This window comes from Nelumbo lutea, chromosome 2, assembly GCF_056320005.1.
Source record: "Nelumbo lutea isolate HS-2025 chromosome 2, American lotus-T2T, whole genome shotgun sequence".
Taxonomy (NCBI): domain Eukaryota; kingdom Viridiplantae; phylum Streptophyta; class Magnoliopsida; order Proteales; family Nelumbonaceae; genus Nelumbo; species Nelumbo lutea.
In genome coordinates, this window is record NC_142685.1 from 86,163,314 (window position 1) to 86,235,402 (window position 72,089).

The window sequence follows — 72,089 nt, forward strand, 5'->3', positions numbered from 1 at the left end:
AGACCTCAAGCGGGGTGGCTCGGTATCCCTTGCTTTGCCCAGTTTGGGTCATTCAGTCCAACCATTATTCACACAAGCTAATCCAAGTCGACCCAAAGCCGAAGCAAGTCGGACTGGGTGATGTCCAAACACTAAACCACCCCTTGCTTTGCCCGGTTCGGATCATTGGTTCAGCTCGTATCCATACAATTCGACCCGAATCTGGCCTGGGTCAACAATGCTAGCTGACCTATATCCTTTGGAGCCTCTAGCCTGGGACCGACCCGAATCCGACTCGACCCGGTCTGACCTAAGTGATCCAGTCCAACCGAGGTCTGCCCGACCGTGTTGAACTAGCCCAGTCAGGTGTGGCCCCGACTGAACTAAATCCAATCTGTTCAGGTCTGGTCCGAATCAGTTCGATCGAGACCTGGTCTAGTCGGACGGGTCCAGATCCAAACAGTTCAACCACTCTTGATGTGATTAGCTCAAAGACAATACAATTAGATAGTTCAAGTTGGTCTAATCGGTTTGAACCTAAGTGGTTTGTCAAAATCAAAGTCCAAACATAGTTAAATGGCTTTGCTGCTTATGTAAAAATAATGCATGTAATGTGATTTGAACCTTCACCACTTGTGTAAATAACAACTACTATTACCGCTAAGCTACAACCAACTTATTTATTAGAATGGAGTTAGTTTTTTGTTTTAAGTACATAAATATAAGATTAATGGGTTTGGGCGGGTTGGATTGGGTTAAAGCGGGTTTGGGTTGAACCCAACCCATTTAATTTTAAATAATTAGGTCATTAATGGGTTGGCGGGTTAAATGGGTTGCGTTAAACTCAACCCAAACCAAACCCAACCCAACCCAACCCGCCCAATTGCCACCACTATTTGGGACTCATCTATTAAAGATAATGGACAGGAAAATAGATGTACTAACAGTACACTTATACAGTTGTTTTGGTGTCAAGTCTTTTACATTTCCCCACATTCAGCTATAACACAGGCAAGCTTAGGCCGGTTGTTAGGTCCAGTTGCCACGTTCTCTATCTTCCTCACAACCAGGAGACCTTCCCCAAGCACTCTCTGCAAGTGCAAGCAACCACGATATTAGTAGTTAGGATGGTGAAAAATAAAAACCATTCAGACATGCTATAGAGCCTGTATTACATACCACCAAGTGCTATGAATACTGCTTTTTCTGGCAAATATAGTAATCAGATAGATAGAAGCCAAAAGAAGTAAAGAAGTTGAGAAACATACCCCAAAGACAACATGCTTATTATCAAGCCAATCACATTTCGAGCATGTTATAAAGAACTACAAACAGGAAAAGATATAAAATTCTGATTAGAATGCAGGAACAAATATAAAAAGTGCAGCCCAGTGCACAAGGCTCCCCTGCTAATGCAGTGCCTGGGGAGGGACAGTGAGGGAACAATATCAAAGAACAATTTTTTCTTGAATGGTACACCAAATAATAAAATTAGAGAAGGGCATTACCCTTCTTTTTAATTTCTTTTAAGTTGTTGATGAGCTGGCCGCCCTCTTAAGGACAGATTTGTAATTAATCCTAATTAAGTTAGATTAATAAAAGATTAGTGAGAGAGGAGAGAACATCATCAAACTCACTTCTCCTTTCTCTTCTTCACAATCTTCTTTTCTGTTGTATTCCTCTTTTCCTTCATTTCTATTGCTGTAATCAGAAATTAATTTCAGATTTAGAGGACAGAATCACATCTTAGTATCAGAGCAGCCCGCCCTCCATTTTTGTTGTCCTTATTTTCCCATACACCCTTCGATTAGAAGAGTGTATGAAGAGAGAAGTTTATGATTGATCAGAGGATATTTTGCCTAGTTGGTAGAGGGTTTGGAGAGTCAAAATCTGGCTGTAGATCACCAAGAAGCAAAGCTGTTGTTTTTCACCCAAAACCCTAGCTGGCTGGAGAGATTTTCAGTTATAGGTTAAAGAGAAGGATTGGGTGTGGTACTCAGGGCTTGGGGGTTCCTTTTGATCTCCAAAAAGGGGTGGTTGAGGCCAGAAGAAGTTTGGAGAGCTCTGGTAGGAATGACTTCTCCCCTTCTCTCAGGTAATCGGGTGTAGTGAAACCCTAGATTTTGAACCTTCAGGTTCTGGACTGACCTCAATTAGGTTCATAAAGACTAAAAAACTAATTTTTTGGATTTTGCTTGGTCAATGGAGCAATCTGGAAGTGAGATGAATCAAATTTCAGTATTTGGGGTTGGTCCAACAGATTCTTTTTTGACTGGTGTGACTACAATTAAACTCCAGATGGAACAAATTACTTAGCCTGGGCATAGTCTATACGAATTTATGTTTGTAGTAGAGGTAAACTGGGTGAAGGAGAAGCCTACAGAGACTTATTCTACATATGAAAACTGGATGCAAGAGAACTACATAGTGATGGGATGGTTACTCAATTCTATGCATCCTCACATAAGTCAGCGTTAGAGTTGGTCGGTTGAAGGTAGATTAGTCTTTTCATTATGATTAAGTTATATGATGATGTGGCAATTCTGGTTTTACTTTTGCAGTTCACTTGTCCCATACTTGAGTAGGGGCAGTTTTGACCTTGTACTCTAATTACAATATAATACAGATTATGGTTGACTAGTAGGGTTTACACTCTCTAGTTCGACAGCTTCCTCTCCTACTCTCTCTTTTTCTCTTAGAACAGGACTGGTTCGAATCACTAAAACATGGTATCAAAGCACTAAACAAAGGAAAAGGCTGCGGCTTCAAGTATTATGACCTGCGATCTCTCCTCTTTTGTACTTCTCTGGGCTGTGCAATCTAAGGTACACAACTAAGTGGATGCGGCAATAGTTTCTTTTCCCTAGGACTGCCCCAGTCCTTATTACAGGTGTTAGGAAGGTGCAACAGACCTATAATATCAGTTTTAATACTACTGTCACCATGAGTGACAACCCTAGTAGTCGTGTGGTGGTGTTTGTGTTGACCCTCTATTGAACAGTTTCAAGAGGGTTCTTGGTGGTTGTTTGAGTTACAATCATGGTGATTAGTTATCAGTTATCAGTAGTGGTGTGAAAAGAAAAAAAAATGGGCTGAAAGAGTGGCCAAATGTGTCTGAATGGTAGTTTACATCAAGTTTTTTTATTTGAATGGTAGTTTACATCAAGTTTGTTGATTGTGACTAGTTGAGAGACCGTTATAAGTGATTCGGAGACTGCTGTAGTGTTGAGTTGACAGCAGTATTTGTTTGGTGGCTGATAATTCAGAATTAGAAATAGTATTGGGGGACACAATGGCAGCAACTAGAAATGGTGGTAGTGATCAGAAATCTGGTGTGATGATCCTTTAGACAATATAGGTGTGCAAATGACTTCAATTAAACTTAATGGGGAAAATTATGTGTCATGGGCCAAGTCAGTGGAAGTTTTTCTCAAGGCATAGAGGAAGGTGAAACATGTGAAAGAAGATAATGTTAGACAGTTATGCCTTTAGCTCCAATCAAATTGATGTACTTACTGACATTTATTGTAAATAAATAAAGTACATAATTAATTCATTTTATTATGGTGTATTTCTATGTAATACTCTTAAACTGAACAATTATAAGATTTGTGTATTTATCTCGCCAAGACTAACACTGATGTGTTGCCAAGAAGGTCGGAATGGCTTGTCTCAGCTGCCAGGGTGAGATCTGAAGCACATGTAGTGTGGGTTTGATTGAAATTCTGAATCAGACCATTTTCCAGTTATGCCCTGGACCTTGGAGACAGATGGACAAAACTGGAAAATTACACCTAACCCCTAGACTCGATTATGGTACTGCACTAGGTGTTGGATTAGGCTGTCTTTGATATGCCAATCAGTGAGATCCTTAGCGAAGGGTCAAAACTTGGGTATGTTGGGGCAGTTTGAGAATTCACCTAAGTGGGTGATCATAGTGACAGAATTAGCCCATTTGTTAGACAAAGTGAATGATCGGGAAATGCACTCTCTCTGATGGAAACCTAAACTACCTGCAGTTGATTTCAAACTTGTTGAGATTTGTTTTGCAAAACATATTTATATAGAGAAATACATATATATTATGGTTTCACAAAATATTTTAATTCCTGAGATCCGTATAAGTAGGGAGTGCAACATTGTACCTTGCAGCCGAGGGAGAGGTCCTCTCTTGTCGGGCAGTGTTTGACCGTGTAAGACAATTTAGGGTTTTTACCCGATGGACTAATATCACATTAGTTCATAAGGTGGCTGGACCCATGGTTTCAAATGTCGCAAAATGTCGCTAATGTCGCCCAACATATGTCAATGTCGAGGCTCACCGACATGAAAATGGATGGTAATATAAAAATTACATTATTTCGGTTTACATTTCCTATATTTCAGAAATGTCGACCAAATCGGTCCAAATAACAAAAAAAAAGCTAACTTTTCCTATTATGTCGATAGGATGTCGATAATGTCAACAGGATGTCGACTAATGTACATTAATAATATATATTAGTATATTATATTGGTATAATACAATATATTAATATAAATTATTCCATTAATAATTTCTATTTAATATTTCAAATAAAATATTTATAAAAAAGAATTAACAAAATATCAAAACAAAAGAATAAATTAATTACTTTTTAATATAAAACATAAAATATTTTTCAAGTAATAAAATATTAACTAATTAGTATTTTTTAAAATATTTATTAAAATAAAAAAATGTTTATTAAATTTTACAATAAATCATATTCTACATTTAATATAAAAAATCAGAATAAATTTATTAAATTTTATACTAAATCATAATTTATTATAAGTTTAGTATTAAAAATCATAATAAATTCATCAAGTTTTATAAGAAATCAGAATTTATCATAATCTTAATACTACAAAAATGAGAAACAGTTTATTAAATTTATAATAAAGCATAATGTATTATAACTTTAATATTTAAAAATTAGAATAAATGTATTTCTATTTATTAATGTGAAACAAATATATTAGAATTTATAATAAATTAGAATTAAAAATAAGAAAAGAAAATATCAAATAACCTTGTAAAAACATCAAAATGCATAATAAATCAGTAAATCGTCATTTACTAATTTGTTATTGATCTTACTTTCTTAGCTTTATATAATGGTTGAGAATAAGATAATAGTCTAGAAATGTGTATTAATACTTCTTTTATCATTTTACAAAATATCATTGCATATTTCCACATTTCATAATATTTCCACAATGTCTCTAATTTTTACAATATTTCCCCTCAACATTTCCGACATTTCCGACATATGTCCTATATTTTGGTAAGAGACATTTCCATCAACATCGACATTTTAAACCTTGGCTGGACCTAGGGACCATTTAGTGTAAATGTTGGGCCTACTAAGAGCCCATACTGATGGGCTCAGGGGTTCACTGTCTTCAACAGTGAATTTTGCCAGGCCTTGTAACAGAGGCTAGGCTGAACCCATATGACTTTTGTAGAGATCAATACTAAGGTTCCACACCATACAAAGAGAGTCAAACTAGCCAACATTTAAAAGGGAAAGTGAGCCATATGACTTAATGGGCCTAAAGCCCATTTCAAATTGGGTTTAATTAGATTAATTAAAAAGGGGTGAATCTGGTTTATAATCTGATTAGGATCAGCACTACGATAAGATAAATCTTATCAACTTAAGAGTCCAGAGTCCAAATACAGATTTGGATTAACAAACTCCTTCCTAATTGGATTAGGAAGCTGATCCTAAAAGGGTTATAAATAAGGGGGCAAATTCCTCAACAGGTGAATTCTTCTTCTGTAGTTTTCTCCCTCAGCTCTTGCCGCCCCTACCCAATCTGAAGTCGTGCTCACACCTTGCGTGATTCTTGCTGAAGAGTTAGGGCTCTTGCTGAATAACCTCCTTACTAATCCTTTCTCACCATAAGTTGTGTCATCTTCAGTGGAGGTGGGTTTTGGTGACCTCTTTGGGCGTGAATACCTACGTTGGGAGCTACTTGCATGGATTTCATATCAGGTATATCCCTCTCCCTCTTTTGGTTTCAGATCTGGTCCGTTTTGTTTCAAGAACGAACCTTGAAAATGTAGTTTTTCTAAAACAGGGAATACGCTTCCTGGATGGGAGAAGGAAATTTTGAAATTTCGCCCAACCATCCTACATGGTTCGGCCATTCATATGATGGATCTCCCATCCCTTCAGTAGTATCAGAGCCATGGTTTAAATCTTGAACCAAATCAAACCTGATTTGAACCTACACAAATGGGCATAATCGATTCTACCTTATTTGCGCAAATTGATGTTTTTCTGAGAATTTGGTTCTCAATAATGGGGCGTATAATCTGAAATTTAATTTTTTATTATTCTGATTTAATTAGGGAATGGTTCTGTGATTATTTCGTGGATGTGTGGGTTGTATGTGTGATGGAGATCGAAATCTTTAATGGCGCCAAGATTTGCACACCCTGCATTTTTCTATTCTATTATTTTGGTCTATAAATATTTTTTCTTTTATTTTCTAAACAAAATGTATAGGATTTGATCTGATGTAATTAATAGAAAATTAGGGTTTTCTATTTTTTTTTTACATTGGAAGAAGTGTTGGTTCGCATGGAGGAGAAGACATTTCGCAAATACAAGATCTGCAACCTGCGATTTGAAGATATTGAATGTTAAGAACCTGCCTAACTCAGGGCTCTTCGAGGGGCCAACCTCCTGAATTCTTGGAAGGAGAGAGAGAGAGAGAGAGAGAGAGAGAGAGAGAGAGAGAGAGAGAGAGTTTAATGCTTAAACAATCACTGTCCTATTCCCTTTCCTGCTCTACTACTTATAGTTTACAATCTTGATTATTACAGTTGTTACAAGGAAGTTGTTACAAGTGGATGGTTAGTTGTGTTGACGTGGCCTCCTCTTGTAAAACTGCTTAACTGCCTTCTGTTGGTATGCTCTAGCGGTCTTGACAAACCCCCCTTCCTTTAGAGCGACCTTGCCCTCAAGGTCTAATGTAGGAAAATTAGATTGAGATCTAAGTAGGATTCCCAGGTTGCATCCTCTTCCGGAAGGTTAGACCAAACAACTAATGACTCTTGTATGACTCTGCCTCCCCAGCGCACCCATCTGAAATCAATGATGCGGGTTGGCTCAGTCTGCACTTGTCCTTCTTCTGAAAATATGGGAAAGGTCACACTTGTAATGACTCCTGATTTCGGCCCCTTCTTCAGTAAGGAGATATGGAATACAGGGTGCAGTTTGGATGTTGCCGGGAGGTCCAGTTTGTAGGCCACTGATCCTATTCTCTCCAGGATTTTAAATGGGTCAAAATAGAGCGGGCTGAGTTTGTTCCACTGTCGGCTTGCAACCAAAATCTGCCTAAAGGGTTGTAATTTGAGAAACACCCACATACTTCATATTGGACATTCTTGTGGTGTTTATCACAGGTGTGCTTCATCCATTGCTGTGCCTATAAGAGATGATGTCTCAGTTCCCTTAGCACCTCATCCCGTTGCGTTAGCTGTTCTTCAACGACCACTACTATGGTGGTTCCTTTTTCATAAGGAAGTAGAGGGGGAGGGTCCCGACCATATAAAGCTCTGAAGGGTGTCATCCCCGCAGCGCTATGGAAAGTGGTGTTGTACCACCGTTCGGCCCAGTGGATCCACTTCACCCATTGTCTTGGTCGATCTCCCACGAAGCATCTCAGATATGTTTCAAGACTCTTGTTAACCGCCTTTGTCTGTCCATCAGATTGGGGGTGGTAGCTAGTTGACTTGAATAGTTTAACCCCGTGTAGGCGGAAAAGCTCAGCCTGGAAACGACTCATAAAGATAGGGTCCCTGTCTGATACAATTGAGTTGGGGAGCCCATGTAGGCGCACAATTTCCCGGAGGAATAATTCAGCAACTGTGGCTGCTGTAAATGGGTGTGATAGAGGTAGGAAATGACTGTATCTTGTCAGTCTATCTACTACCACAAGGATAACTATTTTGCCAGTAGAAATGGGCAATCCCATGATGAAATCCATTGATATATCATCCCATACTTGGGTTGGTATTGGGAGTGGTTGCAAGAGGCTTGCTGGTGTTGTAGTGGCTGACTTGTTTTGTTGGCATACTGCACACTCGGCTATGAAGTTCTGGATAGATGTACACATGCCTTTCCAATGAAATTGTGTGGCAATGAGCTTTTGTGTTTGTAGGATGCCAGAGTGGCCACCCGTGGGTGAGGCATGGAATAATTTCAGGAGCTTTCTGAGATAAGCAAAGGTTGCCGGGATTTCCAGGCATCCTTTGAAGAAGAGTAGATCATTCTTAATTATGTACCCGGGGTGCAGTGAGGGATTTGCCAATACTTGGGCCTTCAACTACTATAACTCCTTATGGGGTTGGGCTTCTTTTCGCAGTAGATCCAGGAGTGGAGAAGTTGGGGAAGATACTAGTAATTGAAATGACTATGGGTGCCGTGAGAGGGCGTCCACCACTCGGTTAGCAGTCCCTGCTTTGTATTCGATTCTGTAGTCGTACCCCAGTAGCTTGGATATCCAGCGTTGTTGTTCTGTAGTCATACCCCACTTTTGTGATGTTAAGGCCTTGCTGAAAAAGGCTAGTGGTCGCCCCTCTTGCATGAGAACAGCCCCAACACCTTGACCCGAGGCATCACACTCAATGATGAAATCCTTTGTGAAATCGGGCAGTGCTAATGTTGGAGGGCTCACAACTGCTTGTTTCAATTGCTCAAAAGCTTGTTGGGCCTGGTTTGACCAGTTAAAAGTGTCTTGTTTCAGCAATTGGGTCAATGGGGTAGCTATTAGGCCGTAGTTTTTTATGAAGCGGCGGTAGTACCCGGACAGTCCCAAGAAGGCCCTCAATTCTTTCACACATTTGGGTTGTGGCCAGCCCAGTATACTGGAGATTTTATCTGGGTCAGCCGCTACAGTCCCCTTTTCTACAACATGTCCCAAGTAGTGAACTTGGTTTTGTCCAAAGGAGCACTTGGACTCTTTAGCGAATAGCTGGTGGGCGTCAAGTGTTGCAAGGGTGACCTGTAGATGGTTCAGATGTTCCTCCCAATTGGGGCTGTAGACCAATATGTCGTCAAAGAAAACAAGGATGAACTTATATAAATATGGCCGGAATATGCCATTCATCAAGGCTTGAAATGTGGCTGGAACATTGGTCAGCCCAAAAGGCATGACCCGAAACTCAGCGGCCATCATGTGTCCTGAAAGTTGTTTTGTGAACATCCTCCCTATGTACCCTTATTTGATGATACCCAGCTCATAAATCCAGTTTTGAGAATTAGGTGGCTTGACTGAGTTCATCAAGCAGCTCATCAATGATTGGTATCGGGAATCGGTCTTTAATGGTGATGTTGTTAAGGGCTCTGTAATCAATACAAAACTGCCACATCCCATCCTTTTTCTTGAGTAATAGTAACGGTGACGAGAAAGGGTTGTGACTAGGCTGTATTATCCCTTGCTTAAGCATATCTTGAACTTGCTTCTCGATTTCAGATTTCTGAAAGTAAGGGTATCGGTAGGGTCTTGCATTGGTCGGGGCTGATCCCGGCATGAGGGGGATGCGGTGGTCATGCTCCCGGCGCGGTGGCAGTCCTTGGGGTTCTTTGAACACGTTGCCATAGTGCTGAAGGAGTTGATGGTGGCTTTGGAAGTCTCTAGGCCCATCTGGGCTGCTGTTAGCTAAGGATGGCCTGGTCCAATTTGAGTCCATGTGCATGAATATGGGTTGATCTGGATCTCCTCTTTGCTTTGTTAGTGTTGCAAGACTGATGGGCCTTGGGCCCTTGCATGTTTGCCCTTGTAGATGGATTGTAGAGTTTTCTGATGTGAAGTCCATGGTGAGACGAGCCCAGTCGCAAACCATGGGTCCTAGCTATCTTAATCATTGAATGCCTAGCACCACGTCCGCTCCACTAAGATGGAGAGGATATAGGTCCATCGCAATCTGATGACCTTGAATCTTTAGTGGTAGGCCCATGCAAATGCTATTGCAAGATAGGCTGTTACCATTGGCCACATGAATTGTAAAGGCCGTTGTGGGTTGAACCGGAAGTTCCATTTTATCCACCAAGACTTGAGTTATGAAGTTAAGAGAGCTGCCACTATCTATGAGGATTGACACTTGGCGCCCTAGAATCAGCCCTACAACTCTCATTGTCTGAGGAGACGCAAGTCCCGTAAGGGTTTGTAAGGATATTTCAGGCGTGCGATTGGGTTGTATTTCCCACCCTGGATTAGACTCTCTGCAACCGATGATGTCGTCTTCCTCTTCGGCATCTGTTTGGAGGAGAAACGCTTGTTGTTTCTTGCAGCGATGTCCCGGCCCAAATTTCTCTTCGCAGTTGTAGCAGAGACCTTTGTCTCTACGAGCTTAAATCTCTACCTAGGTCAGCTGTTTGAAAGGAACCAGTGGGCCTGGGCCCAGTACTCCTTCCTCCTTGTCTGGTGCTGTCATCCTTTCTTGCTCCCTTCTTGCTCCAGGACCCCATGGTCGCTGCACCTCTCTTGCTCGACTGAACTTGTCCTCATACTATCTGGCTAGTGCTGCTGTACTGATGACCGAAGTGGGCTGCATCGCTTTCACTTCCAGTCGCAATTCCTCTTTTAGGCCGCCGCCGCCGAAGCTTCCCACCAATGCCTTCTCCATCCACCCTTGGACTCTCACAGCTAGCCTTTCGAACTCCATCTGGTATTCTTTTACTGATCCCACCTACCGCAACTTTGCCAAATTTTCATCAAGATCTTCGAACCCAAATGATCCAAAACAGACAGTCATGGTGTCCGTGAAGTCTGCCCAGGTTTGACGAGGGTGCCCCCTTCTGTACCATTGAAACCAGAGGATAGCTTCCCCTTCAAGATGCGTAGAAGCCAGAGCTACCCTATCTTGCCCCAGTGTTTCATGGTAATCGAAATACCTTTCGGCTCTGAGAATCCAGGGAGTTGGGTCACCGCCTGAGAAGATGGGGAAGTCAATTTTGGCTATTCTTGTTGCCGCCCCTGTTCTACGGTTGTTTTCATTGCCGCACTCTTCTTGGCTTCCTCTGTTCCTCTGTCAGTGTTCGTTGCCCCCTGCTCCAGTCAAAGGAGGAGAGCAGTGAAGCTTTCCTTCATTTCTTTGAGACCTGAAGACATTCGATGGATCTCTACCTCCATCTGATCCATTCGGTGTCTACTGACATGTTTCTTGAGTTGGTCAGGCTGGCTCTAATACCAAATTGTTAGGAACCTGCCTAACTCAGGGCTCTTCGAGGGCCCAACCTCCTGAATTCTTGGAAGAAGAGAGAGGAAAAGAGAGAGAGAGAGAGAGATTAATGCTGAAACAATCAATGTCTTATTCCCTTTCCTGCTCTACTACTTATAGTTTTACAATCTTGTTTGTTATAGTTGTTACAAGGAAGTTGTTACAAGTGGACGGTTAGTTGTGCTGACGTGGCCTCCTCTTGTAAAACTGCTTAACTGCCTTCTGTTGGTCTGTTTCAGCAGTCTTGACATTGAATGTGCTACCTGCGATTAACCTTTGTTTTGCAGGTTTGCAGATTGTCCAAGAACATCACACTACAACCCTTTGATTTATTTTCTTGCTGATTTTGATTGTCTTCTTCGGCTGTAATTAGTTTTCAGATCATGTTCTTGAAATTGCATATTGTTTTGGACACCAAACCTAGGCCGAATTTGACCTAGGGGGCAGAGCCCCTATTTTAGTCCAACAAAATTATTCAAAAAACTTGGGGAAAAGATAGAAAATGAAATAGATAAAAGGGGAGTAACCACTATTCTAAAGCAGGAAACAAAGAACAAAATGAAGAGAATAAGGAAACTGATTAATTCACCTTACCTTAGAGAATTGTGTGGGAACGATGGAGAGTTGTTCTCTCCTCTTCCTCGGTTTGATTCTTTTGTCAAAGTGAACCCCTCAAAGATTATTTTGTTTTTACTTTGCTCACAACAAAAACATGATAACATCCAACAGGTTTTATTATAATGTAGAGAATATTAATGTGGTCCTCACTATGTTTGTTATGTGGTCCCCACTACTGTTTGTTTATTTATGTTAGTGGTAGTTGGTAGTTATTTTCAGTTGGTAGTCATTTCTTATTTCTTTGCTTATGTAAGCAGTAGGGGTAATTCAGGTTTTTCCCCTATTTTAATTATTAATATAAATAGCTGAGTGGGGCGACAATTCAAGTCATAACCCACACTCTTTTTGACTTCTTCTCTTCGTCTTCTTCTTTTCTTCCCTCATTCTCCCATTCTCGAAATTGCAGTCCTACTAGACAACTTGGTATCAAAGCCAACCTAGGGCTTCTCATGTTGGTCTAATCAGGCCGACTACATGAGATCTTCCTAGGGTTGGAAGTTCCAGTAGACATAAGACCATCGGCTGATTCTTGGAGGTTGCTAGAATTGTGCAGCTGATGCCCAAGGGATCGTAGAGCCTTGGAGAGTGTCCAATGATTAGGAAGAATTAGAAGAAGGGAAGAAACCTCAAGGTTAGGGTTTAGACCTTGGTTTGAAGGTGGCAGCCAGACTTTTCTGAGTAAGTTGGTGTTTGTTCTTGAGATCGATCTTAAAAGAAATCCTTTTTGAGTATTCTAGGAGGTGTGGCTTGGAGTTCTCTTTTTTTCTCCTGAGTTTTAGGGTTTCTTTCTTGACCTATGATCAGTTCTAGGACTAAAACCCTAAGTTTGTGACTGTTGCCAATTCTGGGACAATAGTTAGACCTGTTAAAGCATTCCAGACTAAGAGATATTGTTTTCTGGGAAACTAACAGACCTGTTTCAATAATTCTGGGTGGTTGCTGAACCTATTTCACCCTTCTAGGTCAGCTGTTAGCAAGTTCTGGGTGCAATTAAACCTATTTCAGTACTAAAAAGGGTGTTTTTTGACCAATATCTTAAAAGGGGCTGACAGGAATGGAGTTTAAGAATCAAAGAGAAGGTGTTTTGAGGGATAGTGGTTCTGGTAACATGTCTGAGAACACATTTCAGATTACCACTGTCAAGTTTGACGGATCAAATTACTTGGAATGGACCCAATTAGCCATGATGGCTATTGGGGGGTAGAGGAAAACTGAACTATTTGTTGGGGGATGTGAAGGAACCAACTAAGGAGGACTCAACCTATGCCAAAAGGGTTCAGGAGAACTATTTGGTTATGACATGGTTGTGCAACTCCATGCAGCCTCACATCAACCACAACTACTTGTGGGTAAAAATAGCTAAGGAAATTTGGGACATCATGAAAGAAACCTACTCCCAATCTCTTCATGTTGCTAGGGCCTATGAGCTGAAATGTGAAGTAAACAACCTTAAGAAATGAGAGAAACCAGTCTCAGTTTACTTCACCTTGAAATCTTTGTGGCATGAAATTGACCACCTAGAGACAATTGAATGGGAAAGTCAGAATGATGCATGAAGTTACAGAAAACAAGTTGAAACTAATAGGGTGTTTGAATTCCTAGCTGGTCTAAATTTTGAATATGATATTGTGAGAACTTCTCACGAGAGAAAGTGTGACTTATAACAAGCCTACTCCTTAGTGCATAGTGAAGAAAGTAGGACAAAGGTTATGTTGTAACATCAACCTTTTGAATCAGCCTTGGCCACAATCAAACCAATGTTTGGAGGTGATAAAGAGAGGGAGCTAGTATGTGAACATTGCAACAAACCAAAACATACTAAAGACACCTGTTGGAAGTTACATTCACACCTAGTTCCAATAAAGCTCAAAAACAAAAAGGGAAATGCCAATGTTGCTGTTACTACTGATGGTGCATCCTCATCAAGCACAAGAGCCACATCCCTAGACACCTTAGTTATTGTCCGGGCTGCTCAGACTCGGTTGGAGAGTAAAGTTGGAAATTCAGCACCATTATCTCAACCATCAATCACAACATCTGCTACTCCCACTTCAGCATTTGCTCATTCAGGTACACGGGCCTTAGCTTATCATGCCTCAAGCCCAGGTAACGTTGAACCTTGTTGGGTGATAAATTCAGGTGCATCTGATCACATGATTAGCTTGTCCTCACTGTTTTCTACCTATCACTTATCCTCTGGCAAAGACAAAGTGTCTATTGCTGATGGCTCTCTTGTTCTCATTTCTGGCAAGGGAGACATCAAATTGTCTAATGACATTTCTTTGTCTTCAGTTTTACATGTTCCTAAACATAGTACTAATTTGTTTTTAATCAATAGCATCACTAAAACCCAAAATTGTTCAGTGACATTTTTTCTTGATTGATGTGCTTTTTGGGCTTTGGAGACAAGGAAGGTGATTGGGATTGGCCAAGAGACGAATGGAATCTAACTATTTGGAGGGAACTCACATGGGGAAGATAGTGAAGTTGGAGGGAACTCACATGGTCCAGTCACTTCTCGTGCACTAAAAGTTGCCCACATCCTTTTGGGGTTACGCATTAGAGACTGCGATATACGTGCTGAATCGGGTTCCAACCAAATCGGTTCCGAATACTCCATATGAACTTTGGACCGGAAAGAAGCCAAGTGTCAGACACTTGAAGATTTGGGGTTGTCCAGCACACGTTAAAAGAATGAATGCGGACAAACTGGAATCCAAGACCAGTCATTGCCTATTCATAAGCTACCCAAATGGATGTCAAAACTTGATAGTGGATGTCAAAACCTTTTTGCCGATGGCCATGCTTAAATCCATTAGGATCCTGCTAGCTGTAGCAGCATACCATGACTATGAGCTTTGGCAAATGGATGTCAAAACTGCGTTCCTGAATGGAGATCTTACTGAAGATATCTATATGCAACAACCGCAAGGTTTCATAGCTGCGGGTCAGGAACACATGGTATGTAAATTAAATAGATCCATATATGGACCTAAGCAAACTTTAGGAGTTGGAACATCCAGTTTGACTCTACTAACAAAAAGTTTGACTTTGAACAGAATCCGGATGAGCCCTATGTTACAAGAAGTTCAGTGGGGACAATTTTACGTTCTTGGTTCTGTATGTAGACGACATTCTACTCATTGGGAATGATGTAGGAATGTTGACTACGGTGAAAGTATAGCTTTCACAGCAATTCTCCATGAAAGATCTTGGAGAAGCCTCCTATATACTAGGTCTTCGACTTTATAGAGATAGATCGAAGAGGATAGTAGGATTATTCCAATCTGCTTAAATTAACATAATTGTCAAGAGATACAACATGGAGAACTCCAAGAAGGGAAATGTTCCTTTCAGGCACGGAGTCACTCTCTCCAAGAAGATGTCTCCCAAGACTTCTGAGGAGATTGAGGGCATGAAGGACGTTCCCTATGCCTCAGCCGTAGGGAGCATCATGTATGCCATGCTGTGCACTCGTCCTAACATTGCTCAGGCAGTGAGTGTGGTAAGCAGATTCCAGGCCAACCCAGAGCAGGAGCACTGGACTACTGTGAAAAATATACTTAAATACCTCCGAAGGACAAAAGAGTTTTGTTTGGTATTCGATGGTAGCTCACTACAGATCCAGGGGTATACTGATGCCGATTTCTAGTCGGATCCAGATGATAGAAAGTCTACATCTGGGTATGTTTTCACGATATGATCGTGTTTTGTTTCCTGAAAGTCAATAAACAGGGGTCCTAAGTAGCAAAAATAACAGTCCACAACCCAAGCCGATCACATTGCCGTAAGTGAGGCTGCCTTATGAATGAAGGTGTTCATTATGGAATTTGGAATTCCGCACATCACCCATTCCACTATTGTGCGACAAAACTAGACCTACGGGAGACTGATGTTACGAGGTAGCATCAGCGGAGAATATGGCAAACCCATTAACTAAGCCACTGACATAGAAAATGTTTATGAAACACGTGGAAAATCTGGGACTCCGGCTTATACCAGATTGGACCTAAGTGCAAGTGGGAGTTGTTAGACAGTGTATGCCCTTAGCTCCAATAAGATTGATGTACATTATGACATTTATTGTAAATGAATAAAGTACATATTTGATTCATGTTATTGAAGTGTATTTCTGTGTAATACCTTTAAACTGGACACTTATGAGACTCGTGTTAGTTTAGAATCTTCACAGTTGTTGGGTAATTCTGGGGATATTTATCCTGCCAAGACTGACACTGATGTGCCGCCAAATTGGTTGGAGTGGCTTGTCTCAGCTGCCAGGGTGAGACCTGAGGTACATGCAGTGCGGGTTTTCTTGAAACCCTGAACCGGACCAAAATTCCAGTATTGCCCTGGAACTTGGTGATTAGTGGGCAAAACTGGAATGTCACACCTGACCCCTAGACTCGATTATGATATTGCACTAGGTGTCGGATTGGGCTGTCTTTGATATGCCAATCAGTGAGATCCTTAGAGGTGGTCAAAACTTGGGTATGTTGGGACAGTCTGAGAATTCATTTGAGTGGGTGATCATAGTGACAAGATCAGCCCCTTTGTCGGACAAAGGTAATGATCAGAAATGCACTCTCTATGATGGAAACCAAAACTGCCGGCAGTTGATTTCAATCGTTGAAATTTGTTTTTACAAAATATATTTATATAAAGATACACACACACACACACACACACATATATATATATATATATTACGGTTTCTAAACGTTTGCTAAAAGGTTTTAATTCCTGGGATCCATGTGAGTAGAGAGTGCAACACTGTTCCTTGCAGCCGAGGGAGAGGTCCTCTCTTGTCAGGCAGTGTTTGATCATTATGGGCTGAGAGGTTAAGTGTAAGGCCATTGAGGGTTATACCTGATGGGCTAATCTTGCATCTGCCCACAGTCCCTGGGTTTTTATAAGGTAGCTTGGCCCAGGGACCAGTTAGTGTAAGTGTTGGGCTCATTAGGAGCCCATATGATGGGCTTCAGAGGGTTCACTGTCTTTTTAGTGAATTCGGCCAAGCCTTGTAACAGAGACTGGGTTGAACCCGTGCGGTTGATGTGTAGATCAATATTTGGGTTCCACGCCATACAAAGAAGTCCAATTGGGCAGAAGTTTGGAAAGCATTCTGAGCACTTAGACTTATTAGGCCTAAAGCCCATTTCTAACTGGCTTAATTTGATTAGTTAAATAAGGAGGCAGATCTGGGATTAAATCAGTAGATAGGATAGGGTCTTATCCCTATCCACTCAGAGAGTCTAGATTCAAATAAGGATTTGCATCTGGAAACCTCTTGATAAGATTAGGAGAGAGCTGATCTAATCTGCAGATAAGATAAGGACTTATCCTTATCTCTTAAAGAGAACTCCTTATCCAAATACAGATTTGGATTAGGAAACTCCTAATGAGATTAGGAGCTCTCTTTAAGGCTATAAAAGGAGGAGTGGGGTGAACCATTCTTATCATCCCAGACCCATCCAAGAATTCAGAGATCAGATCTCAGATCACCAAGAGAGAAGACAGCTACGCCATCTTCTGCTCTTGCGTTCTCCTCCAGTTTCCGCCATACCGCCAGTTCGATCTCCATTGTAGGAGAGATCAAGAAGAGTTTTGATATCAGTCTTTGGAGAAAGGTTGATCAGAAATCGTGCTCACCGCCTCCTCCGAATTCTTGCTGAAGAATTCGGTTCGTTGGACGAACCCTACTGATTCTGCTCCACCATTCGTTGTGTCATCTTTAGCAGGAACAGTCTTTGGAGTTTTTTCTTTGGGCATGAACACCTTCATTGGGAGATACTACATCTTCGTATCAGGTATATCCCTCTCCTACTGATTTTGTTCAGATTTGGTCCGGTTCTTGGTTCAAGATTGATCCTTGAAAAGCAGTTTTCTAAAACAAGGAATGTGATTCCCAGATGGGAGAGAAAATATTTGAAATTTCGCCCTACCTTCCTGTAGGGTTTGGCCATCCATATGGTGGATCTCTCATCCCTTCAATATTATCTCTTGCAGCCAATTCCTCATGGCCTTTGTTTCCGATGGATGTTAAAAATACCTTCCCCAATAGTGACTTGCAAGAAAAAGTGTACATACAGTTGCCTCCTGGAATAAGGCCTTATATGGACTGAAACAGTCTCCCAAAGCCTAGTTTGATATATTTAGACAAGCTCTTGAGAAATTTGGCTATATGCAAGCCCAGTCAGATCAGATTCTTTTTATTAAGAAAGTGGTTTCCTCTTTAACACTGTTTGCTGTATATGTGGATGATATCGTAGTGACAGGGAGTGATACCCGTGAGACTAGCTCTCTTAAGCAACTCCTTCACAGAATTTGAGGTCAAAGACTTGGGAGAGCTACGATATTTCTTGGGTATTGAGGTAGCACGATCTAAGCATGGGATTTTTGTTTTCCAAATAAAGTATGTTATTGATTTGTTGGAAGAAACAGGGAAACTAGGTGTTAAATTGTTGACACACCTATTGAAAACAAAATCACAAGATTAGTGTAGAACATGGAGAGACCCAGAGCCCCTTGAAGATGAAGTTATGTTCCAATAGTTAGTTGGAAAACTTCTCCGTATCATACGACCAGACATCAGTTATGCAATCAATGTTATTGGCCAATATATGCATTCTCCTAGAACTACTCACCTACTTGCAGTTGAGAGGATACTGGCATATTTGAAGAGATGTCCATGCAGAAGTGTACTATTCAAAAATAATGCTAACATGAAGATAGAAGTTTACACAGATGTTGATTGGGCTGGATGTGTTGATCATAGGAGGTCTACCTCTGGATGTTATGCCTTTATAGGGAGGAATCTTGTTTCTTGGAGGATTAAGAAACAAAATGTTGTTACTCGCTCCAATGCTGAAGTTGAATATAGGTCCATGGCGAATGAAATTCATATCTGAGGAGTTGGGTATTACTTGTGAGAAGCCCCTAATGCTCTTGTACATAATCAGGTTGCTATTAATATAGCCCATAATCCGGTACAACATGACAGGACTAAGCACATTGAAGTGGACCGACACTTTATCAGAGAGAGTTGCTTCACAAGAAATGTGTCTTCCATATATCACCTCCAACATGCAACTTGCAGATCTCATCACTAAGGCAGTTTCTAAGACAAAGTTAGAGGCAGAACTATGCAAGTTGGGAATGGCAAACATCTATTCCCAACTTGAAGAGTGTAGAGAATATTAATGTGGTCCCCACTATGTTTGTATGTGGTCCCCACTACTATTTGTTTATTTATGTTAGTGGTAGTTGGTAGTTATTTCTTATTTCTTTGTTTGTGTAAGTAGTAGGGGTAATTCAGGTTTTTCCCCTATTTTAATTATTAATATAGTTGGTTGAGTGGGGCGACAATTCAAGTCATAACCCACTCTTTTTGACTTCTTCTCTTTGTCTTCTCCTTCTTTTCTTCTCTCATTCTCGAACTTCTTTTTGTTTATTATACATTATAACCAGGACTGATTGCAGTCCTACTAGGCAACTTATAAAAATTAAAACCAACCAATAAAATATTATATATTTTATATCTATTTTTATTTAATCAATATTATGTATTATATATGTGTTTCAGTCCCCTAAGCATGCGTCTAACATATATTTCTTGGTGTTTAGGCGAAGCGCTCTTTGAAAAGTGCCTAGTTGCCTAGGCGCCTGCCAGGGTGTCGCCTTGACAACTATGCTATTGTGCAAAAGTTTCATAAACTTATTCTTACCTAGTTTAACACTCGGACCAAAATATTCGATAACACCAAAGAATATTTTGAGAACCTTTCATCCTATTTTGATGCCTTTGGGGTTGTTCATTAGAATTATTGTTCTTACACACAGACTCCTATAGCTTAAACTCAAACAATCTCCTAGAGCTTGGTTTGAGAGATTTCAAGTTGCCCTTGTTTATTTGTTAAGAGGAGTAATTCCTTGGTGACTATTTTGATTGTTTATGTTAATGACATTGTGGTTACCAGTAATGACATTGGGAGTTGTCAACTATTTCTTGGGAATTGAAGTTGTTAGATCTAAGGATCGTATCTTCATTTCTCAATGCATGTGTCATTGATCTACTTGCAGAGACTGGAAAACATAGTGTTAAACCAGCCTCCACCCTTATAGACTTAAACCACAAGCTTTCTGCTATTTGATGAACTGTTGTTTGATAGGGGAGTGTTCCAAAAACTGCTTGGAAGGTTATATCTTTGCACAACTCAGCCAGATATTTCGTATGCAATGAGTGTCATTAGTCAGTTCATGTATTCACCTAGAGATACACATTTAGCAGCTACAAAGAAGATTTTGTGTTAATTGAAAGGCACTCTAAGGAAAAAGGTATTTTGTTTGCCAAGTAGGGACATATGAAGTTGGAAACATACACTGATACTGACTGGGCCGGATGTATTGATGATAGGGGATCCACCTTAAGATATTATGCTTTGGTGGTAGGGAACATTGTCTCATGGAGGACTAAGTAGTCTGTAGTAGCTAGATCTTAAACTAAAGTAAAGTTTAGGGCAATGGCACATGGAGTTTTAGAATTATTGTGGCTTAGATCACTTTTGGGAGAGTTGGGTATTGACTGTGAGAAGCCAATGATGCTATATTGTGACAACCAGACAACTGTCAACATTACACATAATCCCATCCAGCATGATAGAACTAAGCACATAGAGGTTGATCGACATTTTATACAAGAGAGTTTCTTCAAGGGAAGTTTGCTTGTTGTTCTATTGGGTGATGTCTTAATCAAAGGTGCTCCAAAAGGGAAATTGATATACTATATAAGCAAGTTGGGCATGATTGATATCTATGATCAGTTTGAGAGGGAGTGTAGAGAGACTAGGCCGAATGGGCCTAGTACTTGTATTTTGTTAAGTAGTGTTCTTTTTATTCTTATTTTGTTAATAGGCCTTTTCTTTATGGGCATGTTAACTTCTTTTTAACTTCTTTTAAGTTATTGATGAATTGGCCGCCCACTTAAGGTTTACTTGTAATTAATCCTAATTAAGTTGGATTAATAAAAGATTAGTGAGAGAGGAGAGAACATCATTGAACTCTCTTCTCCTTTCTCTTTGTTGTATTCTTCTTTTCTTTCTTCCTTTTTCTTGTTGTAATCAGAAATTAATATCAGATTTAAAAAATAGAATCACATCTAAGAGAGTTATTCCCTCTATAGAATCTATGATCTTGTTGCTAACTAAAATATAATGCAGTATATCACCTTTATATATATATATATATATGAGCCAACAAATTTATCAACAATAATGTAGCCGTCATTAGCATGGCATAGGGACCCTTATTCGTGTATTCTGATAAATTTTGTTTGAAACCTATTTTTCATGTGATAAATTTAGATTATTTATTTGATAATTCTTATATAAAAATTTTCTATTCAATTTAAGAGATTAAATTAAGTTTTATTTCTAAAGAATAACCCACTTTATGGATCCTACATTATTTGAAATGAGTTTTTACTTTTCTCTTTTTCTTTTTAGTGGAGCTAACTACCCAAGGAAGGAAGCTTTTGTTTGAAAGTGGGAGTAACCACTTCTGAGATGCTCTTTCTTGAGAAAAGATGCACTTGTCTGATATATACAAGGTTTCAAATTTCAACACGATACGCCCGATTCAGGGTGTATCATATTGTATCTTTCAAATTCTGATACAAGATACGGTGGAAAATCGATTGTATCATCTTTTTGCCACCGTATCAGGGGATATATCAGGCGTATCAGTACGCTAAAAAAAAGATATGGGCAAAAAGCAAAAATAAAAAATAAAAGTGGAAAGAATGCATCTTTCCCTTGAAACAAGCCTTCTTTCACCCCCTAAATGACTCTAAAACTCCCAAGTCTCATTCATAAAGTGCTAGATATGCAAAAAAAAAACGCAAAAAAGCACGTGTGAATCATTAATGTTATTGAATTTTTTTTTCAAGTTTTGAAAAATATTACAGAAGTAGGTAACTTTTTTCAAATTTTCATAATATCTTATGATTTTTCCCTTGAATGCTTGAAAATATTTAAATCTATGTTAATCTACACTAAATATGTCCAAAATCACTTTTTTATGTGTTATGAGTAAATTTATGGAAACTTTATGAAGAGGTTTGGAAAAATATATAAAAAAACAAAAGAATTGAAAACGTACATTTTTATCTACCTAGAAAGACTGATTATGTTTTAGATATATGGAAACTTCATATCCATAGAGCAATTGCAATTTCTTGTTCAATAATTTTTTTATATTTTTATATTTTTAGAAATAAAAATAATTAATAATTAATTATATTTTATGATCTAATCCAAGTATTGATTAGATTATAGATCTAGGGATGAGCTATCATATTTTATTTTTGAGTTTTATATTTTTTGAAAATAAAAAATAATTATTAATTATATTTGCACTTAGAAATTGTGCAAATGCATGTTTTATGGTTGGATAGGATAGTTAGGTTTTCCCATCCCCTAGAACTTAAGAACTACAATTTATAAATAATAGTTAAGCATAGGGTTTTTCAATAAAATTATAATTGACAATGATGTATTTCTTCAAAAACCATTAAAATATATTAACTTAATGTATGTACACCTCTCATTGAGGCCTTATATTTAGTGTCATTGATGTATTTTTATGATTTATCGAAGTATTTATAGTGTTTCCACGCATATCTATGTGTATCTTAATTTTTCTCCAATACACGTGTATCCAAGGCATATCCCAATACGTCTCTTAAAATTGCCTTTCCGATACACTTGGCATTTTCGATAATACTTTGAATCTTGGTCATTAATGGGTTAATAGGTTTGATGGATGAGTTGAAGGCTTGAAGCTCAACCAAACCCAAGCAACCCAATTGCCACCACTATTGTGGAAGTACAGGCACAGAATCAAATTAAATACATTTAATCATGATGCCATTTAAAGTATTACCTGACAACCATTAGTATTTGGTCCGCTATTTGCCTGCAATAAGACGAGGGAAACAATATCAATTCATCTATCAGTCCTGGAAATAGGTGCTGCAACACTAATGATTCCAATTTTCCGGAAATAAATTATAACATACAAAGGTACAATAAGAAAAGTACGAGCTGTTTTCTTTTTGTTTTCTTATATTATTTCTCTTTTTCCTAGTAGAACATAATGATGTTCTTCCCTGCCTCTAGTATTAAACATCTTATTCACCAGGAAATTACATTAAGCTCCATTTGTTTCAATGCAAAAGGAGCAGATATTTCAGACTAAATTATGTCAGCCTTGTTAGAACTATACTACTACATGGGAAACATAGTAAATGCATTAAGAATTCAACTATCCTCCTAATTTATCAATTTCAGGAAACCTGTAAAAAGGTCCCAAAACATCAAAGGTAAACATGCTTAAATTGATAGACATATTGAGTTTTCACATGACTCCACATTAGATTCATCTAGCTACCATTAAAATATAAAAAGCATGGGAATATTCCATGAATGTAAATGTAAACAATTTATGTGAATTTGATTAAAAAAGAAGAAAAAAAAAACTGGAAAGCAACTGCTTAAACAAATGAAGAAAATGAAAATAGACCAACATTTTAACACATCCAGACTTAATTGAGAGCCCCCTCTCCAACCCGCCCCTTTTCTTTGTAATGAGTTTAGAGAGGCAAAACATGTACCATTGACAACAGGCCAGGACCAGTGTGTTTTGCAATGAAGTTTTCATCTTCAAACTTACTTCCATAAATTGATACACACCCACTACCATCTCCCTGCAAAACAATAAAAACTGTTAAATGGCAGGGAAAAGATAACCTCCATGCAGTATGACACTTTTTTTTTATAAAGGAAAATAAAATAAAGAAAATACGATTATAGGCAATAAGTTCAGTAACACGAAGGTAAGTAATTGAAGCACGATGTATTGGTGGATTATTGCCCTTTTAACCTAAAGACCTAGCTTAAAATCATCTGATTTGTAGTTTACATCAATGTTTTAACCATATGGTTGAAGTAGATGGTCAACAAACTGATATTGACATGCCAAATCACATTTTTGAAAAAAAAAAGATATTGGCTTGGTCAACAACCAGATGACCTTATTGGTTGACCTGCTGTTTCTTTTCTTTTTGGTATTTTAGGCATTTCCGTCACTAATTACAATAATCCTCATTTTTTGCAAATATTTTCGTTCAATATGATGAATATATAATATTAAAGAAATGCTAAACAAATAATATATAATCTATATTTTTGTTTAATATATGATAATCATTATAACAATAACACTTGTATAATTTATGACACCAGAAGTTGACTTGTCTAACTGAGAGGGAAATGTGGTTCCATTCTAATCATCATCATTATAACAATGCTTTTTTATCTTGTAGTCAAATAAACTAGTCAGATTGGTCCTATAACTCGATCGGCATTTTGGGTCCATTTACCACCAAGTTGTCTGCCTGTAAAAACCATTGGCTTGGTCAATAACATGATGGTCTAGCTAATTGAACCATTAAACCAATAGTGGAGTCATGGGTTAGAAATTAATTCTTTTTTCTTAATATTTGTATTCTATTTCCATCAATAAGAAAAATAATTTTTATTTATCACATTTATTTTTTTAGTAAGATGGATATATAATATTACAGATGTGCTTAAATTTTCCTATAAAATTTATGTTCTTTTTATATTTCATAATTTTACCTTTCTTAAATATTTATTATTCAATTATGACATCATGGGTTGACCATTTGACCTAGAAGATTACTACTAACCTGCTACCTATATAGGAAAATGATTTCATTTTTAGACTGACTTTAAATTCTGTATTTCACTTACATCATTAATAAAAGTAATTCTTATTTATCACACTTTTTTTGTTTAATAGAATTAATATATAATATTAGAGTTGTTTCTAAGTTTTTCTATCTTTTAAAATTTTCAATAATTCTTTGTATGTGTTAGCCAATAGGGATAAGGATAGTTTGAGCGTCTCGAAAGCAGATTGAGAAATGCCTCTAAAACATATAGATAGAGGGTAAGACGGTAGATGATTTGGGAAAGTGGCCAAGTCTGGGTGAGAGTTTGGAACACATAAGGGATTGTAGGCAGTTGGTTAAGGATTCATTCTCCCCAATGCCTTGCTTGCTCTCCTATTTAAAAAGCAAGGGAACAAGCTATGTGCACGGAGGTATAAAAGCTGGAATATTCTCAGTCTCAATCAATGCTGAGAAAACAGATCCCATCATTCCCTCCTCCAAGGAAGGACACATGTCCATGAGAACCACAAGGTTGTTAAAGCATGACCACAAGGCTCTCTGAGAGATTGATGTGTGTCAACACGGTTACCGGATATAGTCAAACGTGGTTTTCTTGGGGCAAGGATCACATGTCTGACAATCTCACAACAGCACCCAAGTGTAAGGCTCTAACTTGGCCTTGCAAGATCAAATGCAACCACGAGGTAGAATATGGCCACAAGGCCATTGAGTTGTCAGCCTATAAATATTGAGAACTTCATCCAGCCCCACAAGGATAAGCAACTTCACAAGGTTGACGAGTTGGTGAGCTAGAATTCCATTCACACTAGATTCATGTGGTTCTGCCTCATGAGGATTTTCCCACAACTAGACGAGGCTTGGTCCCACTTAGCCTCATGAGGTCTTGTTACATGTCACAGAACGCTACGACAGGTAAATGCCAAACAGGAACATAAGGAAGGATATTGTAGCCAATGTGCTCAAGGACACATGGAAAGAAAAGGGAGAGCCTGATTACCAAAACCCCAAAAAGCCAAGTAGCAAGTCCCTAACTAGCCTAAAAGGGGAAATAGATCAACATGATCATGAACTTCTAGAGATCAATATGCCAACCATGTTGCGTAAGAGGGAACTTCCCAGTGATGGAAGATCTCATGATCTCCAAGGAACAAGAGCGTATATATAGAGAGCCGCTTTAAGAAGAGGGGACACCTCGACGTTCAAAGAGAAACCCTAGCAACCCCTTGGGAGCCTTATCCCAAACTGTGACAATAGTTCTGTTGAACCAGTTTCAGATATAGAGAAGAGAGAAAGAGAGAAAGAGAGAAGGAGAAGAAAAGAGAAGGAAGAACCATCGGCTAAGGAAGGGTATTTCAGTCTTTTCATCATAAGTTAAGATGTGTTGCTTGTTTGGTACTGTGTTAAGTCACATGTCCCATACTTATGTGGGGGCATATTTGACATTGTACCTTGTTTTAATATATATGCCCCCACTTAAGTATGGGACATGTGACTTAACACAGTACGAAACAAACAAAACATATTAACTTATGATGAAAAGACTGAAATACCCTTCCTTAGCTGACTCTAACACTCCCCCTCAAGCCTGAGAATATATGTCATATAGTCCCAACTTATTACATATATAGTTCACTCTTCCCGAACTCAACCCTTTTGTGAACAAGTTTGCCCACTGATCACCTGTTCTCACATGCTCTGTACTTATGACACCATCAAGGACTTTTTCCCTTACAAAACGAAAATCCACCTCTATGTGTTTAGTCCTCTCATGAAAAACTGAATTGGATGAGATGTGAATTGCAGCTTGATTGTCATAGTATAGTTTCATGGGTTTGCTTATTGAGAACCCGACTTCCTGCAAAAGATTTTTTAACCACACTAGTTCACATGTAGTGTGTGACATGGCCCTGTATTCTGCTTCTGCACTACTCCTTGCTACAACAGTTTGCTTCTTGCTCTTCCATGTCACTAGATTTCCTCCAAGAAAGGTGCAATAACCTGTAGTGTATCTCCTATCAGAAACTGAGCCTGCCCAATCTGCATCTGTATAGCCAACTATTTTGAGACGACCTCCTAGCCTGTACAACCCACGGCCTGGAGCCCCCTTCGAATACCGCACAATTCTAAGGACTACATCCCAATGGGGAACTCGAGAACTTTGCATGAATTGGCTTACAACACTGACAACAAATGAGATATCTGGTCTAGTGATAGTTAAGTAATTCAGTTTTCCCACTAGTCTTCTATACCTTCCGAGGCCATCAAATAATTCACATGTATCACTGCCCAACTTCACATTTGGTTCCATGGGAGTTTCAGCTGGCTTAGCACCTAATAGCCCTATTTCTTTCAAAAGGTCACAAACATATTTCCTCTAACATAGGTTTATACCTTGCTTCGATCTAGCAACTTCTATACCCAAGAAATACTTCAACTTCCCAAGATCTTTTGTCTGGAAGTGATCTTGTAGAAAGACCTTCAGTCTATCAATCCCAAGTCTATCACTGCCAGTGATGACTATTTCGTCCACATAAACCACTAGCAAGATCTTCCCAGCTTCAGAATCATAGCTAAACATTGAGTGGTCAACTTGACATTGTCTCATTCCGAACTCTTTCAATACTTCACTAAGTTTGCCAAACCAAGCACAGGGAGATTGTTTGAGCCCATAGATTGTCTTCTTGAGCTTACACACCTTATCATCCTCCCCCTGAGCAACAAACCCTAGTGGTTGCTCCATGTACACTTCCTCTAGAAGATTACCATGGAGGAAGGATTTTTTAATGTCGAGCTACAACAGAGGCCAATCATGCATGACTGCTAAGGAAATCAACACATGTATTGAGCCAATCTTAGCAATAAGAGAAAAGGTTTCGACATAATCTAAACCATATAGTTGAGAATATCCTTTGGCAACTAAACAGGATTTTAGTTGTTCCACTCTCCCATCTGGTAGATATTTAACAGTATACACCCATTTACAACCAACAACATGCTTACCTAGGGGAAGATTGGCGAGTTCCCACATATGATTATGATTAAGGGCAGAGCGTTCCTCTTCCATAGCTTTACACCACCCTGGTGAGGTAAGAGGCTCTTGGACATCCTCAGACCAACTAATCAAATTAATAAATTTGGTGTGCACAGATCTTGCCACCAAGATTTCAATTTCCATCACTTTCAGCCCAAGATTTCAAGAATCCATAATAGAACAATTCTATAATATATTAGAATGTCTATAAAGATTTCAGATCATTGGCCCACTGTGAGAACCGAATTCTCAGAGTTTTCTTCTAACTGCTCAAATCAACTAGACTAGTTCTTCCCGATTTGAGATTTGGTTCATGTTGAGTTGGGCCGATTTCTAGTTATTGGGCCCAGTTATTTATCTTTTATTTTTGAGTTGTTAAGTTCGGAAGTTATTGGGCTTTAGGCCCATTAGTTTATATGTTTTTTAAGTTGTGACTGTTCAGCTACTTAAGTAGCTGCCCTACTAAGGGCATTCTTGTAATTTCTTATTCTTTTAATTTGAGTATATAATGCAAAGAGGGGTTGGCGGCCAGAACTAATTCAATTCTGGTTGACATTCCACTCATTTTTTTCTCCTCTCTTCTCTCTAATGTTGAAACTCTTCATCTTCTTCTTTTTCTTCACAAGGAATTCATCAAAAATTGCAATTTATGATTTCTACTTGGTATCAGAGCAGGTCAAAGGTTCCTTGAGCTGTTCTATCATGCAGCCCTAGATTGGCGATTGCATGGTGATTCGAGAGGCTGATCGAAGACCTCAGGTAAGCTTAGTTTTTGGATTTTTTGGTGGATCTGTTTTGCCTTGTAGCTGGTCTAGGGTTTCCCATCAAATTCAGGAAAAATTGGAGAAAGGGGGAGAGTCCTGTTTCTGTTGGACTCTTCAATTTTGACCTAGGAAGTGATGCCCTAATTTTTTAGGGTTCCTTGGAGTTTTCTGAAGGGGGCGGTTCAAGTCTTGCCTGTTTTGGAGGTCTTTGGAGAGAGCGGCTGCCTCTTCTCTCTTTTCTCCCATCCCGCAAAATAGGAATCTTTTGTGGGAAGATCATCTAGGGCACCAAAAGGGTGTCGGTTGTACCAGAAATGATTTATTTGATATTTTTTCGTTTTACAGTAACCATCTAACCTCTCTTTGAGAATTATGGAGGGTAACGGAGTTGAAAACAAACCTAGGAGTGAAATGAGACCTGTGGGAGGTGTCGGAGACCTTTTCGGGGCTGAGACCATTACTACAGTTAAGTTGGATGGTTCAAATTACTTAGAATGGTCACAATCTGCAAATATGGCCATTTATGCTCGCGGGAAGTTAGGGTATATCACTGGTGAGGAAGTGAAACCCGAAACTAACATCTCCTAGTGGGTACAGGAAAATTATATGGTGATGGCTTGGCTGTGTAATTCGATGCTGCCCCATATAAGTAAGATTTTTTTGTGGGCAAATACAACTAAGGAAATATGGGATGGGGTTGCAGAAACCTATTCACAGAGTGAGAATGTTGCTAGGACCTATCAGTTGAGGAATCATATTATTGCTACAAGGCAGGGAGATAGACCTATTGCTGTTTACTTTTCAGCCCTTCAAACCCTATGGCAGGAGATTGACCATCTGGAGACAGTTGTTTGGTAAATCACTAAGGATGCAGCTGCCTACCAGAAGCTCCTAGAGAAGTATAGGGTTTTTGAATTTCTTGCTAGCCTTAATCCCGAGTATTGTATTGCAGGACAAATTCTTTCCAGGGACAATGTTACTCTATCCCAGCCATATGCCTTTGTATCAGGGGAAGAGAGCAGGAGAAATGTGATGATGAAAAATTCTGGTTTTGATCAATCAGCCATGGTTAGCACTGTGAAACCTAAACAAGTTGGAGACCAAGGTGGCAGTGAAATCAGGAAGGAAGACAAAAAGGATTTGATTTGTGACTACTGTAAGAAGCCTAAACACATAAGAGATACTTGTTGGAAACTTCATTCACATCTTGTGCCAAATAGACTCGAAAACAAGAAGGGAAATGCTCACATGGCAGTCACTGGTGACATACTGACCCCTCCTACAACTCATCTGGAGTCTGTTGCAGCTGCTGTAGTGAGGGCCGAACTTGAGACTTATGGGCAGTTCTTGAATCAGTAGGGTACAGTCAGTCCTAATTCAGTAACAGGTGGACGGGTAGGTACCAGTAGTTCTGGTGGAGCACACTCTACTTCCTTTGCTCACACAGGTAGTTCACATGTCACTGCAAATTATGTTTCTACTACAGGTAAGGAGGGACCTCCTTGGATTATAGATTTTAGAGCCTCAGATCACATGGCCCATAGTTCCACTATTTTTTCTTCTTACCAGCTCTGTTCTGGTAGAGACAAAGTCTCTACAGCTGATGGATCTCATGTTCCCATTGCTAGGAAGGGGTCTGTCAAGATTAATGATTCCATTTCCCTTCCCTCTGTCCTTCATGTTCCCAGATTAAGTACTAACCTGTTATCTGTTAGTAGTTTGACTAAGAACCTGAATTGCTCAGTAATTTTTTCTCCCAATCATTGTGTCTTGCAGGATCTGGATTCAAAGAGGACAATTGGGAGTGGTCGTAAAGTGAATGGAATCTACCTCCTGGATGTGCTTCCTCATCATCAGGATCATCATGTCAGTAGGGATAGTGAGTCAGATTATGCTTTGACATAATCGTTTGGGTCATTTGTCTTTTTCTTCTTTGAGTTTCTTATTTCCAAAGCTTTTTGAGTTTGTTAATTTGTCCAGTCTGGAGTGTGAAGGTTGTCAACTTGGAAAACATTGTAGACATTCCTTTAAAGCTAGTAATAAAAGATGTTCATCTCCTTTTGATGTTATTCATTCTAATGTGTGGGGACCATATTATGTTCCTTCTATGGGTGGCTATCGATATTTTCTCTTATTTGTGGATGATTTTTCTCGATATTCTTGGATTTATTTGATGAGATATTGAGATGAGGTACCATCCTTGGTTCGACAATTTCATTAGATGACGCTAACACAATTTGGGATACGAATTAAGGTGTTCAGATCAGACAATGCCAGGGAATATTTTGAAAAGCACCTTGCTTCGTATATGTTAGAATATGGTGTTGTCCATCAGAGCAGTTGCTCCTACAGTCCACAGCAGTATGGTGTTGCAGAGAGGAAGAATAGACACATTGTTGAGATTGCAAGAAGCATGATGATCATAGCTATTGTTCCAGTTCGGTTTTGGGGTGATGCAGTTCTCACAACAGTCTTTTTGATTAATAGGGTGCCCTCCCGTATACTTGGATTCAGCACATCATTTAGTCTCTTTTTTCCTGAGGGGGAGATGTTCCATATTCCTCTCAGGGTGTTTGGGTGTGTTTTCTTTGTGCATATTCTTAGTCCTCACCGCTCGAAGCTTGATCCGAAGTCAAAGAAGTGTGCCTTGCTTGGATATGCAGAAAATCAGAAAGGGTACTACTGCTATGATCCAGTTTCTAGGAGTCGGTATGTTACTATGGATGTCACCTTTTTTGAGTCCACATCCTTCTTTTCGAAAAATCCTTCTCAGGGGGAGTGTATTGGGGAAGTGAGTGAACAGTCTAATCCTCTTCCAGTTCCAGTTCCTGTGTCCACTCCTGTGTCTGATCTTCTTATGTCACCTACCTTATCACCTTCTTTTCGTCCTGCTTCTCAGTGTTACTCATGACAAAGACTTCACAGGGAGGTTGATTCCACTGCAGAAGAACTTACATCACTTCCTGTCGGTTCCTTGGAGATTCCAAATTCTGCTGACACGGATTCAGGTATTCCTCTTGATCTCTCTACTGTTTTGGTTCCCATTGATTCTACTAATCCCATTACAAATAACTTTGACCTTCCTATTGCTCTCAGAAAAGGGAAAAGAAAGTGTATTGCTCATTGTATTTCACAGTATCTATCCTACAATGGACTTTCTCCTTCCTACCGTGCTTTCCTTTCCTCTCTCGACTCAGTGTCTATACCCAAGGGTGTCAGTGAGGCTCTCTCAAAACCTGAGTAGAAGACAACTATGCAGGAAGAGATGGAAGCCTTAATTAAGAATCAGACATGGGAGATTGTGAATCTACCAGAGGGCAAGGAGACTGTTGGATGCAGATGGGTTTACACAGTCAAATAAAAGGCGGATGGAAGTATAGAAAGGTATAAGGCCAGACTTATTGCAAAAGGGTACATACAGACCTATGACATTGATTATTTGGAGACCTTTGCACCAGGTGAAAAGATGACTTCTGTTCGGATGCTTCTTTCTCTTGCTGCCACATACTCTTGGCCCCTATTTCAATTTGATGTGAAAGATGCTTTTCTAAATGGAGATTTGCAAGAGGAAGTGTATATGGATCTTCCTGTTGGTTTCTATAGTGATGCTGAAAAGGGGAAGGTATGCAGACTTAAGAAGTCACTTTATGGTTTAAAGTAGTCTCCCAGAGCATGGTTTGACAGGTTCAGGAAGGCCTTGGTTGCTTTTGGCTACACTCAGACTCAATCTGACCATACCTTGTTTGTGAAGCGGAGCAGATCCTTGGTGTCAATCCTAATTGTTTATGTTGATGATATTGTTGTCACAGGAAATGACCTAAATGAGATTGACGGTTTGAAGAAGAATCTACACAGGGAATTTTCCGATCTTTTAACCCAACATGTCTTAACTTCCATCTCTCACACCAACCACTTGAATTTCCTCTTCTCATTATTGTACTTCCATAAACCATTGTGCTCTTTAATCAGCCACCTTATCACCACCTCTGAATCCCCTTCAATTAAGAGTTTCTTGATTTTAATTCCTTTGCTCTCTGGACTCCTTCCATAACTGCAAAGATCTCAGCTCTAAGGGAGTCACCCACTCCAATTGGGCCCAAGAACATGGCAGAAATGACCCCATTTTCATCCCTAAAAACACTCCCAATCCCCGATTGTCCCAGATTTCCCCTACTACACTTATCAAAGTTTAATTTCAAGAATCCACTAGGTGGAGGGGTCCATGCAACATTCATTATTGACTTGGTCTGTGTGCAATTAGCAATTTCACCCCACTTCCTCAACGTGTCATCCACAGTGTAATCTGTGAATAGTTCCAAAGATTTCAGCCACTGTACCGCCCTAATATGTATGATAGCCTTCAGATCTGTTGCTCCTCTCTGAGCTTCTGAGAATATCCTGGAGTTTCTTTCTTCCCAAAGTGTCCAACATACTGCAGTCCTTAGTCCCCTCCACATTGTCCTTCCCCCTTTTATCCACCACCTGAAAAAAGGTGAAAAAAGGCCCTGCAAGTCAGATGGGGGATTCCAGCTACATCCAAATAGGGAGAAAGCCCAATCCCACATTGACCTCGCAAAATGGCAAGACACCTGTAGGTGAAAACCAGTCTCCCCATCCACTTTACACAGAACACACCATTGAGGTGACAAGCAAGTATTGGGCTTCTTCTTTTGGAGTAGATCGCCGGTGTTGATTCTTTCCAAATAGGCTTCCCAACAAAAACTACCAACCTTAGGAGGTATTGCCAATTCGGCCCATACTTGAAAAACCGTTTTATGTTAGATTAAAGCAAGACTACCCCATTTCAGCATGGACTGCTATATGAGCCGAACTGTTTTTTGTAGTTTAGTCCATATGGCAAAATAAAATTATTGGATAATTTGGTTCATTGATGGGTTGATCATGTATTAATATGAATGTATATGGGTTTTACAAGTTTTGAATTGATATGAATCAATTATATACGTGTATGATGTGCTGAATAGATGTGATTCGTTTATGGGCCATAAGTTTTTGGCCCATGTATTCAATTGTGTGGCTCTCCATGAACATCATGGTTGAATGCACATCATTGCCATGATGGACATGGATAATTGCATGATCTCCTTTTCTAATGGGCCCCCCTCCCCAAGAGGAATCACGCGGAAACCCTATCCCATTAACGGCCCATTTGAATATGACTTTATGAAAATCAATGGGAGCCACTACGTATGACCTAAATCTGAGCTAGGGATTGATATACACGTTCCCCCATGATTAATATAAGTGCAATGACATAGAGAATATCATAAGATGATATCTCTAAAGGCCTTCCGTCATTAGCATGAAAACAGGCTGAATTGGTGGGTGGAGATGCACCATAAAATTGGGCTATCCATTTCACTGAGACAGTCAGTGGGATTAATTCATGAGATGATAAAAGCATCATAGACTAGTGGGAGGGGCCCATCCTAAAATGGAAAACTCTTCCACGGTACCTTGGGGCTTCCGATATGATAGGTCTGCACTTACCAATTAGAAAGGTTTAACCTAAAATGGCAATGAACCTTGTCTAATTGATACTTTGGGACCCTATGCAATAAGAAAATAGTCCACAACTGAGGGCAAGCACATTGCCGTAAGTGAGGTTGCCTAATTAAATATGGATGAAAAAAAAAATCATCTTGGAATTTGAAATCCCACCATATCACCCATTCTAAGGCTGACAAGGTTGACACTGATGTGTTACCAAAGAATTTGTAGTTTGTCTCGGCTACTAGGGTTAGACCCAAAGCACATGTAGGGCGTGCTTGGATGAAACACTAAACTCGAACCATTTTCCAATTATGCCCTAAACCTTGGAGATTGATGAGCAAAACTGAAAAATTACACATAACCCCTACACTTGATTATGTTACTGCACTAGGTGTTGGATTGGGTTGTCTTTGATATGTCAATCAATGAGATCCATTAAGGGTCAAAACCTAGGTATGTTGGAACAATCTAAGAATTCACTTGAGTGAGTGATCATAGTGATAGGATTGGCCCCTTTGTCAGACAAAGTGAATGATAGGGCTTATACTCTCTCTGATGGAAACCTGAACTGACGACAGTGTATTTCAACTATGTTTGAGATTTGGTTTTGTAAAATATATATATACATATAAATATATTTATATGTATATATATTAATGTTTTATGAAAAATGTTTGCAAAAGGTTTTAATTCTCTGGATTCATCCAAGCAGAGAATGTGGCACTTTACTTTACAGCCAGGGGAGAGGTCCTTCCCTGTATATATATATATATATATATATATATATATATATATATATATGAAAAATGTTTGCAAAAGGTTTTAATTCTCTAGATTCATCCAGAGTGTGGCACTGTACTTTGTAGCCAGGGGAGAGGTCCTTCCCTGTTGGGTAGTGTTGTGATCATTATGGGCCAAAAGGATAAGTGTAAGAGACCATTACAGGGCTGATTACCTGATGGGCATTATCTTACTTAAGTCCATTATCCTTGGGTCTCCATAGGATGATTGAATTCAATGATCATTTAGTTGTAAATGTTGGGCCCATATTGAACCCGTAGTGATGTGCTCAAGGGTTCATTGTGTTTAGCAGTAAATTTGGCTAAGCCTTTTCATAGAGGTTGGGTTGAACCCATGTGAACTTGTGTGAGGTCATTGTGGAGTCCCACACATTACAAATCAGACCTAATTTGGCCATACAACATCTTGGGTCATGAGTCTTTGAAGGAAATGGGCCTAAGGCCCATAATTAAAAAGATTAAGTATGCTGTCACATTACAACTTTAAGTTTCCATGTGCTCTGGGTCAAAATCTAGGTTTGGAAATGGGTATGGAGCACCCATCCTCTTAGGAGGATAAGGCTTATCTAAGTTCATATCCAAATTAGGTTTGGATAATCTCATAATTTGATTAGGAGAGTGCTCCATAAAGACATAAAAGAAGAGGGTGAACCAGACTAGAACATCACTTTCTCTTGTTCTCTCTTCTCTTTTGTCTTCCAAGGGTATGTCATCTAAGACCCTTGAGGAGATTGAGGACATGAGAGAGGTTTCCTATGCCTCTGTCGTAGGGAGCATCATGTACGCCATGTTGTGCACTCGGCCAGACATTGCTCAGGCTATGAGTGTGGTAAGTAGATACCAATCAAACCCAGGGTAGGAGCATTGGACCACTGTGAAAAACATACTCAAATACCTTCGAAGGACTAAAGAATATTGTCTTGTCTTCGATGGTAGTCACTACAGATGGTCGGGTATACTGATGTCGACTTCCAATCAAACCCAGATGATAGAAAGTTTACATCTGGTCACATCTTCACGATGGGGTCCTATGCAATTAGTTGGAAAAGCAACAAACAAGTGTCCACAGCAGATTCCACGATCGAGACCGAGTACATTGCCACAAGTGAAGCTACCAATGAAGCAGTTTGGATGAAGTTCATCCATGAATTAGGAGTTGTTCCATCCAACACATCACCCATTCCACTGTTGTGCGACAACACTAGAATCAATGCTAATAATAAGGAGCCAAGAGCCCACTCGAAGTCCAAGCACATCAAGAAGAAGTATCACATACTACGGGAGATTGTTAGTAGAGGGGACATCCATATTCAGAAGGCAGCATCAACGGAGAATGTGGCAGACCCGTTGACTAAGCCATTGACACAGAAAGTGTTTGTAAACACGTGGACAGTATGGGATTGAGGCTTGTACCAGAATGGACCTAAGTGCAAGTGGGGGTTGTTACACAGTGTATGCCCTTATGTCACGGGGATAATTCTACAGTGGAAGAAACCCGTGCGGCGTCCTGGCCAAGGCAGGCCAGGACAAGCCTTTGTGCACTTAGAGGCTAGGAGTTGCCCGATGGGATGGCTCCACCAACGTCAGTAGCACTGGATCATAACCTCAAGTCCAATGGCCGGGGCACTCTCCTGGCTCAGACCGGTCCATGGGAGGCGCCGCTTACGTGCTAAAGGGGGGACAACCATAATGGAAGGCGACCATGCGCCGATGAGGTGACTTGGCACCGATGTGTAGGGTCTCCTGTATGCCGATGATGACAGGCACCTGTGTGCCATGATGATAGGCAACCGCTTGGGCCGGAACACACCCGTGCGCTAGGGGCAACGGGATAGCTCAATCAGCTTGGGCAAAGGGCTGGCGAGGTGAAGGGACATGCTTGAGCCAGGCCCGCGTGCCAAGCCTCCCTTGAGTATCGGTAGCGCAGTGTCGGTCCAACACTGTCCCCAGGAGCAAGTGTGCGCCCATGAGGAACCCTGGTAGCCATGCTAGCCATTAACCAGGGCCGCCCCGCAAGGGGATGAAGGTCTAGGAGTGCCAAGGTTAGGCACCCAAGGAGGTCGACCACCCCTCCTCAAAGAGTACGTGCCTGAAGATGACATCAGTTCTCCCAAAAATCTTACAGGCGAAAATGACGGGCATGTCCCTAACGTAAGCCTGCCAAGCGTAGGCGAGGCTAAGCCTACTTTGAACCGTAACAGGCTCCCCCACTCAATCCATTGTCGTCCTCGACAATGGGTCTTCCTCGTGAATGGGCGTCTGTGTCCCGTGCCATCCACTTCCTTGCCAGTTCCAGGGCTCGTCTGGCTAGCCCGGGTCTTGCCTATATTGGTGTCCATTTATGGGGACAGAACCATTTCACCATGCCGGCCTGCCTGGACTTCACCCCCAGTGTCGAGGTTACTCAAACCGCACAATGGCTGTGCCGTTGAATTGAGAAAGAAGGGCCCTCGAAGAAATGTGTGTGGTACTTCGCGGAGGTCCGCCCCATGTATCATCTTACCTCAAGGCTCAACCGTCTTCTTGGTAGCTTCTCAGTGATGCTACCGAACACGTTGATAGGTCTACTCCTGCTGTCGGCGATGGATGTTGGGTGTACCCTTTCACCATGCTGGCCTGCGGTCTTCACCTCGCCCTGTGCGGGTTACTCAAACCTAGACATGGCTTATGCTCTCTGGGCCCTCGAAACTACGCTTCGCCTCGCCGACTCGGGCTACATCTTCACTCCGAGGGGGCCCCACTGCTGCTGCCTCAAGGAGACATGACCGCTTCAAACGCGAGTGTGGCAACTTTTACCCATGAGTTGCCGAACATGCACTCGCCTTGTGATAAGCTTCTGCTGCTGCAAGTGTTCAACCTGAAAACTGAGCATGTCCACCTGATACTTTGCCGGTGTAGGGCCGCCATGCTCCAACGGCTAGCGTAACCACATTCCTAACAAGGCCCACGCGTCTGCCCCCGCATGAGGACAACAACCAATGCGTCTGCACCCGCAAGGGAAGCTGTTTTAGGGTCATTGGAATGGGAACGCGAACATTGAATGGCCTCTTGATAGGCCTAATAAACAATCTGCTCGGGCAGTGTGCCCACATTCCTATCAAGGCTCACGTGTCTGCCACCGCATGAGGACAACAACCAAAGCGTCTGCAACCGCAAGGGAAGCTGTTTTAGTGTCATTGGAATGGGGACACAAACTATGAAATGGCCTCTTGCCAGGCCTGATTTGAAATCTGCTCGATCCTGGGTGGAGGTGACTAGGGACCGCACCCCACAAAATGCTGCTTGTCGAAATGACCGCTTCAACTGGCTCTGGGCTAATCTGCTAAAAACCAACTGCGGTTGCAACTGGCCAACTTGCTCTGATACCAACTGTCACGGGGATAATTCTACAGCGGAAGAAACCCGTGCGGCGTCCTGGCCAAGGCAGGCCAGGACAAGCCTTTGTGCACTTAGAGGCTAGGAGTTGCCCGATGGGATGGCTCCACCAACGTCAGTAGCACTGGATCATGACCTCAAGTCCAATGGCCGGGGCACTCTCCTGGCTCAGACCGGTCCATGGGAGGCGCCGCTTACGTGCTAAAGGGGGGACAACCATAATGGAAGGCGACCATGCGCCGATGAGGTGACTTGGCACCGATGTGTAGGGTCTCCTGTATGCCGATGATGACAGGCACCTGTGTGCCATGATGATAGGCAACCGCTTGGGCCGGAACACACCCGTGCGCTAGGGGCAACGGGATAGTTCAATCAGCTTGGGCAAAGGGCTGGCGAGGTGAAGGGACATGCTTGAGCCAGGCCCACGTGCCAAGCCTCCCTTGAGTATCGGTAGCGCAGTGCCGGTCCAACACTGTCCCCAGGAGCAAGTGTGCGCCCATGAGGAACCCTGGTAGCCATGCTAGCCGTTAACCAGGGCCGCCCCGCAAGGGGATGAAGGTCTAGGAGTGCCAAGGTTAGGCACCCAAGGAGGTCGACCACCCCTCCTCAAAGAGTACGTTAAGCTTTTGGTGGTCTGCCTGAAGATGACATCAGTTCTCCCAAAAATCTTACAGGCGAAAATGACGGGCATGTCCCTAACGTAAGCCTGCCAAGCGTAGGCAAGGCTAAGCCTGCTTTGAACCGTAACACTTAGCTCCAATCAGATTGATGTACAGATACATTTATTGTAAATGAATAAAAGTACATAATTGTTCCATGTTATCATTGGTGTGTTTTTGTGTAATTACCCCTTAAACTGGACACTTATGAGACTCGTGTTAGTTTAGAATGTTCTCAGTCGTTGGATAGACTCAGGGAGTTTATCCTGCCAAGGCCGACACTGATGTACTGCCAAAGAAGTTGGGGCAGCTTGTATCAGCTGCTAGGGTTAGACCCGAAGCACACGCAGTGTGTTTGTTGGAAGCATTAAACCCGAACTATTTTCCAGTTATGCCCTGGACCTTGGAGACTTATGGACAAAACTGAAAAGTTACACATAACCCTAGACTTGATTATGGTATTACACTAAGTGTCGGATCGGGTTGTCTTTGATATTCCAATCAGTGAGATCCTTTGTGGGTCAAAACCTGGGTATGTTGGGACAGTCTGAGAATTCACTTTAGTAGGTGATCATAGTGATAGGAACAGCACCTTTGTCAGACAAAGTGAATGATCGGGACTACACTCTCTTTGATGGAAACCAAAACTGTCGGTAGTCGATTTCAATCGTGTTGGAGATTTGTTTTGCAAAATATATTTATATGATAATATATATATAATGTTTCAAGAAAAATGTTTGCAAAAAGGTTTTAATTCCCGGGACCCATCCGAGTAGAGAGTGCAACACTGCACCTTGCAGTCAGGGGAGAAGTCCTTCCCTGTTCGGCAATGCTTGATCATTGTGGGTTGAGAAATTGAGTGTAAGAGACCATTAAGGGTTGTTTACTTGATGGGCTATATCTTACTTAAGTTGATTACCCTTGGGCCTTCATAGGATGGCTAGACTCAGGGATCAAATAATTGTAAATGTTGGGCCCAATTTGAGCCCATAGTGATGGACTCAGGGGTTGACTACATTTGGCAGTGAATTCGGTTTGGCCTTTTCACAAAGGCTGGGCTGAACCCATGTAGGCTTATGTGAGGTCATTGTTGGGGTCCCACGCCATACAAACTGAATCTAAATGGGCCAACAACTCTCTTGGGACGTGAGCCACTTAATTAATGGGCCTAAAGCCCATGATTAATAAGATTAATCAAGATGTCACATGACAGCTTAAGCAATCATGTGACATGGGCGAATATGGGTCTGGATCTGGGTCTAGAGCACCCATTCGATTAGGAGAGGCATTCCTTAAGGATTAAGAGAAGAGGAGATTGAACTGCTCTAGATAACTCTGCTTTCAGTTCACTCTCTTTGCCCTTGCCGCCCAAAAACCCTAGTTCGACCTCCAAGTCTTGGGACTGATCTTGATCAGTTCCGTCTCTGAATTTTGCAAGAAAATTGCAGAGAAAAACCGTGCTCACCTCCCTTGTTCGATCCATACAGTTGAATTGCAGTTTTGCTGAAAACTGTGTTGCTGAACCGGCTTCATTCCAAGTTGTGCCATCTTCAGCGGAAGCTGATTTTGGGATTCAATTTGGGTGTGAACTACCACTTTGAGAGCTACATCTGTGGAATCCGTATCAGGTATACATCTCCCTCCTTTTGGTTTCAAATCTGATCAAATTTTAGTGCAAGAACAATCCTAGAAAAATGCAGTTTTCTGAAACTAGGAAATGAGATTCCCAGAAGGCTGAAAGAAATTTTTGAAGTTTCGCCCAACCATCTAGCATGGTTCAGCCAGCCATGTGATGGATTTCACCTTCCTTCATATACCACCAGTTGAGAGTACTCTTCAATAACCAACCTTCCCAAATTTAACTCTTTTGTTATTTGGGCCCACAAAGTACGACAAGATATTCAGCTCTAATGGAATCTCCTAGGCCAATAGGACCCAAGAAAATGTCTAATATAATCCCATCTTTATCCCTAAAAACCACCTTACCACCCGAATGAAGATTGGCCTGCCTTACATATCTATCTTACACTAGACATCCAGAATACATGTACATTTCATCTTGTTGAAATGAGATTGATCCAGATGCATGGTGTACAAATGCATTTGTAAGGCATAGACGAAAACAAATTTGTATACTTTGAATTGCTCTTCTTAACATAAAATTAACTTGAATAAACAAAACACATGGAGCCAATCATATTACTTCAATGGATTTACACTCCCCACCACTGTTTTTTTTTTTTTTTGATAAATTACTCTCCCCACCACTGTTATGGAGCCAATGACATGCAAGGAAAATTTTGTTTTCAAATACTTTCAAATTAAGGTTTAAACATTCCGTGAGAGGACTGGCCAGTTGATACTTACTAGATAATTCAAATTAAAAAATTCACAAAGATAATTATACACAAAAAAAAAACCAGTTGAGCAATTTGATAAGCCCGCAATTTGATAAGCCCATAACCAGGCAAGCCTAGATGAAAATCAGGGAAAAGGAGGGAAAATCATATATCAGAGTAGGAGGACCAACCTTAACAAAGTCTCCGGCTTGTATCATAAAATCCTTGATCACCCTGTGAAATTGGCATCCCTTGTATCCTACTGGAATTCCTGCTTTTCTGCCCATTCCATCCAATAAATGAAAAAAAACAGAACTATGAACATAACAAAATTTTTCTTCAAAGGAAAATATATAGATTTAAGTATATTCAGGCTTCATGACATGGGCACATCCATTTATTTCTAGTTAAACAATTCAATGATAATTTGGACCAAATAAGCAAAAGAAAGGAAGGAAAAGAAAACTAGCTACTACATTACAAAACTTATTCAAGACAGCTCTAAATTTATAATTGTCAACTACCTAGATTTACATCCCATAAACATTTACAATCCAATAATAAAGGTGGTCAGACAGGTCTTAGTTCATTCATCACAGATAGATATCTAGTAGAGAAAAATGCGCAGAAGCTAAGGCTGGACATTGAGTTGGAAATAGAAACTCAGAGTGGATTTGGAGTCAGCCAGAGACTTAGATGACTTGAATCAGCTACAATGAGCAAGAAAAAGACTAGTTCATTGAGAGAATAGAGTAGCTAAAAACAGGCTACAAACTAAGGTAAGCTGTATTAAATTATTGCACACTGAAATCCAACAGTACAAACCAAATAGCAAACCATTAACTGGTCTTATTTCAAATCTACTTTGCATCCTCATCCTGGGAAACCCAAACTTAACTAAATGTCAATAGGGGATGGATTGGTTGCATGGGCTTTTCCAAACAAACAACTTAGTGTTGAACAAATGCTGGATTCCCAAGTCCTAAAACTATACAGATTCTGGTGTGATACTTATAATAAGCAATGCAACTTTTCCATGCCACTAGGAGGTGTGAACCTCAAAAGCATATCAAATGACTTTACAAAAAGAGATGAAAGTTTCAAGAAGATGTTGAAATAAGTTTTCAAGTCCGAATAGGATATTCATTTGTTTCTATTAATGAGGAAAAAGTACAAGACCAGGGCTAAAGCTGCCACTATTTGGTGGAACAAATTACAAATAATATTAGTTACTATTTTGTATACATTCATCTCCTAGCAGTGACCTGTGTAATGCATGGACTTGTGCTATCCTTTTTGTCTATCGCATTATTTTTTGTATATGTGAGTACCTGCTGCCTATCAATGGGTTTTGAATTTAATGGTGAAAATGGTTGAATTGTTGATACTCTTGCTATTACCTAATAGATATCACCATCTAGAATAGAATTTTTTTTCCTCCAAGGAAAATCTTGAATTGTTCTTTTCTATTTTTTGTCTTCAATTTTCCTTTAGATTATACTGTTGGATGGTTTGTGTGGTGAGCTTTTTACATGAAGAAGTGGTTTCCAACATAAGCAATTCTCCAATGAATTTCTTTATAAAAAGCAATATTCTAAACGTTTATATTTTTGTTTCAAAGTTAATTTCATTCTATATATCTTTACTTTTATTTTATTTCTTTCTAATTAAAGAGGGATATTGAGGAAGAACAAGAGTTTACAAGAGAGAAAGGAAAAAACGGGACCCACTTTTTAATTGGATATGATTGAACCTGAGAAAGAGTAGGCCAATTGAAAGCGCAGAACTGGGTTTGTAAGAGTGGCATGCTTTTTTTTAAGGGAAAACTATGAAAAGTTCTTTTTCTTTTCTGATAATCCTATAAAAATTTACATATGCATGTGATTTCACACTATTGTTTTCATTATTTCCCAGTTTTTTTAATTCCCAAAAAAAGGAGAAAATTTAGAGTGGGTTGGAAAAGTTTGAGAGCTCTCAAACACGAAAATTGTCTTAGCATATATATACACATATATAGACATAGAAAAATAGCTATAAAGTTAGAAAAGGCATGATTCTGAGATGTTAAGTTCACACCCTTAGAGATAGGCCTAATGCTTAGTCTTTTTTAAGTACACGGAGTAAGTACATGGAGATAACCATCGCAAAACCGGCGATGAGGGTCATAATAATGCAAAGGTAACCACCACTGGACCTGCAATGTGTAGAGACTGATTTATGTCGCTTACATCTTCTTTCCTTTTTTGGCTCTTGGGACCACTCTTTTATGTTGTAACTTATGTACACTATTTCTTTATTTTATTCTTTCTTGTAAGAGAAGGGCATAACTGTCCTTTCCTTAACCTTGTACTCTTTCATATATAAGTTGATCATTTCTGGGCATGTGATGAAGGTGAACACACCCTTTCATTTCTTAGTTCTTCTCTGTTTTGAACTGAGTTGAGATGGTATCAAAGCAGGTGTTTTCAACCTGTTATTGATTGAAATCTGTTTAGGCCTGTAAGATCGACCCATCTATTTCAATTTTGGATCTCTTAGGTTGCTGTACTAATCAGCACAACTCTGTTGTTCATTCTCCGGAAGATCGCCATCAGTAATAGGGTTTCTTCTCTTTCTCTCACTCGGCTACTTGAAACACCGTGAAATTTCAGATCTGAAGTCGCCCAGGTCAGATTTATATAGATCTATAATTTAGTTCTGGTTCAGATTACATTTGAAGGGTGTTTTGCCACTCTTCTTGTTCGACAGTCCAGGAAACTTACCTTTTTTGGACTGTTATCAGTTCAAAAACTTTGTGTGGCTTTTTTTTTATTGGGTTTTGCTTCCTCCTTGTGGTGTGTGATTGGACACACATATTCCATCAAGTTTTGGTTTCTTTTGGACCTTCGGCTGCTCTACTTTCTTAGATTTTTGTTTATTCATTGTTGAAATAGCCATGGAGAAAAGGGACATTCTACCGGTAAAGTTCAATGGGATAAACTATGCCTTCTGGAAATTCCATTTCCAGTTCGATGTTGAGGGAAATGGCCTATGGGGATTTGTGGATGGTTCCACAAAACAACCCAATGTATCTGATTCCAAGGGGCAGAAACAGTGGAAGATCGACAATGCCTAAGTAGTGTCTTGGCTTCTTGGCTCCGTTGAAACTAAGATTGTTATTCCAATGAAAAGTTATCGAACTGCCAGTGAGATGTTCACCTACATGGAAAAGGTATACCAACAGTCCAACATCTCTCGTTAGTATCAGATTGAGACAGATTTTTTCTTACAGTCAGGGTGAGAAGAAAATACAGGAGTACTATGCTGGCTTTGTGAATTTGAGGACAGAATATGAATTAGTTCACATGGGTGAATCCACTTCAGATTGCTGCATCAAAAATCTGAAAGAACATTTTGATAGGAGGAAGATCACACATTTTCTGATGCTTCTAAGACCTGAATATGAGATTGTAAGGTAAAACATTCTCAGTAGGGGCACTCCTCCCACATTTGACACAGTTTTGGGGGAGCTTCTCAAAGAAGAAACTAGACTCATACTCAATCGACCTTGAGGTAGAAATCTGATTCTGGAACAGAGACGGCATTTTTGATAAACAAATCCAAGCCCAAGAAGCACTTGTCCCGAGTACAGTGTTATGAATGCAAGGAATATGGACATGTTATCTCACACTAACCATATGACAAGGGCACACATTGGTCAGTTTGTTAAACTCAAATATTTGAATAAACATATTATTACTGCTAATGGAGAGAAATTGGATGTTGTTGGATGAAATGATTTGTCTTTGACTACATTTGTCAATTCTTGCTTTCATCTACCTAAAACTCTCTTTGTTCCTAAACTTACAACAAATTTGATCCTAGTCGGTCAGCTAGTTGAGGATGGTAACATTGTTTCCTTTTCCCATGATGGTTGTTTGATACAGGACCAGCACATTGGGATGGTGAAAGGGAAGGAGCGTAGAGTGGATTGGCTATTTGCCTTGAAATTTGAAAAGACATTGGGGCCTTCCTCCACATCCTGTTTGCTTACTACTACCCCTAGTACTGAAGTTATTTGCAAAAATAATGTATGGCACTTATGGCATAGGCAACTTGGTCACCCCTATGCAAATAAACTTGAGTCTTTGTTTCGTGATGGATTTTTTTCTTCTAAAGCTACTTCTTTTAATAATGCTAATAAGGCTTGCATTTCATGTTGCTTGAGTAAGAGCCATGTATTACCTTTTCCTTCAGTTGTTGAGCATGCTTTTGTTCCTTTTAAACTAGTACATAGTGATTTTTTGTCGTCTCCAATTGTTCCAAGGTTGGGATATAAATATTTTGTTACATTTATCGATGATTGTACTCGCATTACCTGGATATATTTTTTGAGGAACAAATCTGAAGTTTTTTCTACCTTTAGATCTTTCTTAGCAAAGATCAAAAACCAATTTGACACAAACATTGGAGTTCTTCATTCAGACTCGGGGGGTGAATAGCTTGATGGAGACTTTCAAAATTTTTTGAGAGAATGGAATTCAATCCCAGAGATCTTGTCTTGGCACTCCACAACAAAATGGAGTGGCGAGCGCAAGAACATACATATCTTGAGCATACGTCGGACCCTTCTTCATAATTCCCATGCTCCTACTTCATTTTGGGTGGAGGCGGCCATCATTGTTGTGTACCCTATTAACATTCTTCCTTCATTTGTCTTGCATAATACCTCTCCTTTTCAAAGTTCGTTTCACCGTTCACATGATTTTTCTACTCTTCATGTCTTTGGTTGTGTGTGTTTTGTTCACCTTCCACCACATGAGTGTACAAAGCTTACTCTCCAATCAGCAATGTGTGCTTTTGTGGGGTATAGCCCTGATCATAAGGGCTTCCTTTACTATGATCCTAAGTCCCGTCGAGTTCGTGTATCCCGCAATGTCATCTTTCTTAAAAACATTTCCTTTTTTGTCCACATTGTTAAGTTGCTTGCTACTTCCATTTCGATGCTATATTCTTTTGACTCTGCAGGTTCTTCTGATTCACCTCCTATTCCAGAATTGCTCCATGCCTATTTTAGGAAGAGGCTAGCTGCTCCGACTCCTATCGCTCTGCCCCCTTCATCACCAGAAGCTAATCCATCATCTCTAGCCATGGGTTCTTCTTCTTCTCTTAATCCTGTAAGTATACCTGCACCTATCCATGATCCTCAACCATCCTCTAATTTTCCTTTATGTCGTTCATCTCGAGTTTCTCGCCCTCTTGACCACTATGGTTTTCCTTCAAACAATATCTCCTTCTCTGTTGTTTTGTCTGTCACAGATATTCCCACATCATACCGAAAGGCTATGACTGTCCCGCATTGGAAAGATGCCATGGATACTGAGCTTTAAGCTCTTATTGATAATGATACTTGGGACATGGTTCTTGCCCCTCCAGATGCCCCTCTAATTGGAAGCAAGTGGGTATGGTGCTTGTGGGAGATTGGAGTATCACTAGGGAGGAGAAGAAACCCGATACAGATTCCTTCTAGTGGGTATAGGAGAATTACATGGTGATGTGGTTGTGTAATTCTATGTTACCTCACATTGGTATTTTTTTTTGGGGGGCTAATACTGCAAAGGAAAGTATAGGAAACCGGGGGCCTAGTTTAATGAGTAAGAAGGATTCGGCTAGTTCTAGTTCTTCAAGCTAGCGGCAAAGTGCAGAAATCCCAATAGCTAATCACACTACTTTCTTTGCTCATATAGGTAATTCATATACAGTTGCAAATTATGCATCCACCTTAGGTAAGGAGGGACCTCCCTAGATTATAAACTCAAGAGCATCTGAACACAACCAATATGTCTACCATTTTTAGTTCTTACCAGTTGTGTTCTGGTAGAGATAAACTCTCCACAACAAATGGTTCTCATATTATCATTGTTGGGAAAGGGGGACAGTTAGTCGCCCTATAAGGGCATATTAGTCATTGTGCTCTCATTTTTTATTAAAGAATAAATACTAATGGAGAGGGTGGTCAAATCTAATTTGCTCTTTCTTTCTTTTTCAACTTCTTCTCCACTTTCTCTTCTTTGACAAGAAACACCTCTTTCTTTACAGATTTATTATTCATTAAATTTTTATTACAATCTATAAAAGAGTGTAACTTTGTTGGGAAGTGGTTTGAAGACTACCTAGGGATAAGGATAAGCTTTGGACTAAGATAGTGGTAAGCATTCATGGGCTTGTAGCTGATGGTTGGGATGTTGGTTTATTGATTGCAACTACCAGAGATTTCCCTTGGAAGGCCATCCATGTCATTCTCCCCTCTTTCTTGCCATTTGTTAACTATAACCTTTGTTTTGGCAATCTTATAAAATTTTGGGAACACGTTTGGGTGGATAATCTCTCCTTGAAAGATAAATTTTCGTTTGTCTTTTCCCTTTCAAGATATAAAACTAAACATGTCTTCTTTCTTGATTTCTTCAAATTCAAGAATTGTCTTTGATTGGGTTTTGGGTTTAAGAAGGGAGGAGAGGGACCCTTTCATCTTCTAGTGTCTATTCCTATGCTTCCTTTTTCAAGGCTCTTACTCAACCTTTTGATTTTTTGGGATCACCTTTTCCACTTAACAAGGTGTGGGGCAATCCCATCCCTCCAAGAGTTGGAGGATTTTGTAGGGAAGTCTTTCTAAAAAGAATCAATACATGCGATTTACTCCAAAGAAAAGAACTAATTGGTGTTTATGCCCCCCATTGGTGTGCTATGTGTAAGGCCAATGGAGACTTGCTTTCACTTATTAATCACTTGCCTCTTTGTAACTTTTATTTGGGAATGGTTTTTCTCTTTGTTTCAGTGTAGGTGGCCTCATCCGACGAAAGTGCAAAGTTTGTGCTTCTATTTTTTTGAGGTGGCAAAGGAAAGGGGAAGAGTGCTATGGAAATGTGTGAGGGCAGAAGTAAGTTGGACCATTTGGGAAAAAAGGAATGCAAGACTGTTTTCAGGCAAGGAAAGAACTAGAGAAGTTGTCTGTTGGTAGACGATTTCCATACAGAAGGGAACCATAGTCAATCAAACTGAATATTTGATTGTAGACGATTTCCATCCCTCTGCTCTTCATTTTCATTTGAAAGGAACCATAGTCAGCCTTCAAGAATTAGACTGTAGATGGTTTAATCCCTAACTTTGTCTTGAAAGAGGGACTACAATCAACCAAATAGAGGCACCTGGTTATAGATGGTTTATTCCCTTCTACTCTTCATTTACATTTGAGGAGAACCATAATCAGTCTTCGAGAATTAGACTATAGATGGTTTAATCCCTAACTTTGTCTTGAAAGAGGGTCCATAATCAACCAAGTAGAGGCACCTGGTTGTAGATGGTTTATTTCACTCTATTTCCTTTCTCAAAAGTGAAAATAAAAGAGAGAGTAAGGATACAAAGCAGAAGACATATATAGGAAGTATTCACAGAGAGGACTTTATTTTTTCTACCTGTATTAGTGAGACTTTTCCTTCCCTGCCTTCCTTTGAGCACTTCTCTTTTCTTCTCTCCTTAGCTTTGCTTTTCTTAAGAACCTCTTGTGAAATTTTTCTCTGAAGAGTCTCTCTGTGTGTCTAGATTTCCCCTTAAGGAGCTTAAATAGGGAATGGGGTAGTTATGTAACTACCTCCTCCTAGGAAGGACACCTGTCCCTCCCACTTAAAGAGAGGGAACTCCTCACTTAAAGAGAGGGAACTCCCCACTCAAAGAGAGGGAACTCCTGTACGGGATACTTTTTTATAGTTTTAATGATTTGGCTAGCAGACTAGACAACCCACGTTCTAATTTATTTAAATATTATTTGGATTAAAAAAATGCTTTCAACACTCATTGAAACAACCATGGTGAGAGTTATACATTGGGTAAAATCTATGAAGATGTTTGTTGCTTGCTCAATAGATGATATTATGAGAAATTGTAAGGAAGTGGCTAGTTCTGATTACCATAAGTCCAATACAAGCCCTATTTGGTATCCACCAATGACTACCTACATCAAGTTAAAGTTCGATGGAAACAGTGCAAGTAATCCGGGTCCCTCTGGTATTGGAGGGGTGATTAGAGATAGTGAAGGCAGAATTGTTGGTCTACTTTCAGGCCCAATTGGAGTAGGCAATTCATTAAGGGATGAAGTTATGGATGTCATGGAGGGATTGCAAAAGGCAAAGGACCTGAATGTAAGAAAGTTGATCATAAAAGGCGATTTAAAGCTAGTAGTGGTGTGGTTGCAAAAGGAAGAACAAGGATTTTGGGTTTTTAATAATGAAAAGAAGAGATTCAAGTGGCTGACACAAAATATGCATGTGAAATTCAGTTGGGTTAAAGAATTGCAAATGGGTTTGCTAATGTATTAGCAAAACAAGGGATGGGAAGGAATCAATTGTTTTGGACTCAATTGTAATAGCAAAATTCTTATGTGGAGAGTTATGAGAGTGTACCTCTCCTATTCTTGTAATTGTTTTATTATAATTCTAACAAAATTCTGTTTTTGATCAAAAAAAAGACACAATCTCTCATTCTTCAACCTCCAAACTCTAGTTTGACCAAGGCTTAGGGGAGTATTTTCTCTCTGAGTTTTTCCCGCAAAAGCACAGTACATTCAAGTTATTAACAGCTGCATTCAAAGTCATTTGAGTGCACATCAATTCGCAATAGAAGACTAGATTGGGTCTTGGGCGTGAGCTACCACTTTGGGAGCTGCAATTGTGGAATCCGCATCAAGCATGATTCCAACATTAATCTGGACATCAAATTTGGTCATCTAACCCTAGATTGATCCTATGAGAAAATTGTTTCTCCATGAGAATTTCAAATTCTCTATTCTTGGGCTGACAAAAGATTTAATTTTGCACCTGCAAAACCCAGCAAGATTCGATTTTTTTGGGCTCAAATCAATCCTTTCAACACTATGATGAATGACACAATAGCGAGGCTACATAAGTAGCCACTGCATGAGTAACAGTAGTGCAATGAGATATTAGGACAGTAACGTCGAGTTCCCAGTGCAGTTGTTTCCCATAAATATGCTCGTTGTCCTCATAGGTCTCATCACGGGACTCCGTGATGGTGCACTATGTTACAGCCTCCGGCCGCATCCCCTCAACACGTCCCACATCACAAGATTGTTGCAACAGTGCTTGATTTTGGTTTCTCCCCGTCACAGCACAACAACCTCATCCTACCCGTGTGCCTTGCTCGCCTCACGAGCATGCTTCACAACTGAGTACCATGGCCATACCTCACAGATGCACCTCATGAATCATGATCTTGCTTAACGACGTCATCTGCACTAGACCCATACCTCACAGATGCACCTCATGAATCATGATCTTACATAGATACCCATGATCACCTTTACCACTGACCACCAATTTGGCAAATTCATGAAGAACTGGCATGAATCATTGTTTTTTTTTTATTATTAGTACTGGCATGAATCAGTGTTCAATTTACTGATAGAAATAAAATGAAAAGGACTGCAACACAAATTGGCTAAACAAAAAACTGCAAGACAGCAAATATTTTGGGAAAAACTCGAAAGTTTTATTCTTGGGAGAATTTTACCACCTTATTGATCAAAAAAATAAAATGAAAAGGAAATTGTATCCCCTTGCCAAATTTCTGAAGCTCTCCTACCTAGGGTTTAACCAATCTCACCAGGCTGAGATCTCAGTTAAAACACAGAAATTTAGAGCTGAAATTGTTAGTTCTAGGAAAAATATATTGCCAAATGCAACTATTACTTATGTTAACACATATACTCAACTGCCAGGTTACCTTCAATAATACTTGAAGAGTGCTTACAAACATTAAATGAATAACCCAGTTCCAAAATGTCATCACCTTTTGAGTTCATTGAAATGAGAGAATCCACCTACCTATATTCACCAGTGCAGAACTGCCTGCCAAATCAAAGAAAGAAAATTAATCCCAAGAAATGGAGTAAAAAGAAAATTCAGTACTATAAAAAATCTTCAAATAAGGATACGAGTCCATGAGGTGATGTAGGACAAGCTCAATTCCAGTCCTTAGAGAATGTTCAATGGTCTTCTTAGATCAGAAATTTATGGCCGTTGATGGCTGTTATGGCTTCTTTTCTTTTTTTTTTTTTTTTTTTTGAAGAATAAAGAGTAAAATTTTCATTAAAAATAAACGAGAAAGCATTACAATCTAAACGGGTGTCAAGATGACACACCAATATAACTAGTCAAAATGAAAAGATCTACATTACATGCTTGCAGTTCAAGGACATCCCAAAAACTTTCTGTCAGATCAGATCTGTTAACTTTCTCAAATTCTGGAAGAACAAAAGCCTAATCTATTACAAGCTTTCCACTGAAGCTAATATGTTGTTTTCAAACAGCCTTCTATTCCTTTTGTTCCATATTGTCCAACATACTGCAAAGGAGATACAGTTCCTTACACTCATTTTCTCCCCCTTCTTCATCCCAACCTTTGTCCTCCTCTGACCTTTCTTTTTTTTATTTTTTTCTCTTCTCTTTTGTTTTCAAATTGTTCAAAAGCAATCCTCACAAAGCCACCCAGAAGAAAATTTGAGGGATTTTCCTATTATTACCTCCTTTTCCACCAACTTAGCACTCTCCACTTCCCCATTCTGAATTGCTTTTATACTATCTTGAACACTCTCCCCCCTTCCTCCTACCTATTTCCCATGCTCATTTTCCCCTTCCTCTATCTCTTTGCCTTCTCCCAATCCTCCCCCTTCACCCCAATTGTTCCCACAAAAGACCCCAACAGCCTCCTATAATACACCCTGCTTTGTGAGCCACCCCCTTCCATCCCAGACTACCACTTTCTCTTACCCCCGCTTCTCCTCTCCTCTTCTACCCCTATTCCCTTCCTTCTCTCCTCTACTTCTTTTCTCGACTCAGAATGTGTCAGAGGTGAGTGGAATGATTGTATTTACCTCATAATTGTGGAAGTCACCATTGATCTCCTTTTCATGTAAAGTCTCTTCTCCCGCTTTCTCTACTGTTCCCATCTCCTCCACCATTCCAGTCTCTAAAAGACTAGGAGACACCCTGCTTGTTGGGTTTGGTCCACCTATATCATCACTGGACACACTCCCACCTTCTTCAAGTCTTCCTGCTCTCTTCCTTGTTGATCCTTGATTTGCCACTCTCGCCTCTCTAAGCTTTCTTGGTTTGAACTGCTATCCCATACAACCTTCTTGGCTCCTCTCCCTGTTCTCAGCACCATCAACATCTTTCCCCTCAAACCTTGTTACCACCCAAACCCAGTCTTCCTTTGATTTCTTCAATCTCCTCAGCTTTCCCATTTTTATTTTTCTTTTTCCAACTATACCCCTGCTTTTTGCAACCCCTAACCAGAAAACGCCTGTAGGTTTTCCCTTCTTAATGTGGACTCCACTTCACTTATCTGTCAATCCACCACCTTCTACATCCCAACCTTTTTTGCCTCCCTCCCTTTTTTCACTCGCCTCTTTACCTACCCTTCCTCACACTACACATTCCCCTCCATCCTTCACCCTTCGAATTCTAAGCTGAAAGTTTAAAGCAGGAAGCAAATAGTTGGTAATAAAAAGAGGAAGAAGAAGGTGAATGGAGTGGAGAAATTAGTATGTGGACTATCATTATGATAAGGTTGGAAATTGCAAGAGGGAGAAAAAAAAGGGGATTTTTAGGGGTGGTATAAAATTGGTTGAACTGAAAGCTGAAATGAAGATCCTTTGCTGGAATATAAGGGGTTTAGGAAATTCAAAAAAACAGAGGATTATTAGAAACGTTTTAACGAAAGAGCGACCGAACATTCTAATGTTACAAGAAACAAAGCCCTCTGAAGCAGATAGAAGGTGGATAAGAAGTATTAAGGCATTGGAAGTTTGAGCTGGTTCTACGCCCCATCTTGGGGTGCATCAAGGGGAAGCCTGACAATTTGGAGAAACGAGAAAGTGGAGAGTATGGAGAAGCTGATTCGACAATACTCGGTCTCAAAAGAAAAGTTAAAAAAAGTGGGAGATGGAAGGGGATGAATTTTAACAAATGTGTATGGACCTACTCATATAGAGACAGAAGATTGTTTTAGGAAGAATTAGCATCAATCAAGGGCTTATGGGAGGGACCTTGATGTTTGGGTGGTGATTTCAATGTAATAAGATACAAAAATGAGACAAATAACCCAAATCAAACCATAACTACTGGTATAAGGAAGTTCAATGAGTTGATTGATTCCTTAGAGCTTAAGGAACCCACCTATTGCAAGCATCCCTGACCAATTTTTTAGGAAATACCAATCTGTTCCAAACCGGATAGCTTTTTAACTCAGTTGACTAGGAATATTTGTGGGGAAATTAGGTCCTAAAAGCTCTCCCTTGAGTAACCTTTGATCATTAACCTTTGACCTTAAGTCCAGAGACCTTTCTTGGGGGCCCTATACCTTTTCAGTTTGAAAATATGTGGCTGGAAGATCAAGCTTTCAAGAAAAAAATAAAAATTTGGTGGGCGGAAAGTGACCCCTAGGAAGAAGGGGGTGAGATTTATAAACAAGCTTAAGAGACTGAAAGAAAGGATCAAAGAATAGAATAAGGAGGAATTTGGGAGACTGAAAAAACAAAGGACAGAATTGCAGAGAGAATAGAGGAACTAGATGAAAAGGAAGCCAGAAGAGAGTGTAACTTGGAGGAAAGAACAGGAAGGTGGAATTTGAAGGTGGAATTGGAGGAGAGAAAATAAGAGATTTCTTGGAGATAGAAATCAAGGTGTAAGTGGTTGACGGATGGAGATGGAAATACTAAGTTCTTTCACTCTCTAGCTCATGGTAGAAGGGAAAACTTGATTTCTATCATTGAGATTGGGAGGATTTGTGGATTGGTGATTCTCTTTTAGGAGAGAAATTTCCTTCTCTTTGTGATCTGTCTAGGTTCAAGGGTAAGCCTATTTCTGATTTCCTAAACCATCATTCTCATCTTCCAGGATTGAATTGGAACCTTGGTTTTATTAGGAATCTTAGAGAGTCTGAACTACTTGTAGTCTCTAAGTTGTTAGGATTGTTGAATTCAGTTTTCTTGGGGGAAGGTGGGCCAGATTCTATAATTTGGGGTCCTAATTCTGATGGATCTTTTTTTTGTAAATCCTTTCTTCATTCGATGGTTGCCACACAGTCTTCTCTTTAATTTCCACTCAAAGAAATTTGGTGCCATCCTATTCCCCCTAAAATTAATGTTTTTTGTTGGGAAGTCTTTCATGGTTGTATTAATACCTTTGATGTACTTCAAAGGAAAAGGCCAAATTGGTGCTTGTCCCCTAACTAGTGTGTCCTGTGTAAGTTGAATGGTGAGACTGCTATCCACCTTTTTTTTATCATGCCCTTTTGTCAGCTTTATTTGGAATTGGTATACTTCCCTTTTTGGGTGCAGGTGGTATTCTCCTGACTGGTTGGAAGGTTTATTCAACCCTAATGATTGTAGTGGTAAGACAAGGAGGGGAAGGATTCTCTAGAGGTGCACTAGAGAAGCAATACTTTGGACCATTTGGAAGGAAAGAAATGATAGAATATTTGAAAGTAAGGAAAAATGCAAGGAGGCTCTAGTGGAAAAAATAACATTGAGGGTGGCACATTGGGTAAAAAGTTTAAAGCAGTTCTCAGATTTTAAAGTTGAAGACTTCTTCAGGGTTTTGGGACTTATTGCTGCTTCATCAACTATGAGGCAACAGGTTTGTGAGACCTGGTCCCCTCCAACAGAGGGTTGGATGAAGCTGAATTTCAATGGGAGTTGTGTGGGTAACCCAGGCCCTTCAGGTATTGGGGGGTTAGAAATGAAAATGGTTCCATTATTGCTTTGTTCTCCGGTCCTGTGGAGGAGGGTGATGTAGCTAGGGCAGAGTTTCTAGCTGCAGTATATGGGGTTGAAAAGGCCAAAGAGCTGGGGATTAATAGACTGATCATCGAGGGAGTCTCAAAAACTGTGATAAAATGGTTGCAAAAAGGAGGAGTGACCTGGCAGCTGAAGAATGATTTCAGATGGTTCAAATGGATGTCAAGAAATATGTCTATTTAGGTGGGTTGGGTTAGGAGATCGGCCAACAGCTTGACTGATAGCTTAGCAAAGCAAGGGGTTCAAAGAACAGATTGCTTTGAGCACATTTGTAATTCTGTCTTGGGTCAGCTTCTATGCTGATTTCTTTGTAACTTCTTGTTGTATATTAAAGCATCTTAATTAATGAAATTTTTCAGAGTTATTGATAAAAAAAAAACCCACAAACATCCCTACTAAACTTGTTTTCAACACTCTCATCCTCTCTTCCATCTTTCCCACCTTTCTTACATCAACATGAATCAATGATGTCTCCATCTTGGTAATATTTTAGCCATATATGGAGCCCTAGAATCCTCTCCACATTTATTTGTGATTTGCTAGCTTAGAAAATCCATGTACACATGAACCCATGTGTGAATGAACCTCATAGACATGCCCACAGATCAAGCCATCTAGGAAATAAAGAAAAAGAAGATTGATCAAAAAATATAAAGAAAAAGAAGAGAGATAATACCTGGAATCACTCACCATAACTAGCATAAGCTTAAGAAAAGTCAATAAATTTCATTGATTTTTGTGTTAAATGTTCATACATATTTATAGACTAAACTCATAATAATCCTAGGAGTTTAACTGTTAGATTTCATATTAAACAAAACTCAAACTAAACTGTCATATCCTATTTCAATTCAAAAAAGACTCAATTATTACTATAGATCCTACTTATTCAATGACTTCAAAGTTTTAACATAAACAAACTATAACAAGACAAATTAAACCCCATCCTTAAATCCCACAGAAAATTGCAAAATAATAATAATACCCCTACTATCCAAAATACAGAAATACATAAAATTCCATTTTTGACTCTTTAGCTCCGGCATCATCCTCCCCCCTGTCAAAAGAACTCATCCTCAAGTTCTTATGAAAAGTTGATATGCCCCAGTGACAAAAGGAGTTGGACTTCCCACAGATACATGCTTGGGCTGTGTCTATAATTTTCATTCGAAATATGAGAAGTCCATATTTCGCAATGTTTCCACCATGTCTATAATTTTTACTGTTTTACAAATATTTCCATATGGTGTTTCCAACATTTCCAACATGTTTCCTGTATTTGAACGACCAACATTTCCATCGACATCGACACTGTAAACATCAGATCTGACCAAGGTTCTAAATATCAATACAGGTCGATACGTCAGTGTATCGATGCTTCTTTTATGTTTTATTTTTCTTTTTCAAAACCAGTTCAGAGGGGTTGGTTTAAGTCCCGGCTACCCTCTGAACCATGGCCTGACCTGATACACCCCCTGTAGGGGTGTGTCGGGAAGGCCCCGATACGATACGTATCGACCAATACGGGCCAATACATAACGATATTTTGAACCTTGGATCTGACCACCACAAACAACCTTACCTTTGTGCCCTAAATGCAACATTTAAAACATTAAATCTAGCCAACAGCATTGGAGGAGAGAGAGAGAGAGAGAGAGATATTTAGTTGACCAATGGCATGGGAGAGATGGTGAAAGTCAGCGAGGGTGACAAGGGGAGAGATCCAATCACGCCAATGGAATAGAGAGAGAGAGAGAGAAGAAGAAGGAAGGGATCTACCTGTGAAGTGGACAAATGAACGAAAGTTAACAGCAACACGAGGTGGCAATGGTAGCAATAATCCCTTCTTGGTTGGTCTCTCTTTCTCTCTTTCATTTTACAAACTGTAGAACCGAATATATAAGATATTCCCATCCAAAGGCAGATAACCAACACTAGATAGAAAACCAGGTTGACCTCCGGTTGGAATTTAAAACACTGGCCCTAACTAATGCTGTTATGAAAAGTGTATGTGAGCCAAAAGTCCAGGGTGGGACAGGATTTAGGAAGCTTCAGACCATGAATAGGGCATAGCTGCCTAAATGGTAGTGGAGATTTGGTTGTCAGTAGGGTCAGTTGTTGAGGGGGCAATTACAGGGAAGTTTGGTAGGTCTGCTATGGATTGGGATACTCTAAACCCTTCTCAACCTTATGGATGCATCCCTTGGAAAGCAAGAATTAGGATCCATGCTGGCTTCAGACCTAGTCTGAGTGATTATATCCATTTCAGGGATGATGTTTGATGTGGGAACAGGCCACTGTGTGAATTCTGTGAAGGAGAATTATGAAATTTTGGGATTTCAGATTGTATTGTCACCACATTTCAGACTTCAAACGTAACCACAATGATTGGGAAATTGAGACATTGGAGGAGATGTTGGCTAGTTTATCATTGGATTACATGCAGCATACTTTGGGGGATTCCATTGTTTTGGAAGGGCAGAAGGCCAGATATCTTATCTGCTAATCTTGCTACATCTGAAAGCTCTGTTCAGTGGCAATGGATATGGAAAACCCATTTCCCCTCTAAAATTTGATTTTTTGTGTGGTCTGCAATCATGGAGCAGATAACTCACCATAGATTAGCTCATCTGTAGGGAGTGGGAGATAACCCTGGCCAATGTGTGGATACATTTTGTGAGACTTTTTGACGTCCACAGGGTTACCCCATCAGATTTACAAATCTTATATTCGGCCAGGAAGCAGGGAGGGCTGTCCGAGAGAGGTAAATCTTTGTGGAACACTATCCCTTTGGCCATTTGTTGGGCTTTATGGAAAGAAAGAAACTCACACATTTGTGAGTCCAAATTTCTACCAGAGAAGGCTCTGATTAAGAAGATTGAATGGCAGATTATTAGGTGGATGGAGTGCCTGAAGTTTTTTGAATAAGCCAACATGGATCACAGATCACTTCACGAATCACAGGCACCAGCTTATTCATGGAACCTGATAACAGGATTTTTTGCACAAAAAAATACCCTATTTTGTACAGTGGGTGAGGGGCCCTCTCCCTAGCTTTTTGGGAGAAAGGTAAAGTGTTTCATTTTTTTTAGTGTCTCATTAATTAACAAAACATGTATCACAGTCCTCGCACAGTAAGGTACTGGACAAGGCAGGCATTAACTTTGTACATCCCAAGTTATATAATGCAATTCTTCACTAATCAAAAACAAAGAAAACAGAAAAAAGTCTCAGTTGTCCATTATTATTAACAAGCTAGGCATGTCTTGCATATATGCACCAGATTGAGGGGGAGTATTGTGAAAGGCATTGGGACTAGCTACTATTATAAGAGATTGAAACATAATAAAAGAGGGAATTACTGTAATTGCACTATTGGGTATACTTTGAATAAAAAGAAGGGAGTAATAGAACAAATTGATTATCCCTTAATTCCCCAAAAGCATTCTTCAATCAGGGATGAGGAAAGTCCAAGAAATAGCCTACTGCTGATTCCCAATGAAGTGCAGCAGCACTACTGAAGGTGATGTTGATTCAGTCAATTAATAACTATCTTACAACTAATGTCATCATGAAAGAACAGGAGTTTTTTTGAGCTAAAACTTCTCTTACTGTGTTTTGGTAAATTTGTGGTGTGAGCTTTGGTGAACGAAGATGGTAGAGATAATATCCAAGAATTTACCCCCAACATTGGCACAACACTAGCTTTCTGGGCTAACTAGCACAGGCATGGTGAAAACCTTGTGTCCTGGGACTGGCACATGCATCCACGTCTAGGTAACCAAATGTTTCAATTTGGAGCAAATCCCATTCAAACTCATTCATCAAAAAAAATCCCATTTAAGTTTTACTTTTACCTTCAAAAACAATACCAGAAAACGAGAACCTCAAACCAAGTACACAAAAGTATATCATTTTATAACTCTGGTTGCAACTCAAAATAAAAGAGGAAATTTGCAAATGAAATAACATGCTCAAAAGATCCGTTCTTTGTGATTGAAATTCTCTTAAATGGGCCCACATGGCCACATGTGTATGGAAATATGCAACAAAGGAAGTCCACAAAGATCAGAGACCCTTTGCAAATAAAACAATATGCTCAAGAGATCCTTTCAGGTAAGCCGTAAGCCAATGTCCATGACTTGATCGACTACCCAACTACCTATAACGCTTATACAAAGCAATAGGATGAACAACAGAAACCCTGTAAGCAATGACGTAGGCACAAGCATTTTCACACAACCAAAGACCCTATCTTTGAAGCTTGATGCAACTGATGTACAAAATTTAAAATACTGATCCAGTCGTAGTTCAGCTAATGCTCAACCACGTTCATACTTGGACATCTCTAACAAAATGAGAAGAACAGTATAACGACACTCAAGAGACTTCTGGGGTTTTAAAATCTCCAGTGCGAATAGGGTCCTAAAGTACCTGAAGTTTTCGGCGGTTTTTGGAGCAATATCATGGAAGAGCTCCATCTTGATTCTTCCCGCGGGGATGGTTCCGACCGTGACGTCGAAGAATACGATTGGGTTTTTAGGGTTTGGAGGTCTCTGGTGCCATTCTACAACTGTGTTACCTCCTGCAGACGCCATGAGAATGGAAGACTCGGAGTCTCGGACAGACAAAAGCTCTGATTCTATAGGTATTGTTCGATATAAGTAATTATTCAAATAACAAGCACTTATCTGCTGTAGCATTTTAATAAAATTAAGGGAAAAGTACGGATAGGCCCATCGCATAAATCTAAACACCTGGCCAGCCCATACAGAATTTACGATGACTCTCGAATTCAATAAGACCGATTCCCACGCCATGTAAGTGTCACACTTTTATCTATGCTTTTCCTGTGGCAATCCAACTCGGATTATATGTTACAATAAAATTTATTTAAATATTTTTTTTGAAATTTACCCTTAAATTATAAAGACTAAAATGACCCTATTAGGGCCCACAGTCATTGTTCTCTCCCGCCCTCCCTATTCTCTCTCTTTCGTTCTCTCACATTCTCAACTCCCTTCTCTTCGACTGCTTCTGCAATTACAACTTTCGTTCTCTCACACTCTCAACTCTCTTCTCTTTAACTGCTTCTACAACTGCAATTGCAAATTCTCCTCCCTAACAGTGCTTCTCTTTCTCACTCTCATTTTCTCCTCCCTTGCTCCCCCAGTGCTTCTCTTCTCTTACTGTTTTTCCCTGCAACTTTTCCCATGGCCTTTGATTGATCCTTGACTGAACTGCAGCTGCTCTCCCTCTCCTTCAATGGTTTTTCCCAATGCGTTGAAGACAATCCTTACAGAAGAAGCATATTAATAGGTATTTGATAATTTCTCTGTACATAATTCTTTTTGTTTTAGTTTATGAAGAAGTCCATTCAATACATTTGTTTGTTGATTCTCCTTGCATGCCTGTTGTATTAAATGGACAGCTGTTTTTAATTCACTTTCTAACATTGGTTAGTTGGCGTGGAATTGTCAAATCTGAAATGGGCCAAATTCCCAAATCTAATAGTTTCGTTAAATTAGGTATGAGTGAGGGATGCATGACAATGATATGAGCTAACCTATATTGGTACCCATTTACCAGTTTAGAGAAGTAGAAGATATTTTTGGATTGTTGTGAAACATCAAATCTTTCTCAGGCTAAACTGGACAAATCATTATTCATTTATTAATTGTGAATTCAAATACACTAACTTGTTTTACTATTATTAGCAGAACATTGAGGACTAGGTTGTCTCTAAAACTTAATTCATGGTGTCCTCAGTCCAATTTAGATGACATAAGTATCAGTCTATAACTCTACAGTATCTGTCTCATGTTCAAGCAGTACAAATACAAAGCATTAAACTTTGATCCAAGTCCCACAAGCACATGAACAAACAACAAGAAAAAGTAAAAAGAACTTTGAAGGTTTACTAAGAAACCTTGCAAATGACACTCTGAGAAGAAAAAATTAAATATTTCTTGGTGTGACCCAGTTTTGAATCTTTTGAACCAGAATGATGAGAATAAAAAATCAACTAAATTTAAAGCTATAAAAACTACAAACCATAATTAAATAAAGCCTTACCATCATTTGCCCAGAAAAGTGACAAATGACATAAAGATGATTCTTACTTCACAATTTCATACTTCTAGATTTCATCAGACAAAATTCCCAACCTGAAATCTTCAATGGTTGGGTTCATTTGATCAAAATGGTCATGATTCATTAAAGCAAAAACATGGATGAAGGGAAATTGCATATATATGACTATAGAACCATTTTCAGTTGATTTGAAAACTAATCTATTCCCTTGAACCATCTTATTGATTTAAGATTACAGGAATACCACAAGGCTTCAAAAATTAAATAAAAGAAACCACAAATAAAGAATAAAATCTCAAGTCAAAGGCATTAATAATTCAGATATAGTGCAAAAGAACAAGTAACCTATAAAATTGATCCAAGTCTATGGAACCTAACCTAAGAAAAGAATAATAGGAAAAAATCACATTAAACAAAGGGACAAAATGTTGAGCATGCACCCAAGAAGAACCAATAAAGTATACTTTTTAATTGTAAATTGAAAATGGAATTAGGTACTGAGGCAATAAAAGGGCCACAAATGAAAAATACTGCTCCTCTGGCCAGCCTACCCATCAACCCCTGTCCTTGGAGGTATGACAGCTTCAAGGGCATTGCAAGTTTAACTGTTCTCAAACCAAAATAACCAATCTTTTTTTCCAGTTCAGATTTTCATTAACAGGGAGTTCTACTTCAATGTCATCATCATGATCATCCATGATTTATCCCAAGTATATGAGACCGGCTATATGAATTCCATTTCGTAAATCCCTTCTATTTAAAGCCATATTCACTATTGAATTATTGGTGTTTAAATCATTTCTTACTACTTTTGCCCATGTCCTTTTTGACTATCCGAGCTTTTTTACTTGTGAAAAAAAAACCATTGTTCTCATGATTCATACTCAGCAATGGGTTTTGAAGTGTGGAAGCAACTACCATCTTCCTAATATGTAGAACAAATTACTTATTTAACTCTAGATCTGAAATCATAGGAGAAAAAGTAGGTCAATAGACACATCAATCTATTGGTTAATGGGTCATATCATAAAAGTGGTGTAAAAAATTAGACCACCAATGATTTAGTTTTGGAGGTTATAAAAAGTCGCCATGACGCATTCCGAGAAAGTCATTAATAAATTATGGGGGTGTTTGACAATGTGGTTGATTTTGTTTTTGAAAAAAAATTATAAGTAAACCCTGTATAATACATTACAATGTGGATGTATATTTCTAAACAAAGGGTGAAACAAAGAAAGAACTAGGTTGTCTATTTTTAAACAAAGGGTGAACTACCAACCAAGAATGAGCCTTCCCCAGAATTTTACATAGGATTTCTTCCTTTGAAGCCTGAATCCCTTCAAACAATCTCCTGTTTCTTTCACTACACACAACACATAACATTGCTGAAGGAAGTATGCTCCATGCTACATTTCCAGCTCTACTTAAACCTTCTAGATGCCATGCCTCAATGAGACCCTTCACTGCAGCTAGGAAGCACCATTTGGCATCGAAAACACCTTATATCCTTAACCAACTCCAATGATTAAATTCAATTCTCATTGAATCAGTAAGTGACTAGAAGACTCCACATTACCATTGCATAAGAGGCAATCCAAATCTGCCACTTGCAGACATCTTTTTAACTAGATTCTACTTTGTTAGGATCTTGTCTAGCACTGTTGACCAAAAGACTCCACCTTCTCAGGCTTGATTTAAAATTCAAGCATGGTGGGTTGGTTAGGGCTGATCTTAATGGCATAAGCCATGGAGTTTAGTATGTAAATGAAAAGGGCTAACTTCAGTTCCACAAGTATTAAAATGATCTTATTCCTAGAAAGAACCAAATAATTTTGAAGTATTTGACATTATGCATATTATTAAGCTTGTGCATATGATTAGGAACAGGAAATTATAATTTAATTCTAATGCTATTTTTTTCCTCACTGTATGGTCATTTGTTCTCAGTACCTAAATCTAACTAACATCCTTAATGGAAAGTTCTTATTGTTAAATGGTTCAAATTAAGTCTTAAGGTTAATCATATAAACATATGCAAACTTCTCTTTTTGAGACTATTCCCTTTGACTAACTAGAAGATCTACTCAAAGGCCTATGCTGAGGACCTAGGCTAGATGTTGTATAGAAGTTATTTAGATTATTTAATAGAATACGTGTTGCTACTTTTTTTGATAGATTACCCTTGCCACTTCAATTGAATAGGCTAACTCAAAGGCCAGAAAATAAAAGAAAAATCTCCTTTCAAGTGGTCTGGGAAACACCATTTTCTAAACTATTTTTACATTAGAAGTGGGTGAAGCTAAAGTTAAAAAAATTTCTATAACCTATCTAATGCACTAATTCAAATAGTTAAAGAGCTAGTAATATCCACCACTAGATAAACCTATTCAATAGATCAATTTAAAGAGTTTAAGAGCTGGTAAATTCTATCAAACCTGTACCATTCATTCATATATACTAGTATAACCTATCCAATGACAAATCTTAATCTGAAAGATTTGTTAATTCCTAAAATAATTATTTCTATTAACTACACAAATCCAATTAAAACACTGATGTTATTTCTCTGAAAATGTCAATAAAAGGTTGAAATGAAACTTACATGGGATCTCCATGAACAGAGCTGCAATGTCCTTGGAAGACCCAAACTTTCTAATGGAAATATTCTTTAGAATAAAAATAATTTTTAGCAAGTGTTAGATTAAGATGACAATAAATACCAAAGCTAGGTTCTGTCATCATTAATAAGAACTATTAGGAAATTATAAAGGGACTCTTAGCAAATGGAATTTCACTAAAACTTACATCCTATAACCATAGAAATTTTGTAATCATTCTCACCATTCATAACCAAATTTGGCACTGAGAAGGACACAACTCATTATGTTCATTTTACAAATAATGATGTACCTAAGGACATGTTAGAATATCAATGCAACTTTTTGGAATATATTCCAGTTGATTCCAAGGTTGGCATTCTCAAGAACTCTGAACCATGTAAGTACAAGACTCTTGTACAAGGTTCCAGATATAGAATTCACATTCAACACTTAAATTTTAGATTGGACAAGACTAATTTTGATTGCAACATTTTTTTTCTTGTTTCAGACCTGCTTGAATTCCAATATTCCCACATTAAATCAGCAAAATGCAACAAATAAAGAGAGTGCAAATGCTGAAATATACAAAGTATGTATATATTATATATTAAAGAAATGAAGGGAATGATGATAATGCTTTTCCTTTTCCAATTTATAAATTATCTACCTTAGAAATCATATTTGAAGAGAATTTAAATGTTGAAATGCAAAGTATGTGGCTTTTTTTTAACGGGAACATTTTTTTTAATAAATTATAGTTTAAGCATATTTATTATGATGATTAATGATTCACATCCCTACAACCATCATCACGTTGTCCAATAGATGTTTGAGCATCATAATTAACACATTTTATACTGTACTATGAAATATGTATAAAGGAAAATGATGGGATAAAAGATTAATATGGATTGAATAATTCACAGTGATAAAATTAGATACATGATTCGTAATATTTACAAGATCACATAGCCTCTTTATTTAACTTTATATGTTCATGTCTTTATTATGATTTATGAAAAAGTTTTCATATTATTTATTGTGTAGAAATGGCAACAACTCCACCCAATGTCTTATTATGTTATTGCACTTTTGAGGATACTATAATTGGGGTTCATATTGACAGCCAAACAGATTTTAATGAATTTGTTGATGAAGTGTGTGGTGGTTTAAACGTTCATGCTAATAGCGTGAGCTTACATTATATAAAACATGCTTCTTGCCACTAAATGGGCCACGTGACCTTTCAAATATGTTGGAGTTTAATAATGAGAGTGCAAAGGTGCATGTGTTTTGGAAGGGCATAGAACAAATTAATGTTGAAACTCAGCCAAGTCCTCATGCATATATTGTACATGATTTGGCAACATCTTCTAAACAACCAACAACTGAGCTTAAACATCAACAATCATGCCAATTTGTTACTAGTTTGGGAGCACGAGATAATTGGAGTGGGGCAAACATTTGACAGTGGAGATGATTTTCGAAATGCATTAAATAATTTTTCCATTGTTGGAAAATTTGCATATAAGTTTCTAAAGAATGATAGAGAATACATACAATGTAGATGTGCTGTCAACACTTGTGGATGGGAAATCCGAGCAAGTGTAGTTAGTGGCGGATCAACATATAGGGTGTATAAATATAGTCTCGTACATACACATTCAGTTGGTGATGAATCAAGTTGTCAACTTCATATATCAAATAAATTCATAAGTGTCATTTTGTTGGAAAAGCTTCGTGATTCTCCTAAGTATCTTCCATCAGATATAATAAAGGATTTTAGTCGTGATCATGCCATTTCACTGACTTATAAACAAGCATGGCGAGGGAAAGAGAGAGCTAAATAATTGCTTAATGGGTCTGCAAATGATTCGTATAAGCTTATTCCTTGGTTGCGCAAAAAGTTGGTAGGTTTATTCAGGAATAATTACTACTTTTACCATTGATTATTAAAGTAGGTTTAGTCAATTATTTGTTGCTTTCCATTTATCCTTACATGGCTTTCGAGTTGGTTGTCGTCCAATGCTATTCATTGGTGTAGCCCATTTAAAGGGTAACTATCAAGGTCAATTATTAGTTGCCAATGCATATGATGCAAATAATCAAATGTTTCCAGTTGCGTTTGCAGTTGTTTCATCTAAGTTAATTCCTTATTGGACTTGGTTTTTAGAGAATTTGAAAATTGCATTGAATGATGATCGGAAGCTAATAATTGTTTCTAACTGTAATGCTAGCATTCGCCATGCAGTAGAAACTGTGTTTGACTCTGAATATCATACTTTTTGTTCAAGACATTTGATGAAGAACCTTAAGGGATACATGTGCCGTCTTCGCTTATTAAAGGCTGAAAAAGAGGTAATCGAGGATTATGTGAATCAATTAATTTATACAAGGGATACCGTGAAGTTTGATCTCTACCTCAGTAAAATACATAATCAGAATATAGATATCTATGGTTGGATAATGGATAGTGATCCACCACATTGGGCAAATTCTCTATTCAAGGGTAGATGGTATGATAAATTTACATATAATCTTGTAGAGTCATTTAATGCATGGGTGTTAGAGGCATGAGAACAACCTATCATGTCCTTAGTCAACATAGTTCGCTTGAAAATGACATAATTGATATTTAGGAGGCAATGTGAAGGTAAATGATATAAACAGTCAGTGGGCCCTAATATAAAGGATTTTCTTAAGTTTAACATATCAGAGTCCATAAATTTAGGGTACACACAATGTGGGGCTGATGAATTTGAAATTCGCTATAAGGGAAAACAAGAAATGTGCACCTGACTTCTAGAAGTTGTTCATGTAAGGCATGGAAAATGGTTGGATTACCATGTGTGCATGCATGTCATGCCATTGGTCTATTGGGCCTAAACATTTATGATTCTGTTGAAGAGTGCTATTTGAAAGAAACTCAAAAGGCAATTTACTCCGAGCACATACATGCGATGCCTAATTCAGATATGCCTGATTTCAATAATGAGTCGATTTCTTTTATGAGTAGTGGTGTTAATCATAATGTTGTGAATTTGTTGCCACCAAAGCAAAAACGTCAACCTGGTTGACCTAGGACTAAAAGAATTGAATCACAACCAATTGAAAGAAGGGAAGTCCATTGTAGTCAGTGTGGAGAAAGTGGTCACTACTGATGCACCTGTCGAGCTGCAATCGATTAGTTGGATGCATTCCCAAGTATTATAACCACATGTACATGTTTTTGTCTTGTCTTTTGGTACTGTACATGTCTTACACTTTGAATTTTTTGTATAGTAATTGTATTTTTTGTAAGTAGTGGTATAATATTTTGCAAGTTGTGCTAAAAATAGAACTTGGAATTAACAGTGAAAACACCAGCTTTATCTTCCACTAGTGGTTGTGGCTTGACCTGTTTCAAGATTTAGTGATGTGGCAAAACATTGATAAAGAGCAAACTAGGTCTGATTAATAGTTTTCTTAGGGGCCATTTGATAACATTTGAAGATAATGTTGGATTTATAAGTGTGAGACGTCAGTCCGGAAGTTAAGTCATTTGGGAGAGTCAAGCTGCTTTTAGAACCCTCTTGTACCTCTGATTTTGATCTTTCTTTAGAAACATGCCTATTGTGCCACCATGTGAGAAACTTGCACCAACTTTTGGGTTGATCCCTTAAAAGTTAATTTTAGTTGAGTAACAACATATTCAATCCCATCATCAATTTGATAACATGGGTATTTGAATAGCATAAAGCTGTTACCAAGAATATGCAAGCAGCATAATCTATAGTATAAATTAAACCTAGAATCACCTGTCACTCAAAGCTTGCATCTTCTTGGATGTCATCTACAGTGGGTTCATGCTAGTAAATGGAAGTTTACTCGATTTGATTTCCAATGCCTCATTTTGTTAGACTTTGAGTGTTCATTGTTAAGAAAGTGGTCTTAAACTAAAAGTAAAATGTGCTCGACTTTAGGGAAGCAAATTTCTAGAATATAACCTGAGGTATTACAATTTCAAAATAGACTAGAAGAATAGGTAGTTAGGTTGATAATGACATATGACGGGTAATTATATGCTCTAGAATATGAATAAATAATGCATTTGAGCATTAAAAATCAGTCTTACTATAGGTAATGTTTACAACATGGGTTTAAAACCTAAAAGACCCCTAGTAAGGTAATGGAAAGTTCAACTTCTATTAAATGATAATGGTACTTGGAGAAAGGACTTGATTCACTTACTATTTATTCCACAAGTAGTAACCAAAGTATACTTAAGACTGCCAAATCCTCTTTTAGGTCAATACCAAATTCTGTGAAAGCCAATGAAAAACTGTAAATTCACAGTTAAGTTGGTCTATATTTCCTATAATCAGAACCAACTCTCCACATCATCTGCTCTCTGCTCTCCTAAATTGGTACCTAATCTCGAAAGCATAAGTGCCATTTAATCTCCACATGTTTTTCTTGAAAGCTGTCTAGGGAGGAATTCAAACAAAGGATAAGTGCCATTTAATCTAGAAAGCATAAGTGCCATTTAATCTCCACATGTTTTTCTTGAAAGTTGTCTAGGGAGCAACACCCACAGGAAACTTTTGACCACTTTTTTTTTCACATGTTCATTTTCAAAAGCAATTTGGATGTCATTGCACACAGGCATCAACTTAGAGGACACAACAAACCTAGAATTACACAAAATCTTCTCAAATTGATGGTCAACCAAATTGAATCATCCACCAAAATCTGGTAAGCAGCAATTATATGCTTGCAAAAATTCCTCATTGTGCTTGGACTCATATGGGATCAAATAAATAGGACCATGCATAACAATGATTGTCTATAGCCAATACAGATTTTGGAGTTAATAAAGTCGTATCTCTTCTTTGAAATAGTAGGCACCATTGACCAATTAAAGCAATATTGCAGCACACAAATTAATACCTCACATACTTTCTCCATATATGATGTTGGCTTTTATGATGATCCACACTTAGAAGTAGCAGCAACATCTTACGTTATTGTGGATTCTAATAACTTTGTAACTGCTACAGTAGCTAAAGTTCACATAAACTCTGAACCAACAAAAGCTAAATGGAGAGGTATCCTTGAAGTATTGATGCATGCTAAAAATCAAAGACTCAACATTATTTTGCCCTATTCTGATACCTTAGTAGTAGTCAACTCAATCCATCATCCTCAGGACTCTTTTGGCAATATAAACATATTCTAGAGTATATACTTAGTTAAGTATTTTTTTTGGATGCAAATATTATGTGTGTCAATAGAGAAAACAACCAACTATCGCATGTTCTAGCTTATGCAGCTTGTCAAAGGGCTGAAAGAGCCCTATATATTGAATATGAGTCTTCATGTACATCACTTTCATAAGCTAATAGAATGATCTTTTTTGCCTTAAAAAATCAAGAGATTTAAAAAGTATATCTTATAAATTATACAATATCTGTATTCCAAGAGTTATTTTTGTCTAAAAACCAGTATTTTGATGATTTCAAAAACATGAATTGTTTTTGGAACAAAACCAAATTGTTCTTGCTTTTCCAAACAAAGACAAGGTTAAAAAACAATGTACTATTGCCAATGTTCCAAACAAATTCATGATAACACATGAATTGTTTGGTTTAAAAACAAGGTTCTAAACAAAGGCAAGGTTCAAAGACAAGGTTCAAAACCAGCATTTTGATGTTTGGTTTTTTACCAATGTGTCAATTTCAAAAAAAGTGAAAGCAAAAACATAATACCAAAATTAGACCACAATTTTTATGTCAAATGCTATTTTTTTTTTTAAAATCGAAGTTGTAGTTCAACTTTATAAACCTGTTTTTTGCTTACCTTTCATGCTTATTGCAGCAGAGGTCAGTAAAGTGGAATATAATCAAATGGTTTCACCCTAAGAGCCAGTTTTCGATCACCATAGTGCCTTCCTTTGTTTCCACTGTGGTGAATTCAACCGCTTACTCCCCAACATCTAGCAAAGCTTTCTTGGCATTGAATGGAATTAGGATAACAGTCCCAGGATGGGGCACTACTAGCAAAACTATTTAGTTACTCTTTTTTGTGGCCATTGAGGGATGGGGGTAGTTGATGCCATGATCAACATCTCTTGCTAGATGTCTATTTGGCAACTTGTGGTCATATGAGCCAACCTGGTAAATTTCAATTTAATGGGGTCATTGGAAACTGGCCATTAAAGGATGGGTAAACACATAATAATAGACACTATTTCACCATTTGTTATCAGTTAATTCATACGAAACAGATGTTCCAATTGCGGATGATATGTTCTCTCAGATAAACTTAACCAACCTCCAACTCCATCTTAGTAAATCTTTACAAAGGTGGTTATTAAGGCATGTATGACCATTACGTGAATGAAGTGGGGCATTTGAGCCCATCAAGCCTTCACATCCACCTACATAACTTCCTTATTTGATAAATGTTCATTTAGGAGGGGGTGAGCATGGTCTCATGTCTTACTTTTTCATTCAACACTTCACATTCATCTACATAAATATATATCAAGTTGGGCATTTTAGCCCATCAAGCCAATATTGAATCGTAGTCTGATGTGGAACTAACAATCACGCCATTGTTGAAAACATTGCGAGTAATAACTCCATCGTCCAAAAATATTTAACCAACACCATAATAGTCCTTATGACAATTTTTTTTGGTATTTACAGTAATTACTATACATATGAATTTAGAAAAATAAATTCAAAAAATCATCCTTAGTAGATATGATATATCTATCCAAAAAACACCGAACGTGATCTTTGTTCGCCATTAAGAGAGATCAAAATAAATGCTACATCTGAAAGTAAGATATTGCTTTTGCATCCACCACCATCGGGAAGAACCAAGTTTTGTAGGTAGATTGAAGCTCCCTTTCCAAGTCACTTGATACATTCCATAGAGCACCACCACCTGTGACCAATAAAATTTGATTAGCATCAATATACGAGCAACTGAAAGTAGTTCCCAATCTTTCTTTACAACTAATACAGAGAAATGAATTAGTACATAATTCAGCAAGGCACAAAATAAAGTACAACAAGTATGTATATGAATTGCATTGAATGATATCCATTAGCATACCAAATTAACTTTCATAACCTAATACTTAGTTATTACAAATTCATACTCAACCATCACATATCCATATCTATAACATGCCTATGCAAATCCCACCTAAGATGCTTACAAACTCATACTCATACTCATACTTAACCATCACCTTCTACACCATGTTACCCTTATATTAAAGAAATCCTTGAGATGATACTAGATAGTTTGTAGATGGGTTGTATCTGAAATTAGTCCATAAGATGAAAGGTTAGTTGTTTGGTATTGAAACAAACTTAGCAGATCAGCAACTTGGGCTAATGTGAATAAAGACATGAATGTAGGATATGTAGGTGAAAGATCTAGTTCGAGTCCCCATCCAACCTTAACCAATAAGTTATTGTTAAATTATCTCACCTACCAAAGGTAGGAGGTACAACTATTATTGAAAAAGTTTCTAATTATAATAAGATTGATATGAGATGCCAAAAAATGCAGAATTGCACAAAAAGCCTTTGCCCGGCCCAACTCAGCTTGTAGCAAATGTGAAATATTCATTACCAGCACTATGGGAAATATTCTAGACCAAGTAAACCCCATTTCAATTATGTTATCATGCTTCAGGTCCTAATGTTTACAAATGGGTCTCACGTGCCAACAACTAAGGTTGGAGGGATTGGTTTTATAATAATGTATGAAGACTTGTCTTCTGTCTATACAAACGGAAGAAGAATCTGTTGCAGTTTAATCTAAATGAAGGGCCGTAATTGATGGTTTAATGAAAGCCAAGAGATGGAGAGTAAAGCATATGATAGTTTTTTGCAACTCTACTAGTATTACATATGCAACTGTCGAAGACATGGAGGTGGGCTGGTCAATGAAGAATTTTGAAGATTCCACTCTGAACCTAATTAATTATTTTGAGTATGTACATAATATATCTAGACTGTCAAATTCATATGCCCATCTACTAGCTTATAATGCTTATAAGTTTAAGAATGAAGGTTCTTATGTAGGTAGTTCTGATGTCTCATATAGTATTCAGACTCACTTATATAAAGTTCACTATTTAAACACTATGAACAAGAAAGGGTCTCAATCTTTCTAACTCATACCTTAATAGCACCACTTGCCTTGATAGCAATATTGATAAGATGTAACCAAGATGAGTATTGGCTTAGTTTTTTGGCATAGCCTGAAATTCCATTTCTATTTCCATTGAGACCTTACACGAAGCAAGTTTTGCACCCCCTCTATTCAAGAATTGATTGGTGTCGATAGAAAAGCAAATGGAAAAAGTTCTAAACCATACTGTTGTAACTCATACACCACAAGTAATACATCATAGATAATTAATAT

The 72,089-nt window shown here is 38.9% G+C and overlaps 1 protein-coding gene across 1 annotated transcript; it reads right to left on the bottom strand.

Annotated features, from left to right (window-relative positions):
* Nucleotides 1-889: 889 nt before the first annotated feature.
* LOC148871711 (Cyclophilin-like peptidyl-prolyl cis-trans isomerase family protein) lies at nucleotides 890-59,809 on the bottom strand. The gene is made up of 7 exons (XM_088969249.1): nucleotides 59,401-59,809; nucleotides 50,990-51,013; nucleotides 41,306-41,393; nucleotides 23,529-23,621; nucleotides 22,799-22,831; nucleotides 1,248-1,304; nucleotides 890-1,070 (listed from the first exon to the last, which is right to left on the bottom strand). The coding sequence occupies exons 1-7, from the start codon at nucleotides 59,784-59,786 to the stop codon at nucleotides 960-962; spliced, it is 792 nt and encodes a 263-aa protein (XP_088825375.1). The 5' UTR covers nucleotides 59,787-59,809; the 3' UTR covers nucleotides 890-959.
* Between the last annotated feature and the right edge of the window lie 12,280 nt (nucleotides 59,810-72,089).

What these genes read in the sequence shown, in the direction of transcription:
- LOC148871711 (XM_088969249.1), bottom strand. Translation starts at nt 59,786, where the DNA reads ATGGCGTGGGAATCGGTCTTATTGAATTCGAGAGTCATCGTAAATTCT. An exon ending in AAAACCGCCGAAAACTTCAG is followed by an intron (nt 51,014 to 59,400) that starts GTACTTTAGGAC and finishes TTGATTTGGCAG; the next exon opens with GCAGTTCTGCACTGGTGAAT. An exon ending in AAGCCGGAGACTTTGTTAAG is followed by an intron (nt 23,622 to 41,305) that starts GTTGGTCCTCCT and finishes ATTGTTTTGCAG; the next exon opens with GGAGATGGTAGTGGGTGTGT.